The sequence below is a fragment of the Centroberyx affinis genome, unplaced genomic scaffold, assembly GCF_046629955.1.
Source record: "Centroberyx affinis isolate AG114_WGS23_722 - 3 ecotype Tasmania unplaced genomic scaffold, CSIRO-AGI_Caff_v1 ptg004823l_1, whole genome shotgun sequence".
NCBI classification, from domain to species: domain Eukaryota; kingdom Metazoa; phylum Chordata; class Actinopteri; order Beryciformes; family Berycidae; genus Centroberyx; species Centroberyx affinis.
In genome coordinates, this window is record NW_027282352.1 from 1 (window position 1) to 65,285 (window position 65,285).

The 65,285-nt window shown below is 45.9% G+C and overlaps 1 protein-coding gene across 1 annotated transcript; it reads left to right on the top strand.

The window, feature by feature from the left end:
- The first annotated feature begins 24,855 nt into the window (after positions 1-24,855).
- sox4a (SRY-box transcription factor 4a) lies at positions 24,856-28,517 on the top strand. Its single transcript, XM_071545255.1, has one exon. It carries the CDS (start codon positions 25,361-25,363, stop codon positions 26,486-26,488), a length of 1,128 nt encoding a protein of 375 aa, XP_071401356.1. The 5' UTR covers positions 24,856-25,360; the 3' UTR covers positions 26,489-28,517.
- The last annotated feature ends 36,768 nt before the right edge of the window (positions 28,518-65,285 follow it).

Sequence of the window (65,285 nt, forward strand, 5' to 3'; positions counted from 1 at the left end):
ACAGGTACCGCCTCAGATCTCTTTAAAGTGTAATCTGATGAACTGTGTTAGCCTGCTTTGCAGCGATAACAGCGGTGGGAAGTGTTCACTGCGAGGATAGAGGCTGCGGATCTCGCTCGAGCTCTGACTAAACACACACACACACACACACACAAGGCACACGAGAGGCCTTGCATATATCACTAATTAAGGAGTGATTAGCACTAATGGTACATATTGATTTTTGGAGGCTGACGTAATGGCAGAGGGTAATCTGGTTAGTATCATGGCGCTAAGGGAGAGGAGGCCTGTAAATTGAACTCCGCTGAACCTAAAGTGGTTAAAGGCGGCCCAGGTTGTTTGTTTGGCACGTCATGCTTCTATGGAACGCAAGCAGAAATCAATCTCCTTGGGAAAAAAAAAAAAAAAACCCAAAAAACAAAATATCTGCGGTGAACGTTTATGTTGGAAAACCTTCCTCTGTGTCCTGTAACGTCGGTTCTGTTTTTTTTTTTTTTTTCTGTTTTTCCACCGCGTGATCGGAAAGCGCATTAGCCCACAGACGGTCGAGTGAGCCGCGACCTTTCAGAACTCTCGGGTCAGAGGTCGGTCATAATCTGCCTATCACCATTCCTGTCATAACCCGCCTGACATTTCACTGGCTCTGACTCTCCAAATGTCAGCACCATAATCTGTACGGGGGGGGGGGGGGGGGGAGCGAGGGCCGCCGCTCTCTCTCGCCTCTCACGGATACATTTTCCTGTTTACTCTTGATCCCGCGTCTTTCTCCCCCCCCCGTTTCAACAGTCCGCCTCAGATTTTTGTTTTATAAACAAACTGCCTGTGTTTATGATATCAGATTTTCTGTCCGAAACGAAATTGAAACTGTCCGCCGGGATGGGGGGGGGGGGGGGGTTCGAGAGAGTTCGCTCCGCGGTTAAGTGGGCGACGACGGCCTCTGTTTGTTCCCGGAGATGGACGGGAGGTAAATGAGTATTGTTGCCGGTGTCCGCTTCTATTCTAAGCCGGCGGAGAGACGGAGGGAGAGCGCCCGGTGCCGGTGTCCCCCCTCGTTAATGGGGAAGCGGATTGCGAGAGAAAGGAGTAAAGGAGTGTCGAGCCTCATTTGTGCCTTGATTCCTCAATCTCTTTATTTATATTTCCTCCACATGCTCGCCACGGCCTGCGTGTGGAGGATAAGGTGTGTATGTGTATGTTTGCGTGTGTGTCTGTTTGATCCTTATGGATGCATTGCATACTGGTAATCGATAGCATATGTAGTATATGTAAGTATATAGCTGTAATAATGGTCAACCTACATTTGTACTCGGTAAGGGGAACTGATTGGGCAAGTTTGGAAGAGACGTTCAATGATAAAGGCAGAGGGTAAGTGACAAAATGCGGTTGCTTTGGACAAAAGCGTCTATTAATAACATAATGTGATGCAACATAATGGCAAGTAATTTGGGGAAGGGCTGTCATTGATGTTAATGTGCTTTTTTGACCTTTATTTCTGCCTTTTTGCTATTAAATTTACAGGTGTGCCACTTTACATTTAATTTTCCAATTCCACTTCTACTTTTAGAAAAGCATTCATTTCTGCTTTTCTCCCCTGAATCAACTCATCCTCACATAACAAGCTTCCGTTTGATACTGCTCTACATGAATTTAGGTCACACAGATCCATGCCAGCCCTTTAAAAGGTGGGTAAAATCTATTCCTGCAAAATAAAAAAAGATGAGTAAACCGAGTTTAGGGGGCTTTATCCTGCTCTACATCCCTGTTCCCATTCCTTTCATCAGTCAACCGACACCCACTTCTTGTCATGTACATGTCATGGCTGTTAGAGGGGAATTCTGACGTACCCGGATACCTGAAGCGACTGTAAGAAATGTCAGATCTCTTCCACCGCCGTGCATGTGTGTGATGGGACTTAGCCACGAGGCTTCAGCGTCAGCCCGTCTTCCAGGCCCAGGGCTAGTTATCATCTCGCTCTCTCCAGCAGAGGCCGTGGCATCTTGGCGAGCCGGCGCTAACGTATACGCCGACCTACAGCGCTGCTGCCATTTAGGCACGCTACGTATAGATGCCAAACACATCTACCCCCCCCCCCACACACACACACACACACACACACCCTTCACGACCGCCTCACTTTAGATTCCACCTCGCTTTTTTTCCACCGTATATGTTGAAGGTGTGGAGTGGGCGCTCAATCGTTGTGACATATATAGGTCCTATGTGTTTAATGGTGTGTGTATGTGCAAGAAATGGTATGGGAGGGGACAGGAGGAGGGGGGGGGGGGGTAAATGCGTTTGTGTCAATCACAGAGACACACTTAGATTACCATCACTTCCCCTCAATTACGCTTCATAAAAAGAGATGTGGAGAATGGGAAAAAGAAGAATGGGATAGGGAGAGAGAGAGAAAAAGAGAGAGAAAGAGAAGCGAAGGAAAGATCTCAATTATAAAAATGGAGCCCGGTCGCAAAGCTTCAAAGGAAAATCATATTTCACCCATTTCATTTTCAGATCGCTCAAGATTACTGTCACATATATATCATATGTGATTCCACAGCCGCTAATACTCTCTTAGTGTGTGTTTTCCACTGTGGAAACATAGATATCGGCCTGTGCGGCCTACATTTATTACTCTGATCCATAATGCGACATTATTGCATCATCTGTCCACCCAACATTTCTCAAACCCTAAGGCGCTCGTAACTGGAGTGACAGAAGGCAAGCGTGTGTGTGTGTGTGTGTGTGTGTGTCTGTGTGTGTGTAGGCCCTGCGCGTACGTGCTGCAAGCGTGGCACAGGTTGTGTTTGAATTGATGGCGAATTGTTGTGTTTTTGCATGTCCATATGTTTCAACCCGCAGCTACATCCACCATCTGTCCCAGTATGATGCTAATTTAGCTCTCCTGTCATAATTGACTGTCTCTGTATTCCCCGCTGTCGTGAATTGCCTGCAATTGTTTGCCGTGGCTCGCTGTAGCGGCGTTACACACTTGTTACCAGGCCGCTTCCCCGGCTCTCTCTAGAAGCAGTGCTGGTGGTTATCAGTTGGAGCCCGAGGGCGGAGTGTGTTGTGGAGGGAAGGTTTCAGCGGCTCCATGGCTTGGCTCATACATGGCCTGGGGAAGCGTGTCACGATATTCTCCCTATAATCACTCAAAAGCCTGTGTGTTTACCGACTGCTCGTATAGCGGGGGAGGGGGAGGAGACCTGTTAGTGGGAATAGTTTATGGAGGTCAAGAGGGTGAGGGGTGAGAAAGTGTGTGTGTGTTTGTGGAACTGGATGTTGATGTGCTATTTTTTTTTTTTTTTTTTTGATTGTGAGATGAGGTTATGACACACAAACACACACACACATACACGCACACAGGCCATCATTTGTTAATACTGTATGTACTCTATGCTCAAAATGTTGAAAGTCCCAGAAATGCCTGGCCCAAGCTTATAAACATGAAACATGGATGCATTAGCCTATCGTTGAAAGCCTTTTGATCACATTTGCATCAACACACATGCTCCACAAACAAATGTGTTCATATTAGGATTGGAGCGATGTATCGGCTTGCTGATATATCCCCTGATATAATGGGGGTTGCTATTTATTTTCAGAGAAAAGAATGGAGATCGCAGCTTCAGCCAACAGCTGGCTCTGGAGCCAATATTGTCTGCGGGTTCAAGTACCACAGGTATGTAAGAGACGAATTATATATTGGTTCAAAATCGCTGAACTTATTCTTTAAGGAGCTGCTAACCCACCTAAAAGAATTTCATTAGTATGGATTTCAGTGGAGAGTTTTAGTGTCCCATGATGGTCTAAATGCTGTTTCCACCCTGACAAGAATACAATTCCGGGGGGAAACATTGAATCCTTGTCATTTTTTAGGATTTAAATGGTCAAAATTGAAAGATAATGAATATTGACACAAAATATAGACGGCAGTTTAATCCAAAAATATCAATATTGTATCAGCCTTCCAAAACGGACGTAGGTCGAACCCTAGTTCATCTCTCTCTTGATGAGTGACATCCAGCACAGTAACATCACACATAAGCCAGCAGTACTATCACAGTTATACCTTCATGGTGTTTCTTACAGCAAGTGTCTTACACAACCATAAGCAGTTTGTGTCTCACCTGAGGGGGACAGTTATTGGCGCGACGCATCAAGAAGGGGGGCGATAATTAACGCCGCGCACCTTGTCGTTAGCGCGCTCCTCCCTTCCCCGGAGCGCCGCAAAGCTGTCATGCAGCTAAAGCCGCGTCTGAGGGGGTTTCTGCACGTGCACACATAACAGTATGTTTGATGATTGTGTTTGAAGGTAAAGACGGCGACGTTCCTACGGGGGGGATAGTCACCAGAGGGAGAGAGAGCGATTGAAAGAAAGAGAGACAGAGTGTGTGGCGCGGGTAGAAAGAGATGGGGAAAGAAAGGCAGACATTTGTAGGGAGCAGGAAGAAAGATAAAGACAGACGGAAGAGGGATGGGTGATTGAGACAAAAGCAGATGAGGAGAGAGCTAAGTGTGTCCTGTCTGATAAACAGGAACATGGCTCATCATTACAGGGAGCACCAGGGGAGCGCTGGAGCCCATCTGCCAGCTAATACATACTAATGCTCCCACTACACTGCAGCCACCATCAGCCGCAGGACACGGACCTGGACTCACCTAGTGAAACACTGGAGTGTGGTAATTCAACATTTCAAACAAAGACTAAATATGGTTGCAGTGTGAGTTACATCAACAAACATCTTGACATTGGGATGATGTTATGACGGCCTGCACCAATGTTGAAAACCTGTGTGAATATAGCGCCAAAATGAAAATTGAGTCCATAGCGCATAGTCTTTTTTTCAGGACATAAATATCTTTGTGATATCAGCTCAAAACAGTTTCCAAAGCTGTGTTAATATTCATTTTTTTTACCATGCATTGATGTAATGTGAACATTGTGTGCTTGTTTGGATTGATGTTAAACCTGCACATCATGTAAACCTAAGGGGTTGGACTTGGCCGCTTCCTATATATTGCTGGGGTGTGTGTGTGTGTGTGTGTGTGGTTTTTTTTTGGTACACTTTTTTTGGCACCCCGAATCACATCCTGGCTCCGTCGCAGTTGCCCTATTTCCTTCCTCCCTTTTCCTCATTAACACAAACACAAGTGTAAAGGATAGACCGTCACACAGTGTAGTTTTAGTGTCAGAATGATTTCAAACAGGTTTAAATCCCCGAGCGGTTTAGTTTGACACCCACTCAGCCGTGCTATTGCCTTTGATTGTGTGGTTTTTTTTTTTTACTTGCGTGTGTGTTCGCATGCTTGTGTGTGTGTGTGGGGGGGTGTCAGTGGTGTAAACAGTGAATGTCCCCGGTGTCTGGAGGTATTACACTGAAGGGCAGCCATGCATACAAGGCCTAGGAGGGCCTTTCTGAATCAGTGGACAGGACCGGAGCACGCCGGCGACCTTTTCAACACACATTAGAACGGGGTCACCTCACTGAGATACAGGTTCCTGGGCAAGCGAGATAGAGAGGGAGAAAGAGAGAGAGAGAGAGAGATTGGGGGTAGGGGTTGCATGTGAGTGCCCTCTTCACTATACCTTGTGAAAATGTGCCCTTTCATCACTGTATTCCCGTGTGCATCTGTCCACATGGATTTGTCCCCCCACCCCCTTACAGAGCATACATACTGTACATACTGTAGTCACGATATGTTATTAGTTAGATTAGCCCGATTTGTTCAGAAAGCCCTCCCCCCCGTTTGCAAAGTTACAGCGCGATCCATCCTATAGGAGGTAATCAGATTCAGGAATACTTTGGCGAGGAAAGCTCAACAATGTAGGAAACGCTGTCAAGACATTACATCATTGTGATTGCATGCAGAGTAGGTGACAACAGCATCGATCAGTGTAGTTGTTCAGTTGTCCATACTTGTCGTTTATGATATCAATCGGTGTATTCAATCGCAACGCAGGCCTACAATCCCTTATAGGCCTAAAAAACACGCATGGGTGAGCTTCTCTTACCTCAGCAACAATCAGTATGAAAACGTCTCCACATATCAAACCAGTGTCGGAGTTGTGGGTGTGTGTGTCTGTGTGTGTGTTTGAGTGTGTGTCTGTGTGTGTGTGCGCTTGAGTGTGTGTCTGTGTTTGAGTGTGTGTCTGTGTGTGTGTGTTTGAGTGTGTGTCTGTGTGTGTGCATGTGTGTCTCAGTGCATCAGACCGGTGAAGAGAAGAATAACCCAATTATAGAGACAGTCTGCCTCACAGACATACAGTATGTACACGGATAGAAAGAGAGGTGTGTGTGTGTGTGTGTGTGTGTGTGTGTGTGTGTTGGGGGGGGCGGTTCAGTGGCGGAGACAAACAAAGAGGAGCACAGAGAGGCAGAGAGTGATTTTTGATGAAAAGAGCCGAGAAAAAAAAGGGGGGAGAACAAGGGAGAAATCAGCAGAGCAAGAATGCAAAAATGCAGAATGAACACGGTGTGCGCTGAACAAAGGTGTGCTGGTAAAAAATGCAATTGGGCCTGAATATTTTTAATATGTGAGGAGAACTCAAATATTGAAATATCGGGATTTATTTAAATGAAGAATCCCGGGGGTGTTGGTGAATCGCGCACGCCTCGGTTCATGTACAAAGTACCTTTCCCTCTGCAGTTTTTTTGGGGGAGGAAAGGGAGGGGAATGTGGCCTGAACCTGACAATTTGGAGGATGCGGTTGCATAGCAACAGACAGCAGCCGAGTACCTAAAAAGCAAAAAAAAGCGAGGCTATTTGGCTTGTTAAATATTCTCAGCCTGCCAGGACAGCACTCAAAGCCAAATGCGTTTCCACAGAACCGGATTTAGAAATGCAGTTGAAAAAAAAAAAACACACACAAGGCAGAAGCTGCACACAAACCAACAGCTCATCTATATGTTTTGAAACTGCGACTTTATTGACATTATTATCTGTGGAATATTGAACATGGATATGAAAGCATCATTTATTTATACAAAAAAAAGCGATTGCATCTTTAGAATATGGCCAGCTTGCCTATGATATAATATGCAATATGACAAAAAGATGAGTTTGTCCGCATCAAATCACATATTTCATTGTCCACATAGAAGACGCGCATTACATTCACATATTATCTAATAAGACATACACAATGGGGAATTAGCATTTGAAATGCCATTTGTGTGTTTGTGAGCTTATAACATGAGCCTGGGATCAAAGTCGAGGCGTTTTGTCATAGCACAGATAAACACAAAGCAATTTCCCTTTGAATTTATTAACATTTCGGGAGTGAATCCTCGGCGTGCGCGCGCTCGTGAACGCACACACGTCTCGTGCACGCCCGTGTCCTGTAAGGTGGGAGATTTCAATAAAGCAATAAGCCCTGAAAAGTTGTTTTGTTGTGTGTGATGTCAGCGGCGTGTTGTGCTGTAGATTAAAATAGAAGACAAGAGGAGAATCCCCCCAAAGGAAACAAGATTCCCCTTTATTGAACATCTCCAGTACACAATGTCCATACATTACCTGCCATTGAATAATACATCAAAAAGACCCTATTTCTTTCTTTTTTTCTTAATCTAGTTTACGTTGGATCCATACCAGCCCCCCCCCTGCCCCCCCCACCCCCCCCTGAAAATCAAAGCCTCCTTCTTCCACCCGCTTTTGCCAACTTTGCAGACTCTCCGCTATCTCCAGCCGCGGTTATTAAGGTTTCTTTTGCACATGAATGGGACGCCGTTGCTCCGGGATATATTGTAAGTGACTGCCGTTGATCTCGCCACCAGTATTTCGCACAGAGCTGTGAATAATAGATAGGAAAGCTGACCAGAGATAATATGTCTCTCGTTGAGGACGTAGCTCCTAGCGCAAACAGCGTCTGAGAGAACGCTAACAAGAGGGGGGGTGGTGATTTTTTTTTTTCCTCTTTTCTTTTTTATTTTGTGCAAAGCCGCAGAATGTTCCTTTTTCTGTGGGCTCTCATGCATTTATTAATAACAGAGTTCCTTTCAAAACATCTCCTCTGGATAAGATGGATAACACATTCCTTTTATCATACTCTCTCTCTCTCGCACACACACACACACACGCGTATACACACGCTCGCATCCTACTGACAGTGATGAGCTGTGAAATCGGATGGGAGGGCTGGAGTGTGGTTTTGTAGCCTTTCAACACATAAATTTGGGTCACAGAATAGATTATCGCCCCACACATGTCACTCTGACACTGATAGATCCACGCGATCCCACCCCAGTCATAAATTACACATGCTCCACCAATTAATACGCTGTTTAAATTGGTAAATGATCATTCTGTAGACTGATACGTATACACACACAGCGGTCTATCTCCTCTTGCCGTATGAATATTCCAACATGCGCTAATGTATGTTTTCAGATCTTAAGGAATTATATGAATTTTCCTGTCTGACTCTGCGCTGATATAATCGTCTTGGCACTGACTGCGTATGAACCTTGGGAGGACGGCTTGTTTTCGTATACTTATAAATTCTCAGCTTGTGTCATATAGGAGGGATTGAAAGAGCACTGATATACCTTATGGAGCGCAGGGTCTGGATCTCAGAGGCCATATCAAAAGGATCCTATGGAGACATAAAGACAGGCGGCGCGGACGATCCGCCGAAGCACTCCACTGTGCAGGATTCACAGTGTTTGATGTCAATGACAGCTTTTAGGGATTTGGTGGAGACTCAAGCCTTCTCTTTCCCACTCACACCGCACAAAGATGTGACTTGATGTCTGTGTGTGTGTGTGTGTGTGTGTGTGTATGTGTGTGTGTGTGTGTGAAGGTGACAAAAGAAAGGGAGAACAAATTCAGCCACTCTTGAAGGCCGAAGGATAACAACCTTCTTTAATGGTGTAGAAAAACCAAGGCAACCCTAATGGAATGAAGAAGGATTTTAATGTGAATGAGTTTTTACAGGTTCTAATGCTTATGGGATTTTTTACTATTCTGAGATGTATGATATTGATTTACTGTGTGTGATTCTATATGTAGAGGGTTTAAAGCTTTATTGTTGACCCTTAGATGTTGACCTTTGATATGTGGCCTTTTTTTGTGATTGGTCCACTAAGGTGGCCATTTTGACTGAAGTGGCCGTTTTGGAAAGGTATTTAAAGGTGCTACGTGTCATTTTCAAATTGGTAGCCTCTTTCTCACATCAGTGGTATTTTGTGCTAGTTCTTCTCAAAATTAAAACCACTTTCTCATGAACCCCATTGGTTCCTATTACAGAGGATGTTGCTACTTCGCTGAAAGGTTTTCTGTTTTGCTTTACTTCAACAGTCAACATTTTGTGAAATGAGCACAAACTCTGAACCACAGATTACATGTTGTGGACACAAAGTATGTGAAGATTTTGTTCCTTCACCATGAAGTGGATTGTGTGACAATAGCACAAATTGGACACATTTTCACCTGTTTGTCACGTGAAAAGGTTAGCTAAATTAAATTTAGGCTGGTAAAACCTTTGGCTAAATTAGGAGATTAAATGCCTAGGTTAGGGTTAAGGTTAGGGCTAGGGTTAGGCAACTAAAACAGTTTGGTAAAGGTTAGGGTAAGGTTTTGGTCAAATAAATAAATGGTTAAATAAAAAAAACTTTGTCCGAAAAATGTGAGATGTGTGCGCCGATCAACCACCCCGACCATAACACCCTTACTTTCCACCACGCTACTTCGATGTCAGACCGCTACCTGCTTCCAGTCACAACTCCTTCATGTAATCCTTTCTTGGTGGGAAAACATATTTCTCTCACTTTTTTGTGCACCGACCACATTTTAAGACATTGTGCTCATTTCACAAAATTTTCGGGAGACCAGGTTCGAATTTTCCATCAACCTTTCACTCCCTTTCACCTCATCTGCCATTGCGAGAAGCTTTAGCTCCGTTTGCTCTGGAAGAACAGCGCCTTCTTCCTGTTTTGTGCCGTAAAGCGATCCAGCAGATTTTCCCTCCAAATCCGACCAGGTGGCTCACAATGTAAAACGCAGTGTAGAGGCCGGTAGAGGCTGCCAATCCACCCAGCGACGGTCTTGTTTGTTTATGGTAATTATACTAATGTCTCAAAATGAATATGGTAATGATTTATTGATGTTAAAATGCCACACATAGCACCTTTAATAGAGCCATTGTCTCTGCCATGTATCCTTGATGATGGCTTTTGTTTTTGTATCAATAAAGACGGCTTTGCAGAACATCCATCGGCATCCAAGAGCAGCTGAATTGGTTCTCCCTTTCTAGCTTCCTCTAGTTCAGTGATTGTCAACCTTTTTTATATCAAGGACCCCAAATGTAGTACTGTACATATTAAAGCCACGGACCCCCATTTGATGAGATTTTGTCTCTCTCACACAAAATCTGAGAATACTTTTTTGTCAGATATGATTTTGTCCAGATTTTCTTGACTATCTGTATTGTAGGTAGAGAGGTACCAGTAAAGCTACGATCAAAACAGTCATTCTCTAACTGTGTTAACTTCTTGTGAATGAAATAACGGTGAAGTGTAACAATTCATCAATTTGCTGGGGGACCCCCCTGGAACCCCCTCAAGGACCCCTGGTGGTCCCCGGACCCCACGTCGAGAACCACTGCTCTAGTTCATGCTTCTTGGTCTTAAGGCTCGGCGGCAGCTTTGTTTGTCTCATGCGAAGGTGACAGACAGGAGGTCCGCCCCTTCTCGCCCCCCCCCCCTGCAGATATCACCGTCCTCTCCGTTTTGGTGCACATCAAGGGGCTTAGCGGCTTAGCGCTCAGGTAAAACAAGCCACATCAATGGAGTCCTCTAAAAGACTCACCCGGTGTTCTGCATAAACCGCGGGCCGCCGAGCCCTTTGTGAGTTAAACACTTCAGCATCGGCGGATGGTGCTGGGGAATAGACTGGGGGCCTTTATAGACTCACCTTCCCCTCCCACGGAGCGGGGCGGACACGGAGGCGCGTTTTATTCCAGTTTTATTCTGGGGAGAAAAGACGGAGGAGAGGTGGGAGAGAGGGAGGAGAGAGAGAGGAGGGAAAGTGGAGATGACAACTGGCTTCCTCCCACTGGGCTCGGCTCCAGCTGGTGGGAGGAAGAAAGAGCGGGGAGGAAAAAAAAGTGAAGAAACAGTGGAGCTTGTTGTGGCCTATAGGGTTCACTTTGTGTGTTTGTTTGTTTGTTTGTTTGTTTGTGTCTTTATTTCTTTCTTTTCTTCCTCCCTCCCTCCCTCCCACCTTCCTTCCTTCCTTCCTTCCCTCCTTCCTTCCCTCTCTTTCCTCTCTTTCCATGCTTCCTTCTTCCCTTCCATTCTGTCCTTCCTCTGTCCCTCCTTCCTTCCTTATGTCTGTCTTCCCATCCTTCCTTCTTCCATTCCCTTCCTTCCTCCCTCCCTCCTTCTTTCCGTCTGTCTTTCCATCCTTCTTTCTTCCCGTCTTTCCTTCCTTCCTCACTCCCGTCCTTTTTTGATTTCCTTCCTACCTTCATGCTTTCTTCCTTACTTTCTTCTTTTTTCCTTCTTTCTTTCTTCCCACTCATCCTTCTTTCCTTCTCTCCCTCCTTCCATGCATCGTTCTTTCTTTCCTCCCTCACTCCCTTCATTCTTTCTTTCTGTCTTTCTTCCTCCCTCCTTTCTTTTTTCTTTCCTCCCTTCCCTCCCTCTTCTTCCCTTCCTTCATCTTTATTTCTTTCCTCCCCCCCCTCTTCCTGCCCGCCTTCCCCTTTCTTTCCTCCCCTCCTTCCCCTTTCTTCCTTCCTTCTCTCCTCCACTCTTTCTTGCTTGCTTGCTGTAAACAAGACTTTCTGATTTCATAATAAAGCTCAAAAAGCATCAACTGTGTTCGTTAGCGTTTAACCGCCGTGAACGCCATAACTGCAGATCCTGAAAAAGCCTTATCAGTGTTTTCCCCCTATTACTGCTGATATCAGCTGCACCCCCCCCCCCCCCCCTCCCCCACACACAAACACACACACACTGTTATCTCTGCTATCTGGTGTTTAGCCAACTCAGAGCTAATCCAGTGTGAACCCTCTCCCTGGCTTGTGCTCAGCAGTTTGCAAACAGACTCAAAGAACGCACACACACACACACACACACACACTCACACACACACACACAGAGCGAGTCAGGGAGTTTGGCCCTGGAGCAGGGAACATCACGCTCCAGTAATGTGATGCTGAGGCAACACTGTGGTACAGTAGTGTGGCGTTAACATAAATGTGCATCGCAGCGCGAGGAGGAGGGAACATGCGGCTATTTAGAGCCGTCTGCATGTGATAGCTGTCTGATTACCCATCAGCACCCTGTGCTCTGCACACATGACGGAGACGGCCTTACGACGGCCGCTAAAACATGGCCATTTAGTCTCACATGCAGTCTCACAAGTCAGTCTTATTTTTCTTAAAGCAAGGGGGGGGATTCCGGCAATGGGGTGAGATAAGTCCACTGCACTTCCAATGCAGTTTCTTGGTTTCAGGACATTTTTCTAGAAACAAGTGTTAGTATGAAACAAGGCAGAATAAGGCACATCAGTCCACAAGTGGTGCAGCTGCACCGGAAACTAATTAAATTCTCATTGGCAGAATTGTTGACTTGGCAGAATTGTTGACCGATATGTGACGAGAGGATTGGCACCAAAATCATCTGTGTGTCTGGTAGATAGATCTGTCTAATCCACATGCTGACCCTTAGCATACAGTGTGTTAAGTAGCCTAATCGTAGGCGACTAGCTTTATCCAAAGTATGAAGGTACAGCTTTTAATAATCCGAAGTTGGTATTGTTTTTTATTCTATGGCCTTTAGATTCATAACTTCAACAAACTAAATCTAAATCTTCATCATTAGAGAAGTCCATTACGAATCAACAGCACTGTTTACGAATCAACTTTGCTCTCTTCCTGTGTAAACAAAACAAGTTCTGCTCAGTGGCAGAGCCTGGCAGGTTTAGATGCATGTTAAAATGAACAAACCAGTTCTCATTTTCACACTTTTAGCATAATGCTAGTCGTGTACTATTACTTAACACACTGTATGCTAAAGCGTTAGCATGCACACCAGACAGATCTATCTACCACACACACAGAGATGATCTTGGTGCCAATCCTCATCACATACTGGGTATAAGGGCTAAAAAGTCAGTGTAGTTCTTTAAGATGGATTGTTTTTGCAGCAGAGCAGCACTTCTCAGACTTTATTATTTTCTTCCAACCCCCCCTTCTCTGTGGTCTCTCTCTCTCCTTCTCTTGTTTACTTATCTGTCTTTCTCTCTCTGTCTCTCTTTACATTGCAAAAAAACACCCGTCTTGCCAAGTAATTCAGTCTCATAATCAGTCTTATGAGTCAGTCTTATTTTTCTAAAAAACAAGTGAACAGTTCCACCGGTGGGGATGAGATCACTCCACTTGTTTCCAATGCAGTTTTACTTGTTTCAACAAACAAGCGTCAACATCTTGAGGAAAAAAAGTGAGAAGATTGAAGAAAATGACCCTTGATTTAAGAACATTCTCGAAAAACAACTTGATTTGCATTGGACACAAGAGAAATGATCATTATTTATCTTTATTTTTAATTAAATTACCCATAAATTACCCATGATGTGACTTTCACTTCTTCCACTTCCCCTGCTTTCTCTCTGCAGTCTCTCTCCCTCTTCTCCTCCACCTACTCTCTCTCTCTCTCTCTCCCTCTATCTCTCTATCTCTCTCGCTCTGCGGTCGTTTTCTCAGGAGACTTGGTTAGATAAGACCGCCTGGGCTATAAAAGCAATGGGGAGCCTGGGGAGAAGATAGAGGCTGACATGCAGAAACATTCAGCAAGTGTGAAGTGTGAAGGCAAGAACCAGAATGTGCCGTTCTGAAGCGGTGAACACACACACACACACACACGCACGCACACACACACACGCTGTACGTGGATGACAGACCCACACAAGCCATTTCCTTTCTTTCTATCTCCTCGTCTGATCCTTCTTCTCCCTGTCTCCTCCTCCTCCTCCTCTCTTCCTGGAAGTTTCTATTTGTGGTGTCCCCCGAGGCCTCGGCATCAGTATGCTGTTATTGTCCAGTCAGACTGTGCTAACTTGAGCTGGTTGGCTTCTCATTCAAACACACACACACACACTTAAGCACACACACACATATATAAAGCGCATACATCGCCCATCAGAAGACTGTTTATTCCACCTGTTCTCTCTCCCTGCGACAACAGACGTGCTATTACTGTACATACAGCTCCACACCGTTGACTCAGTGTTGCGTAACAAACAGATATATACTCATCTGCTATTGCTTTCAGTTATAACGGGTATTATCTCATATCAGCATCTCACATTTAGTGCAGCAGCAGTCCAATTAATGAGCTAAACCCTCCTCCCTCCCCTCTGGACATTAGAGAAAGGGCTTTCTAAAAACGAAAGCGCAAGAAATATCTGTGTTAGCAAGTCATTTAGTCTCATATTCACTCCTCACGCCCCCTGGATAGACACATAGGTTACTATGCAGACTAACAGACAGTGTTTTTCAACCTACTCTTGGCCTGTGACTCAGGACTTGGGAGATCTTTCAGTTCATCAAGACAAAACCTGCAGCAGTGTCTGGTAAGTGGATTGAGGTTATTTGTTGGGATTTTGTCAGTAACACTAGTGCTACACTGCAAAAAAAAGGTCCATCAAAACAAGTCATTTAGTTTCATATTCAGTCTTAAAGTTGTATTTTTCTTAATGCAAGTGAATAATTCTGCCAACGTTGGTGAGATAATTCCACTTGTTTCCAATGTCGTGTCTCCTGGATCAGGGTTTTTTTCTTGAAACAAGGCAGAATAGATAGATCACTCCTCTAGCACTGAATAGATAGATCACTCCTCTAGCACTGAGCAATGAGTATTCAAGCAAATTCTTGAAACAAGTTGGTTGGCAAGGGAAACAAGTGAAATGATGTCACCGCATTGGCAGGTGATTTTTTTTTGCTTGTTAAAAAAAAAAAGACATTTTCATCAACATAAGACTAAAAGACAGTGTGTCCAAACCCTTAACAATGAGCCATCAACACCTCCTCTCTAAAGGTGTAACATTACAAGGCAGGTTCATACAGTACATGTGACACTGGCTTGGACTTACACACACACACACACACACACACACAGGAGAGGAGATGAGCCCAAAGGAGTCAACGGCAAGCTGCCACTCTTCCAGGTTCCTGCAGTCAGGCAGCAGCGCCGCTCCGCCGCTGGCTCAAGATGTGACCAACGCTCAGACGCTAATCAATGCAATACTCCCTAGGCATTGCCAGGGAATGACCCGTGTATGTGGCGGTGTGACACACACACACACACACACACACACACCTACTCAGACAGCCGACCGATTACGCATCATAACACAGCTGATTTGCCCCCTGGGTTGACACTCGCTGTCCAGTCCAATCATAATATCCTCCCCAGCCGGGCCCAGTGGTGTGTGTCTGTCTGCGCCCGAGTGTTTACATGTTCAGGGTTCATCTATGGTATTGCTGTTATTCCCGCAACGCTTTCAGCAACGCAATTTGTCACTGCGCATAAAGTGCTAAGCAAATACAAAAAAAAGCTGAAGGCGACAGTATGGGAGAAAAAGTGTGTCAGAGATTTTTGACCGGGGAGCGAGACATTTCTTTCTGAGAAAGAGGTCGCACTGGGCAATACTTGGAAAAAAAACTCTGGAAGGGCTTTGACTGAGCATTCTTGGCCTTAAATGTGTAGATGCTTACAAATAGCGCTTCGCCCGGAGCTATATGGGCGGTTCTGATGATATACCATGGCTCACGACCCAAATGGAGCCTCCGCAAACAGCCTCGAGTTTCCCCGACGAACACTTCTCCAATCCCCCCTGAACACAAGCCGGCCCCATCCTAACAGATTCCTTATGACCTCCGGAGCACAGAAACACAAAACGGCTCCCTCAGTCGCACACACACAAAAAAAGTGCTTGTTCGCCTGTAAACTCCCCATTAAAAAGATCTGTGGGCCAAACCACACTTCTCTGCTGCTGTCAGATGGCTGTTGTTTGCAGTGGCAGAGGCACAGCGTGAAGGGGTCTGGGGGTTTAAGGCAGCTACTAGTTTGGATGTCATACGAGAAGGACATTAAGACAAAGGCTGCGGGAAAACGAGCGAGCTTCAAAGCCGACGCGTAAACACACCCTGTAGTTATGATAAAATTGTGCGATTTACTGTAGGGGAACCGTGCATGCAGGCATGGATGTATGTACAGATGTAAGATATACGCCAGATGGAAACACATAGACACACACACACACTTTGTAACTCCGCTCTGAGCTATTTTGGGAGATGGGGAAGAAAATGGTCTGACTTGGCAAGTGTACATATGTGCAGCAGTGTAAGCAGCGGGTCCCAGTACATATGGGGAAGTATAGGGTCTGGCACATGTTTGGTGTGGTGACCCACTTTCCCCGCATCTGGACCTGATAAGTTCTCTCTCTCCAGCAATACCGAGAAAGAGATCTAGACAGCAACATCTCTATCTGTCTCTATCTGGACCGACTTTGAAACTTGGCTACAGCGGTCTAGAGTATCATCCATAATCAGCCAGCAGGGAATGAAGCCATGCGAAATGAAGAACACACTCCTCACTCCCCCTGGGTAGAAACATAGGTTACTATGCAGACTAACAGACAGTGTTTTTCAACCCGATCTTGGCCTCTGACTTAGATGGATGGTTCAGGTTTCAGAAGTCTACCTGATATAGAATGAAGTGGGAGATCTTTGAGTTCACCAAGAGAGAGCTTGCAGCTGTGTTTGGGAATTGAGTGGATTGAGGTTGTTTGTTGGGATTTTGTCCGTAACACTAGTGCTACACTGCAAAAAGTGCATCAAAACAAGTCATTTAGTTTCATATTCAGTCTTAAAATCTTATTTTTCTTAAAGCAAATGAAGAATTCTACCAACAAGGTGAGGTAATTCCACTTGTTTCCAGTGCAGTTTTACTTGTTTCGAGAACTTTCTTGAAGTGAAAAGTCTCACTCCACTATCAAGGGAATGACAGTTGATTCAAGAAAAAAACTTGAAACAAGTTGATTTGCATTGGAAGCATTGATATGATCGCATCCCACTAGCAAATCTTTTCACTTGTTTTAAGAAAAACAAAGATTTTAAGACCCCATACTAGATAAAATAACTTTTCATTTGGACATTTTTGCAGTGTAGGTCAAACATTTCTGCGAAAAATCCAACTTTAGCCTTTCTATATGACTAACCGGTGAAACACGAAACTGTGCAGAAGGTGCAGAAAGGGATTTTTTTTTTTTTCACAGAAATTCATTGATCTGCCCAATCTTCGCGAACCGATCCTCCTAACGCGTCAGCAGCCGTAACACGGAGGTCAGACGAACCGAGCGGAGTCACAGCTCACTGCGGATCACGCTATAGGCTTTAGGAAAAAATAAACCACCAGCGTCTTCAATTTCAAATCTCATCCGTGAGCCGCTGACCTCGCCGGCTCACACACCGACCCGGCGGGTTTTTACCTTCTCGTACTTCTCGCCTTTTTTTTTGTTTGTTTGGTTTTTTTTAAACTCCCCGAGGCCTATGGGTGTTCACCCCGGGATAAAGACGTCGTTAGTGTGACGGAGGTGTGTTGCTGTAGAGACTGACTCGGACTGCCGGGCGGGGTCCCGAGGGAGCCGCGCTAACGCCGGGGCTGATCTATCTGCTGCTCTATTGGTATCGATCCCTGTTTAGTGTCTGCACTGGGCACCGGGGACTAATGATCGCACACAGGCAGGCGGACACACAAACGGGAATAGACAGACTCAGCCTATATAGCGTGGAAGGAGATGCATGCCGAACACACACACACACACATATCCGCACCTGTCTGAACAGTGCACACACACACACACACACACCGTTCCAAAACCTCCTCCTCTCCCCATATCGCTGCCGCACTGCAGATAGTCTCCGCACAGAGAAACACACACACTCGCTCGCTCGCGTTTAAGCTCGAGTCGAGCCGGTGTAGCCACAACAACCGAGAGAGGAGATGCCAACCCGTCTACCCCCCCTCCTCCTCCCCTCCCTTCCTCCTCCTCCTCCGCCTCCGCCCCCGCCTCCGCCTCTGCTTCTCTCTCTCTCTCTCTCTCTCTCTCTCTCTCTCTGCAGCCGAAAGCCAGAGCAGACAGATAAGCAGACAGCCAGAGACGGACTAATCCTCCCACAGTGTGAGAGACGCTCGGGTGGCATGATGAAAATCAAGCTGAATTGAGGGAGGGAGAGAGAGGGAGAGAGAGAGGGAGAGAGAGAGGGAGAGAGAGAGGGGGGGAGGGAAGGGGAGGGGGGGGGGATTGGGGAGAGACGGGGAGGGACAAGAGGCAAAGGGGAAAAGTGAGGAGAGGATAAGGATTAGCAGAACGATGAAAAAAAAAAAGAGGCAGTTTTAAAGTGTTATTAGTGTGTGCGGGCTGAAAGGAGGGCTGAGAGTTAGTTAGGAATTGGCTGCGGCGATTCTATTTTGTAGTCTGTTGATTCCTCCTCTCCTCCTCTCCTCCGCCTCTCCACCTCTCCGCCTCCCTCTCTAGCGTTCGCCGCTATTCCGCCACCGCCGTCTTGCACTTTTTTTTTTTCGATAAACGTCGCTATTTCGCCTCTCTCGCCGTTTTTGCCCGCTTGCCAGTCTCTCAATCACCCCCACCCCTCCCTCCCTCCCTCTCCATCCTCTCTCTCTCTCTTTCCTTCTCTCCCTCCCCCCACTCATCCCTCTCTCTCTCTCTCTCTCTCTCTCTCTCTGTCTCTCTGTCTCTCTCTCCCAGTCTGACTGAGGCTGATGTAGGTCAGTACGTCTGGAGCCTGTCTGGAGAGCTCGCGGAGCCCGGTAGCGGTCCTCATCGACCCCCCCCCCCCCCCCGCAGTGAGGACACTGTCCCCCGGGCTACGTGAGGACAGAACCGGCCCGTACCCCGGAACCCGGACCCCGGAACCCGGACCCCGGACCCCGGACCCTGACCTGACCTGACCTCAGCGGACGCCTGCACACAGAGAGACGGGACGGGACGGGGGATGGATGGCGGATACGGCTGCCATCGAATGCTTAGATGTTGTGCGTGTGTGTGTGTGTGTGTACGTGAGAGTGTATATATGAAGGCGGAGAGAGAGAGAGAGAGAGAGACACCGAGAGAGACGGAGAGAACGGCAAAAGCGAAAAGGTAAAAGCGCTCCGGAGTTCGATCGGGGAGAGACGAAAGGGTTTTTCGAGGATACATTTTCATGCGTCGCGGCCGCCAGTCTGCACATCTCCCCCCCACCCCCCACCACTACCCCCCACCCCCCCACTCTATACTCCTGCCTCTGACTGCTGCCTCTCTCTCTCTCTCTCTCTCTCTCTCTCTGACTGTCTTAACTTCTCCAACGTTGCTTTCCAGACTCTCCGATCGGTTCTTCCCACGTCGGCAGCCATCGAGGATCCTGCAAAAAAAAACAAAAAAAAAAACATAGCGGCGACACAGCAGCAGCAGCAGCAGCAGCAGCACCGAACTCCAAACTCCACTTCTGTCTCTTCTCTCTCTCTCTCTCTCTTCCCCCCCCCCGAATCTTTGTTCTTTTTCCCCCCCCCCAGCTTTCCTTTCTGCGCAGTATATCCATTTCCTGCGGCCGGTTTCGGCTCCTATACGTTTCCAAAAAATATCCGTACGGAATCCCGGGAAAAAAAAAGCGAGAGTCGTCCTCTTCGGGGGGGGAAAATGCCACGTTATCGGTGAAAAAAAAAAAACGTCCGTCCATCCCCCCCCCTTCGCCCCTCTTCTGCCGCCGGACGACCTTTCGGCGAGGTATATACGACGACTTTTTGCGAACGGCGCCCGCTTGACGACTTCTCCGTCTCCCGGTTCTCTCTCTCTCTCTCTCTCTGCTCTCTGCTCTCCTTTCCTTCCCTTTACCCCCCTCCTCTCGCCTCTGCTCTCGTTCTCCGCTCCTTCCCACTCCTCTGGCTTTTAGACAATGCCCCCAAAAAAAGCCGATCGTCGTATCAGAGTGTCTGAGTGTAGTAGAGTGCAGCTCTGAGTGTGTCTGACTCTGTGTGTGTGTTTGTGCACAAGTGTGTGTGTGTGTGTGTGTGTGTGCGCGTGCGAGAGAGAGAGAGAGTGTGTGTGTAAGTGTGTGTCTGCGCTCTCGATTTGACTCCGCAGTGCGTCTGGGTCCTGCAGCGGTACACTGGTACTCGGCTTGCTCTGTCTCGCCGTGAGTGTGCATTTCTGTCTTGTTTGTGCATTTGTGTGTGTGTGTGTGTGTGTGTGTGTGCATGTGTGTGTGTGTGTGTGTGTGTGTTCCTGTGAGTTCGCCTGCATTGCCGTGACACAGCAATCATCTGACCTGCCTCGTCACCGCATCCGAGAGCGAGGGATGTCGGGAGTTCCCGGGGCGTGGCGTCGCCTTTGGCCACGCCTTCTCTCTCTCTCTCTCTCTCTCTCTCTCTCTCTCTCTCTCTCTCTCCCTCCACCTCCACCGGCGTCGTCTGGATTACAGCGCCGGCGGAGGGGAAAGCGAGCAAGCGAGGAAGGAGGGGGTCGCCCGATTGCTCCATCACTCTCTCTCTCTCTCCCTCTCTCCCGCTCTCTCTCTCTCTCTCTCTGATTTTATTTGTGCCGTCTCCTCTCCTCTCCCGCTTTGCATAGTCGTACTTTCTTCCATCTCTGCTCGGCTCGCACTGTCGAGGATGCTGTCTCGTTTCCATTCGTGCGCCCACCTGACACTCGCTCGCCCTTCCTCTCCACTACTTTTTCCGTTTCTCTGTTGCGCTGTTGCTCTCTCTCTGTTGTAAAACGTGAGGAAGGACGGATGGGAGAAAGGGAGGAAGAAGGGAAAAGGGGAAGGAAGGAGTAGTTAATCTCAACTTTTTCTGTCTCTGTGTCTCCAAATATAGGCTTGATTGTAAAAGGGAAGGAAGGATGGAAGGGAGGGAGGGAGGGAGGAAGGAAGGAAGGAAGGACATGACTAGTGATAGTCAATATACCTGTATATACAGTATGTAATTGAAAATGTTAGCAATGAAATGAATTAAGGAAGGAAGAAAAGATGTAAGGGGGGTAGGATGGAAGAAAGGAAGGGAGGGAGGGAAAGGGAATAGTTATTCACAATAACTTTTTCTGTCTGTCTCTCCAAATATAGTCTTGACTGGAAGGAACGAATGAACATACAAAGGAAGGAAGGATGGATGGAGGGAAGGGAGGAAGGAAGGAAGGGAAAGAGAGTAGTTATTCAAATAACTTTTCTGTCTCTGTTTCTTCAAATATAGCCTCGATCGTAAAAGGTATGGAAGAAATGGAGGGAACGAATGAACAAACGACGAAAGGAAATAAGGAAGGAGGGAAGGAAGGCAGGGAGGGAGGGAAATAGTTATTTTCAATAACTTTTTCCGCCTCTTGGACTAGTTATTCTCCACTCCAGTTATTCGCCACTTAAAAATAATTGAGTATGTTAGTGTTGTTGTGTAACTGTTGTAAAGGACTGACAGCAGTAGGTGGGTGAGATGGTGAGACGGCCACCTGCACTGTCTACCACATGCACACCAAACAGAGACAACATACTGCCTGTGGATGAGTCAGAGAGAGAGGAGGGGGGGGGGGGGGAGAGAGAGAGAGAGAGAGGGAGAGACAGAGAGAGAGGGAGGGAGAGAGTATGCAAATCAGTGCTTAGTCTTCAGTTTTTCTGTTTGACTGCAGGGTGGAGGGGACTTCCCACTGGTTTAAAACTTTCAATCCCTGGAAAAACTCCAATTCAGTTAGGGCTGGACACACACACACTCACACACACACACACACACGCACACACACACACACAAAGGCCTCATTGTGTTTGACCCCGGATGACGAGCAGGCAGGTCAAAGCGGCGCGTCATTCCTAGGCAGTTGAAAAAGGCAAGTACATGGTAATGAGTAACTCCATTTGACTGCATGCGGAGACACACACACTTACACACACACACACACACACACACACACACTCTTCAAGAAAGCAAGCTCCCTGCGTCTCACATTTCTGTTTCATGGCTTTCTGCTGTTGGTTTCTGATTTTCACCCCTTGCTTTAAAACACAGTGTGACGACTGTGAACTGTGTTCCCTTCTGGTTTATTACAGCCTCGGTTGTAAACCCACAATAAACCAAACCCACTGTGAAGAGGCAGACTCACACACACACACAGACTCTGTCAGCTCATATAGGCTCCAATGGGATTAGACTGATAGATCGGGCCAATACTGATCATTTATTAAAAATCAGATATCGGCCAGTTTGTGTCGTCCATCTCTGATATGATGGAGGTTCCTCCCCGACTGCAGCTAGCGAGGATGATTTTATTATTATTTTTACTTCTGATTTTTATTTCCAGTGTGGTGTAGGAGGATTTTACTCCACAGCTTCAGGGGGTTTCAGTTTATAAAACCTGCAATGAAACCTGCCTCACCCGGCCTCAAGGGGCTGCTCGCCCATCTAGAAGAATTTCAGTGGAGAGTTTTAGTGTCCCATGATGGTCTAAATGCTGTTTCAGAGGCTTTTTCCACCCTGACAAGAATACAATTCCGGGGGAAACACTGACTATTAGTACAAAACATCAGCAGCTTCAACCCAAAAGTATCAGCGTCTGCCTTTAAAAGCCCATATCGGTTTATAGTTTCTACTACACAGCACACACACACACACACACGGAGACTTTTGCGAAGTTGCTGCAAGAGCCCCAGTCTCCCACAGCACTCTCTCATAATGACAGCATCCCTTTAGGCGTCAACAGAGCCGAGACGGAGCGCTGGGTGTATTTGGGGGTAAACACATGGCTCCGGCAGCTCTGAAGATGACAGAGCGGATAGGGGGCCCGGCAGAGAGAGGCTCCGGCATCCCGGGCCCTTGCCGGAGCCGCGCATCTGCCACCGAACACAGAGTGGAAAGCTACCTGACAGCTGCTTCTCACACATCAGATAAGATTACAGGTATACGCGTCACACCTGTTTAAACAAACCTTTGTGCGCGCCGCTGTGTGTGTGTGTGTGTGTGTGTGTGAGTGTTTTAAGCCCATGAGAGAGAGAGAAAAAGATAGAGAGAGAGAGAGATAGAGAGAGAGAGATAGAAAACAGTGGGGTAATCGTAACGGCAGGTGCATGCTTGTAATTGGGGCAGCTCGAGATATAGACTGATAAAAGAAGGCTCATGATTATTTATGTGTTTGATTTATGGGAGCACATAAGGGGGGGTGGGGGGGGGATAGGGGTTGAGCTGTGAAATTTTAAACACCTTTCAACTTAATGTTAGCGGGCGCAGGATGTAAAGGGTGACTTTTCCCCACCTTTTTATTTGTGGAATAGTTTTTACCCATCTTTTTTTTTTTTTTATAAATCTTGACCTAAATTAAGAGTATGTCATAATAAAAGGCGTCAAACATGTATGTTACAGTACATGAATATCTTAGATCTATTCTCTAAAAAAAGCAGAAATGTATGACTTTTTGTTATGTGATTTTTTTTTTTTTCTTTTGCTGGTTTCTTTCCTTATGACCATGACCGACCGAAGCTCGGTTTACCCACCTTTTTATTTACCACTACATCACTGAGCGGGCCTATTTGAATTACACACAGAGAGTGTTCAAGAGTGTGTTATGAGGGTGTGAAAAACAGTTATGCTGTCGTCTGCCGAGAGCCCTCAATACCAGCCGATGACATCACCGGCATGATTTAATGACTGTAGCCCAACTGATTAGGACAGAGATAAATCTGCTGTACATGGTAACACACACACACACACACACACACACACACACACACACACACAATGTAAACCTCATCAGCTCCCTTTGGCTCTAGTCTGACATCTAGCGACACTGCCGGTAATGTGATCATACATGACACAGGCATGTTAACATAATGGGGCTGTGGGCTGTGCAGCAGGAGGAACCTGTGCATTACAGAGCGTGCAATTACATCTGGGGGTGGGAGACTGTAGCCTTGGCCGTGAGTGTAACTTTCTTTTTTACTCGCACAGAGGCTGGTGTGACCCTGATACATAACTGTCCTCTCTCATGAGAGCCATAATTATTGGTTTCAAGGTTGCTGCTTTTATGGTTTACCATCATTGCAGTGATGCAGAGGGTAAATAAATGAGTAGGTAGACTGTCACCTTCCAGCGGTGAGCATCAGAGGCCAAACAGCCACCCATACACACAAAAATGAGTTATGTTTTCAGAAAAAATATATATCCACATTCATTTATGCGTTTTCCCCCTCTTAAAACACCCTATCTTCATCTAACTTCCATCACTGTGATATGACTTACTGTGCTATATAATATGAATTTATGCTGTAATCAGTTATTTCAGTCCTAAAAAGGTGTGAACTAAAAATAGGTGGATAATTGGGTTTAGGTGGCTTTACCCTCCACTACATCCCTGCTTATACTGCAATCTATTGAACAAAACATGTTGTGTTTTCTCAGCATTTCCTCGTCCCCTTATTACACATCATCTAAATTTAGTCAATATTCATCCACATGGAACTAATGCAGTTCTAAGTATATCCTTGCAGGTTCCCCTTGCAGCGGGGGAAAGGACACCATGTTCCTTTAAAAACACACACAGACGCACACATACACACATACACATACACACACACACCAAGTTTGCCTTTCTTCCAGTGGAGTCTGACAGGAATGAGGTCAGACACACCGATCCTCATTGCACATTATTATTATTATTACCCGTTTTTTTTATTCAGCCAATGGGCGGCCGGGGGGCGTGGTTTGTCTGAAAAATCAGGATGGAGACAGCCGCTGATTGGCGCGTATATCTCGCGATGAGGGTATAAAACGGCGAGGTTCTCGTTGTTGTGTTTACAGTAACGTTACAGAGCGCTCAGGAAACAGGGAGACTATGAGACAGCGCAGCCGCTCCATTCAGCCACATGGTTCTCCAACCGCACAGACAAGCTGCGCTGCAGACAGCCAGGTTCACATAAGAGACTCACACTGCTGCTGTCCACAGCGACGCGTTTTCAGCCTTGCCGGGCGAGTTTTCAGCCGCACGGGCAGTTGAAAGTTGCTGTAAACTATAGGGTCGGGATTTGATCTTGTTTCCGTGCGTCTGTTTTTCTTAAGAGACACTGGAAACGCACTGGAAAAGTTGAGCGGCCAGGCGTCTCCAAAACGGACCGAACTGAAAAGAGACAGAAGAGACTTGGAGGAACTTTTTTTTCAAACCTGTATCCATCAGTGATCTGCCTCCTCAGAACGCGTCTGACATTAAAACAAACTGAGGAATTAATCGTTTTTGTGATAGCACGCAGAACTTTGTCAAAAATCACAGCGCTGTCGAAGAGAGGCAGAGTATTTCCAGACAGCTGAGGCACTCGGAGGAAAGGATGGTGCAGCACATGAGCCACACGGAGAGCGCCCACGCTCTTTCCCCCGGCGGGGACTCCACGGACTCGGGAGAGATGGACTTGGAGATGGACGCGTCTCCGACCCCCGAGTCCCCTTCCTCCGGGGAACGGAGCGACGTGGCGTGGTGCAAAACTCCGACGGGGCACATCAAGAGACCCATGAACGCGTTCATGGTCTGGTCTCAGATCGAGAGGAGGAAGATCATGGAGCAGTCTCCGGACATGCACAACGCCGAGATCTCCAAGCGGCTGGGGAAGCGCTGGAAGCTGCTGAAAGACACGGACAAGATCCCGTTCATCCGCGAGGCGGAGCGGCTCAGACTCAAACACATGGCCGACTACCCAGACTACAAGTACCGTCCCAGAAAGAAGGCCAAGTCGGTAAGCGGAGCGAGCAAGCAGGCGGAGCGCGGGGAGAAGAGCGGGGAGCGCAGCGCCAAGCCCGGCGTTAAAAGAAGCCCCGGGTCGAAGGGGGTGAGCAGGACGCACAAACAGGGTGGCATCAAGACGAGCGCACCGGTGCAGGACTATGCGTCTCCCGGTGACCACCACGCGCTCTTCAAATCCAGGTCAGTGTCTGGGGCCAGGCAGATACCGGAGAAGCGCACCGGAGAGGCGAGGCGCGGCCACATGTTCGGCGGGGCAGGCAGCCTGGAGAGCGGACCTCCCTCCGTGGGAGTACCGGCCAGTCCCACCCTCAGCAGCTCGGCGGAGTCCAGCGACCCGCTCAGCCTGTACGAGGAGCAGAGCCCGGCGGCCAGCGAGTCGTCACCGGCGGGCCACACCGCGCGGCTCCGGTACGCCCGCGCGTCCTCTCCGACGCCGTCAGCCTCTCACTCTTCCTCCTCCGTGTCATCCTCATCATCAGACGAAGAGTTCGAAGACGAGCGACTCGAGCTGAACCCGAGCCCCGGGTTTGAGAGCATGTCCCTGGGCGGCATGGGCTTCTCCGACGCGGAGCTGGACCGGGACTTGGACTGGAGCTTCGGGGAGTGCGGGGCGGGATCTCACTTCGATTTCCCCGACTACTGCACCCCGGAGGTCAGCGAGATGATCTCAGGAGACTGGCTGGAGTCCACCATCTCCAACCTGGTGTTCACCTACTGAAGGAAGCGCGGCGTCCCCCCCCACGTTTAGAACAGTGTAAACCCCCCCGACAGGCAAGTGCGTGCGTCCAGACCAGAATATTTCCGCCATTCTTTCACTAAATAAGGGAGAGTGAGACCAGGAAAGAAACGGTGGCCTGTGTGCGCGTTGAAGCCCGGGTACGCGCAAGTTACCGCTCACAGACTTGGACTGCGCTCGGTGCGTTTGCCGGGAGCGCGCGCAGACGGGGGAAATGCTTAGTTTGCATTTGGACACAGAGGAGGAGTGAATGTAAGCAGAGAGCAGTGAAACACACGGACTTCAACTGAAATATTCAATCCGATCCGCTGTGGATGAGGACTGAGACTGAACATTGAATATTTATGTTACTTTGGGTAGGCAAAAGGGACACTTATTGGAGAGCTCGTCATGTTGGGTTACCTTTTGTTTATGATATAGCCAATTCACATTGACCATCAAGTTGATATTCAGGTGTATTTTTTGTTTCTCCAAACTCGAGATAATTTCAATATCAACACGCATGCCCTCCCGCATAAGGAGGTTTTTGTTGTTGTTGTTATATGCGTAAAGTGTTCATTGCTGCGTAATTACGCAATGTGTGTGACCATAGGACACAATTCACTATCACCAGCTTCTCTTTCAACGGCAGGACTTTCAGAAAAAAAAAAAAAAAAAGACTGACTCAAAACTTCAGAAAAACCCTTTCTGAACCTTTTTAAACACTCAGTGCACAATTCAGGACCAATGCTCCCCAACGCGCATCCTTTCTGCCTAGTGCTTCAACTTTGTAGTTCCTCTGTGTCAGATGACGTTTTTTTTATATTGATGTATTTATACCGGCCAAACTTTTTTATACTTAGAAGTATTGTTCTCGTACAGGTCTCGTTTGTGTGTGTGTGCACATACACCTGTCTGTATCCAGCGCGGAAGGGCTAGAAGTGTATCTTATTTAAAATGTCGACTTCTCTCACTTTTAAGGAGATTTGAGTGTGTCATGATTTTCTACTTGTATTTTTGTACAAAATCTATAGAAGGGGGTTTTTCCGGCGAGTGGGTAGCCTACAACATTGTTGTTTGGGTCTACATTGGTGTTTAGAACTGCAGAGGGGGGTTTGTTTGGCACAATCTGACCTCACACAGTGTTTACAGTATTTACCCACATGCTTCTTAATGGCACAGTGACTCCAGTTTCACCAGCCAAGTAAACAAAGCGCCACTGAGGCTCCCCAGTCTGAGTGGTGACTGTGTTGCTCCAGTACACATAGACCTAAAGTATATGAGTGAAAGATCCCAGAGAGTCACTGTTTGGATAGAGCTAATACCTCTGTGTGCTTTTTATCAAGATAAGTTTTATTTGAACCACTGGATGGAATTTCACACTCATTCCACTTTGCCTAGACTTGGAGGGAGGGAGATGTATGAAGTGCTTCATCTGTTATTGCGCAAATTGCATCAAAAAATAGTATTTAACCTTTCTGTACCTGTTGGCTAAGTATAGCAGGCTAATTGTTTTCCTATATTATGGCATGGCAAATAGCATTTGTATTTCAGATTCAGGTATATGTAGCTATAGCTGTTGTGTTTAAGATTTTTAAAAGAATAATAACATGAAGATATTTATGTATACTGACTGTACTATAAGCAAAGATTGTGTGTTTTATGTATGATTATGATCAACGACAGGCACTAGGGCGGCCATCTTTGGACATCCTTATGTTGAAGATGATTGTGGTCCAGGAGTTTCTTTCTTTTTTTTTTTTTTTTAAATCTTCAGACATCTTTTCTATTGTCTCTTTCTTTTTTTCATTTGTGCAATATGCTGTGTATGATCATGTTTTGTCCAATCATGCCAATATCATTTGATGTTTAGAACTCAAAACCAGCCAATGTTTGGGTCAATCACTGCCTCTCAGACCTCTGTACAGATTGTTGTTTTTTTTTTATTTTTATTTTTTTTTTTGTTGTTTTTTCTTCCAAGAAGGAAATAAAATCAGCTGGAACTGAAAAGTATCAAGTGTCTCTGCCTGTGCTTTTGATCACCTGCACCCCTATAAATCAGAATCATCAGCTTGCAGCTTCATGCAGCACAATATAAAGAGATAACTGGAGCAGTCAGACGTATTGAGGCCCCTTTTGAAAGGTGAAAAGCACACTCCACAAAAGGTGGGTCTTCATTATCACATTCCACGGCTGAACCTCTTACAAAGATCCAATCTGATGGTGGATGTTTGCACTCTGTGTGTGTGTGTGTGTGTGTGTGTGTTTGCTGTAGGTAAGTGTGCAGCTGCAGACTGTGAATCAATAGCCCGCCAGTGAATCAATAGGAGTGGTCTCTCTCCCTCTCCCTCTCCCTCTCTCTTTCTGATTCTACACGTGGAGAAAACGTGGCTGCCATGGAAACACTGTATCCAAGAGAGAGGCTGCAATCCACTGGGGAGTCGCGTGCCGCTGTGTGTGTGTGTGTGTGTGTTGAGGGATAAGGGACACAGACTGATCCATCGAAGGGGGCGGGGGTGTCAGACATTTCTGCAAGGCATGACTGGAATAAAGGAGGAGGAGGAGGCGGCGGCTGGAGTAGGTACTGTGTGTGTGTGTGTGTGTGTGTGTGTGTGTGTGTGTGTGTGTGTCTGTGTGTGGGTGTGTGTGCCCAAAAGGGAGGGTGAGTGGTTAGGGGGGGTGTTTGTCTGTCCTGGTGGATCGTGCAGGAGACTGCTCCCAAATCCAATTAATTCCTTCTGGATGCATTCATTTGTCTAGTACATCTGATGAGAAAGAGAGAGAGTGAGAGAGAGAAAGAGAGAGAGAGAGAGACCCCTGAGGTACAGTATTTAGTGTGTATCAATTTACGCCCTATTCCACAAGAGACACTGGTAATTATTTCCATCTCTCTCTGTCAGGAGAGCAAGGCCGTCTCCAGCTTTAGTTTGACATCTCTGGGTGGGTAATGAGAAAGATAAGGCATGGTCATTACACACACCGTCCCAAAGAGGAGACACTGGCCCAGATGTCTGCAATAGCCTGGAGATCACACAGGGAAAGATACTGTGGTGAGAGAGAGTGTGTGTGTGTGTGTGTGTGAGAGAGAGAGAGAGAGAGAGGGGTGTGTCCCCGTTTAAGACCCACTGAAAGTCCAATCATCCCCCAGTCTGATGGGTATGAGGAGATACAATGAAAGAGAGATGTGAAGTCCCTCCCTATCACACACACACACACACACACACACACACACACACACACACACACTGACACAGAGACACACACACACACACAAGCATGAGTGTAAATAGATGCATTCATGTGCGTTTAAGAGGGCAAGCTGTGCACTTGACCTTCATGGCTGATCTCAATAGTTAATTGGTGTCCTGTGTTAACCTGGATGCATTTAACAAAGAAGTCCAGGTCAGGGTCTAACTACAGTATGGTCTGTACTGTATAAACACTACATGTTATAGAAATGTGTTGCACTCCACTGTAGCAAGTACTGAACTACAGATCTTTGGTTTTCTGACTGTTCATGAGATGCATACTGGAAGAATAATTAGCTGCATTTAACTATTTACTATTAGGAAATACCATTATAAGCTTTGATATTTGATAACAAATGAATTGATTTTTACAAAACAAAAAGTACTAATCTGATTGGATTTTTCTCTTTCAAAGGCTAAAGAAAAGTCTGCATCATATTCCTATCAATAATATTCTTATGGACCTATAGTCTCCTATCAATAATATTCCTATACTATTCTTATAGACAGTGTGTGTATGTGGTTCTCAATAGTGAGTTAATAGTAACTTTATGGTACTTTATGACATTTTAACTCCTATGGTATCCCTATAATATTCCAGTCATATGCCTATAGAGTCTTATAGTGTGTCTGTGGTATTCAGTAGTGAGTTTATACTGACTTTATGTTATTTTTTATTCTCCTATGGTATTACAAGACGATTCTGTGGTATAATGACCAAAAGTAGCATGGTATTTTAAAGTTTTGCTATGATATTTGTATAGTATCCTGCCATTTATTATAGGAAATTCTTTTCGTTCTTTTACATAAGAGTTTTATGGATTTCCACACTGTGACAGGAGAATGATTGAAGTACAGGTGGATTATAGACTATATGGATCACAAATAGACAACTATAATCCCCCGTAGGAATATCATGGGAATATTATAGTGATACAATAGGAGATGAAAATGCCATAATGTACGATGAGGTCACTATAAACTCACTATTGAGTAAAGCTGACACACTATAAGTCCCTATGGGAATATTATAGGAATATTATAGTGATACCATGGGAGATTAAAACTATTAAGTATGATAAAGTCACTATAAACTCACTATCGAGCAACACACAGACACTATAAGCTCCTATAGGAATATTATAGGAAACATCACGGTGATTTTTTCGCAGGCTGCCGGTGAAGTTGAAGGCGGGACACAAAGTCATAAGGCATGAACAGACAAAGAAAATATCCAAACACCGCTGTAATGGCATGCAACCCAACTTTGTTTCATTGATTTCCGTCAGTGCGCTCCTGTCGTCTCTGCAGCCTCTAATAACAAGGTGCGAATAAAACACGAAGACAGCTGAATAACATTTTATCCGATGGAGGAGCGGAGATCACAAAGTTGGACTGGAGAGAGAAAAAAACTTTTTATCCCGAGTCATGTGTCAGCGTTATGAGTTGGAGACAAAGGAGAGAGACTTGAACCCGGGCTGTTCAGGCGAAATGTTCGGGAAAGTGGAATCAGCTAGACTTGGAAACCAGCAGGAATCTGACAGGTAGGCTATAGCCTCCTCTCTGCTATTAATAACTTGGTTTGATTTATTTTATAAAGCAATATGTTCTTCAATTTCTCGCCTCATCACAGTGCCATCAAAGTACTTGTCTTTACCGGGACGGCTACATCATGTTAAAAATAAGATTGTTTTTGGCTTCAAAGTTAGTAAAGACACATTTTCTCACAAAGGAATGATTACAATGCATTTATTCATATATAAAAAGTCGTCCAGTGGTAGTTTGTGGGACTTTATACACATCCGTGGATGTCTTATAGCTACTGATGCTACAGATTATGAAGGCAACTTCTTCCAGGCTTGCTTCAGCAACCGTGTTATTCATACGATTGCAAATGCAAATTAATTTTATGTAAATTCTTGTCGCTATTAAGTGAGGTTTGGAGTGCTCGCTGACTGCCCCGTTTCAGCACAGCGAGGGCTGGACAGCGGTACCCTGGAATTGTGTGTGTGTGTGTGTGTGTGTGTGTGTGTGTGTGTGTGTGTGTGTGTGTTTCTTTTGGGACATTACCAAGAGGACATGTTTGGGGTTCCAGACCACCTAGAGCCACAAAAGCCACAAAAACCTCACAAATAGACACATTTATCATTTTACTGGGAATTTGCACTCATACAAATTTGCACACCGCCTCAGTTTTACATACAGTACATACATTGTTGTACATGGTGCAGTGAGTACTATGTGTTTGCCTGAAGGGGTGGACACTTGGCTGGGCAGATGCACAAAGTACAGTACAGGGTCAAATGGTGATCGATGGTGGTGCAGAGGGGGGAGGAGGAGCCCGTAGAACATGTTTGCCCCGGGGCCTTGAGCAGGATACACAGGACAGCGCCCCCATTGAACCTCCATCAACAGATAAGCCTCGGACTGCCATGAATTCACGATTCATAACGTGAAAACAGGGCTATACGTTACAGCTGTAAACTTTTTACAGTGCTTCTTCAATGCAAAAATCACTCATTGTAGCCCGTAAACACATCATCACATGTCATATCATAGCAGTAATATCTGTCAATAACAGACCTAGGTAAAATAAATCCTAGTGTTTACTCTGCTTGGAGCACCAGCTGGGTGGGGATTTACTGCGTCAGGGTAATGCAGATCAGAATCTGAATCACTGTGTTTGCCAAGTCCAATAAATGTACAGGAGTTTGCCTTGGTGACATGGGTGCAGTTACAACTAAAGTCATAACATGAGTATATAGAGGCACATGTGGAGCAGGGACAGCTGGGCTTCACATTCAGTGCAAGTGGACAGTGTAAGACACACAACAGACAGTAAACACATCATATCTATATACATTTAAATTCAGCCGCATATGTGTTCAGACAACATGGCACACGGTGTGGTGGCAGCTGTAGAGAGGGATGGTTACTGCTGAGCAGTGCATTGAAACAGTGAACCTTGACTGAGGAATACTGAGTAGTAGCAGGACTAGTAGTATATGCTTGTAAAGCAAGAAATAAATGACAATGACTTGTTCAGACATTCTGAGTAGTGTAGATAGCTGTGTAAAGCTGTGTTCACACTGCAGCTGAAAGTGTCCCAGTTCTGATTCTTCCCTTACATATGACACAGGTCTGATGTTTTCTAATCAGTGTGAACCGCAAAAAGCTGCATGGAGTCACACTTGTTCAATTCCGGTCTGGACCACATGGATGTACGGTACAAAATCAGATCCTGAGGCATGCGACCTACATGTGACTTGTATTTGAATGCTCAAATCGGAATTTGTCAGTGTTTCCATGACAGTAAGTGCATTACAACATTCACCTGAGACAACTGTCATAATAACATCAGATATGAACATTGATCCAAAAGCATCAGACATGAGCAGCAAGTCAGGATTGAGCATGAAGGCCTGCGGTAAGAATGTAGCCTACTACTATAAGATTGTAGACTGGATTGGAGAGTGGAGACTGAGTTGGTTGGAGGCCTGGGAGGCAGTTCTTGGGAGGAGGCTGTTGAGTTGGTGGTTTTGGTCTCACTGGACCGGTGCTATCTCCCAGAGGAAAGCTTTTATGAAACAGGTGGGTAGGATGGTTTGTGGTAATCCGTCTTGCCCTTTTCTTCACCCTGGCATTGTGCTGCTGACATTGGAGCTTGAAGAAAGCAGAGCATGGTGGAGGATATTAAGATGCCTTTCGATTATCGAACCTAAGAGCCGGTTGAAACACTGAGCGACCTCAGTTCCTCGGGAAGAACGTCCTTTGTTAGGCCTTCTTAATTAAGTACGAGATGTAATCATCCTGTTTGAGGATGTTGATGACTGGATGACTCAGCTCAGTTCACTGAGTTCATCTGCAGAGGATGATGAGCAAGCCGGTTTCTTAACTCCATCCTCCACATTCCCCACAGTTTTGAGTGTTCAGTCATTCTCTTTCACGTACAAGGACCCATAATGCTTTACTTGAAGTGCGATGTTAAATATCATGTAATTAACTGTACAGTCCCGTAAAGTATTCAACCCCCTACAGTTTTTACATATTGGGTGTTTTGTATGATGTTCTGATTGTGCTTATAATGCCCTTATGATGCCTTATAATACCTCAGGAGCACCACTTGAAGTAAAGTGTTACCTACGGACAAATTGCTGTTAAGCGTTTGTGTCAACCACAAACTTACACTGCCTGACAGGTACATTGCAGGCGGAACAGTCTGGTGTTTCGGGACTTAGAGGAGGGGAAATAGCAAACACCTCTGTCAGGAAGCATCCTGTCCGCTCAGAGGGGAGAGGGGATGACGCTCAGCCGGAGCGGACCGGTGTCAGGTACTGTGAGTTGTGAATCAGAGAGAACGATTCCAAAAATGGCTTTCCTGTGATTGAGTCAGCTTTCTGGCTCACTCACTACACTATTGATTTGCTCGGTGGCCAATCCCTCCAATCTCTCCTATCTGGCACCTAAGAGGGTTAAACAAAACCAGTACAAGTATTTACAAATGCTATTTGAGCCAGGTCTGATCAATAATGTAGGTGTCAATCATGCATTGTTAATCTGAATGACAGCCCAAGATGGTTCCTTGGTATAGACACTATTGCACTCTTGTTAGGGGGAGGATTGACCTGTACTTTTCTGTTCGGTTAAGAATTTACTGTTGTTTTCCTGTGATGCTACGCATAATAATTAACTCACTAATTCCTCATCCAGGGATGGAACAGAAGAATTCTGGACACCAGCCCAGCATTTGACTACTGTTTCCCTATGACCTTGTAAATTCAACTGCAGGCTAGTGAGGACAATTTTTTTTTTTACAAGTCCTGACTGAAAAATAGCACCGTAGCGTGGGCCAGTGGGTTGGTAAAGTTTCCGTCCTCACCGTGTGTTCAGAGCCTCTCTCAGGGCCAGGGGTGAAAAGCTGTAAAAGGGCACTTTTGCAAAAATGTTTGCAAGGGTCAGGGAGCACGGAGATATATATATATATTTTTTTACACTGTCTCTAAATTCTGATCTGCGGTGACTTTAGAGAGGAAGAGGCTGTTCTGATTTTCTACCACGGCCTTAATAGCAGTTTAAAGTTCAAATCTGGGCTTTGAAAGCTCATACACAAATGAGGCCCCTGCAGCTATGGCCATGCTTTTGAACACTGAAATGAGTCCAGTCAACAGGCAAGAAAATAATACGACTCATTACGGTGACTCACTGGCTGCGCAGCTATTATGTTTTTATTTCCTTATTATTTTATTATTCTAAAGAGGCAAATTAAGGGCATCCTCATGTGTCCCGCAATGACCTCAGTACTTGGACTCCACAAACAGCATTAGCTATACTGTCATGATGCAACTGATGTTGAGAAAAAAAAACAGAAAGCCATCCTTAAGTGTGTCCAAGACAGTTAAAATTAAGAAATACCCTTCTGATTGATCCTGGCTTTCACTTAACTATGTAAAACCCTTTATAATATTTCAGCGTTTCTTTGCAGTAGCCAGCAATTCATCTGAAATGTAGCCATGGTTTGTCAAATCAATTTTAAATGAACGCATGTGTTTAGGACTGGCAAGCACATTAGCAGTTGTTCAGAGGAGAGAGAAATTACATTATCATCATTCCATTTCCTCATTCGTCGTGCCCATGCCCGTCACCAGCAGTTAGGTGCAGAGTAATGCTTTCTAATTGACGTGCGCTTCTTCTTCTTCTTCTTCTTCTTCTTCCGCTGCCAATTTCAGACTGGTGGTAAACTGACGGTTCGCTCAGTCGACCCTCTGTGGAGGACTGCAGAGGAACGTGAGTCATTTTCACCATTCTCACCACTTTTGGCCCGTCCTCGCTCCTCCTGAGGCGGAAGAATCGAATCTGTTGTTGGTTTAAACAAAGCATTCAAATGGGAGTGAGAGAGCTGTAGGGGCGCTCTTTTGTGGGCCCATATGTATGCTTTTTGTGTGTGTGTGTGTGTGTGTGTGTGTGTGTGTGTGTGTGTGTGTTGGAGTGTGTGCGCGAACATGTGTGTGCCTCGCTACACGTCTGGGGAAGCTGCGAGATATGTTGTTGTGACATGCCTTGTCTTCCGTTCTGTAGAAAAACAAAGACAGTCGCTGCTGGATCCAGACAGCATAACTAATTAGTCACGAACACACATGCAGCCGCACAAACACACACACACACACACACACACACACACACACACACACACACAGCATGCATACATGCGGGAGCCAGCGAGTAGGATATGATGTCACCTCCATAACCATAATTACCCGTCATAAATCATGTGGTGTGACACCCTGTCACAGAGTGAATGGGTGTCCTCTGTGCCAGCCAGGGATGGCTGCACTTTACTGCTGGGTGCCAGTGTGCCACCGCACTTCGCCTGCACCAAGGACTCGCTGCGACTCAAGTGTGTGTTTTGACACTCACTTTTCTTCTCCCATCAGAGCCTCCTGAACGATACAAAGTGTTCTTTTATGGTTCCTTCGCTATCGTTTAGCGACAGTCGCCGCGCGTCTGACAATGCGGCGTCGTGTGTGGGTTCTTCTTCTGTGGTGGTTGTATGTCTCTGCGTGTATTGTACAGTGTGGGGTAGGGTTCGACCGATGTGGGTTTTTGAAGGCCGATACCGATGTCAATATTTTTGGATCAATATATTTAAATTTGACCATTTTCATACCAAAAATTCCCCAGTTTGCCCAGAATTTTATTCTGGGCAGACTGGAAAGCCTCTAAAACAGCATTTAGATCATGGGACTCTAATAATAATAATGATACATTTTCATGCATACTTGCATGCGGAATCCAATAAAATATGTAATCTGCATCATATCCAATCATATCCATCATATCGGAGGTGGACGACATGACTGGCTGTTATATGTTTTTTAATAAAAGGCCAATATTTCTCTCAATATATCAGCAAACCGATATATCAATCTCCCTCTAGTATGTGGCCACAGTATGTGTGTATTTGTCCTTTGCGCCTATGTAGCAAAGTGTCCTTGCTTTACGGAACAACAACACAGGGAGTTTTCATTCCCTGTGGATAGGCACACACGTGCCACACACACACACACATACGCACACGCACACATGCAAGCAAAATTGCTGACAGTGCTGAATAGAGCAGCTTCCCTGTCACTAAAGCCCTTGAAGTGTGGAAGCAGCCCCAGCAGTCCTCACGCTGTTTAACTCAAACCCACACCTCCACTCCTCCTCCTCCTCCCCATCCTCCTCCTCCTCCTCCGTTCCCCTGTCTACCTACCACCAACTCCCTTTTTTGTTCTCACACTAATTCAATGCATTTCCTTGATTGGTGTGACTTCTCACCAGAAACAATATTGCCAAAGCTGTACACAAAATGCAAATTGTCAAAAAAAAAAAAAAAAAAAAAAGGAAACGGATTACACATTCAAAGCACATTGAGATGATAAATGACTCTCTACCTCCCACACCCATGGAGAATGTCTGCCCCCCCCCTCCCCTCCTCCAACCCCCCACACGCCCCCCCCCCCACCAGCTCGTCTCTATCTCTGTCTGTCTGCCTCCACCCCTCTCCTAACGTATAGACTCATGCATGTCCTTTCTCTCTGGAACGCGCTCCGACGCTCGCACACGCCGCAGCCTCACACGGCTGATCAAATGCACCCACAGCTTCGCCGAGCTATATCCGTCCGCTCCTCGCAGTGCTATCGCTTGTGTAATCTTTCCTTATATAAGTGGACTGGAGGCAGGCGGGGTCATTACATCCGATACAGTGCACTCGCAGGAGAAGCTCTGAGGTTTTGTTTGTGTGTCCCGGCTCGTCTAGACGGTTATCAAGGTTGAACATCGGCAAACTTATGAGACTTGACAGCGAGGCTCTTTGGAGCGTCGCATTTTTTTTTTTTTTTTTTAGAAAATAGTTTGGAGGAAAGAGGGGGGATTCATGTTGAGTAGGAGCAGTGATGTAGTGGATGAATAAAAAGGTCGCCTACAGACAGGGATCAGCATGACGCATACGACTGCCAATATGAACAAATCTGGAAAGCATCTACATGTGATGTGGCTGAGAAACTGTAGGATTTTCATGAAGTCCTTGTTGAACTTCCATGTCTCAAATAGAGCTACCAGACACCGGGTGTTTAGAACAGCAAATGTAAAAGCTTTCATGAACTGGACATAGGTTGCATCATCATTATGTTGTATGAATTTACAGTAGAAGATAGCAAAATGGACATTTATTGACATGAAAATATCATAAATTATTCCTTTAAGCTGTAGTCCTGAGCTATTATTGGTGATTTGATTTGATTTTTCAGTGTTTTATCTTCATTTGCCAAGACGCTCATAACTGGCAAGCATGTAACTAGCACTAAGCTAGCTTTCACTTGCATCAGAAAAGCATGAAGTTATGCTTCAAGAGATTCTCAGATTGATCCAGATGCCTTTTTTTGTAAGACTGGACAAATTAACAACAACAGATGCTGCTTCCAACTAACTTAATGCCCCCTCTCCACAAGACTTGGGAACTCTCCACAAGACTTGGGAACCTGAATCCCTCGATCAAATCAGAAGTAACAAGCCTGGGTGTTATCTTAGATTCTGATCTAAGTTTTAGTTCCCATATAAACAAGGTGATCAGAACAGCATTCTTTCATCTTAGAAATATTGCCAAGGTGCGGCCCTTCCTAACCCAGAAAGATGCTGAAAAGCTAACTCACACATTTGTTACAAGTAGACTGGACTACTGCAACGCCCTTTTTACTGGCCTCCCTAAAAAGCCTATTGAGAGGCTTCAGCTTATCCAAAACTCTGCAGCTAGACTTTTAACAAAAACAAGAAAGCGAGAGCATATCACTCCGGTTTTAGCTACATTGCACTGGCTCCCAGTGTCCTTTAGAATTGATTTTAAAGTTCTTTCACTTGTATACAAAGCTTTTAATGGCTTAGGACCAGCCTACATTACAGAATCCCTGCTGCTCAGGTCTTCTACTGCTGGTTTGTTAGAAGTACAAAACCCCACTCAAAAGAAGATTGGGGATGCAGCCTTTTTTAACTCTGCTCCTAAACTGTGGAACACCCTGCCAAAGAATATTAGAGAGGCGGGCTCTGTAAGCATTTTCAAACGACTGCTAAAAACTTATCTTTTCAGCTTAGCGTTTAAATAGCCTTCATTTTAACTGTTTCTGTTCTGGATCCCAACAGAGCTGACACGCGCAAGTACAAATTTTCATTGGTCTTGTCCGGATAATGCTTACTTGCACGAGTGAACACTATATGTGGGGGGGACAGAGCTTTACCCTGTATGATTCTCATCCATCTGTGGATGGTGAGGTTTTTGAACAAGAGGAGAATCTATGATCCTTGTCTGCCTTGGGCAGTGAGATCTGACATAAATATCAGATCAAGAGTAGAATCAGGAAGGACAGGGGAAAAGAAAATTAAAGAAAAACATATGGGTTCACTCACAATGTGCATCTAAAAGTGGGAGTATTTGTTGTGTTCTTTTATCTTTCTATTTTACTTGATTTGATTATTTTAATGCAATGCATTTTGCTTGTTCTTTTATATGAATTTTATCTTTTTATCTGTCTTTTATCTGCCTTTTATTGATGTAAAGCACTTTTAGCTGCATGTTGTGTATGAAAGGTGCTATACAAATAAAGGTTATTATTATTATTATTATTATTATTATCCCTTAAAAGACCCTATCCTCATGTTATTACATCTTTACCCTCCGCTACATCCCTGGGTAGTAGAGGTAGGAAAAGCAAGAGTGGAGAGAAGAAGGGAGGAGGGAAGAAAAGCAGAGAGAGGAGGAGATGAGGAAATGAAAAGAGGAGGAGAGAGGAGACAAGCGTCCTAGTGAGAGATATGCTTCTATACGTATGGTGGAGGGATATATTTTCCAGATGGAAGGATCTATAAGTGTACACAGACCCAGAGCGAGGGATAGGGCAGAAAACCATGTAAGTAGAGTGAGAGAGAGAGAGAGAGGGAGAGGGAGAGAGAGGTGCAAACGAGCGCAGAGCACATCTGTAAAAGCCATTCCTCTATAAGGTATGGAGAGGAAGAAGGGAATAAAGATAAATGTCCTGTGACATTCTGAAAGTGTGCCAAACCAGGGTGTGTTTAAACTGATCCATATGGAGAGAGAGAGAGAGAGAGAGAGAGAGAGAGGGAGAGAGAGAATCCATCATCTCTATATGGTTTGAAATATGACAGTAGAGTATTAACTGTTGTGTGCTGGTTTTTGAAAAATTATGTTCTGCTCACTGCTTTGGCAGTATTGTTTCTGATAAAAAAAAAGCAATGCCAATAAAGTAACTGAATAAATCAATGAAAGACAAAGAGAGATTTAGAGAGAGTTAGGGAGGAAGAGCGTTAAAGAAAAGGAGGAAACAACACCAACTTCCCCGTGTTACTTCTCCCTTTCTGTTGCAGCCTGTGTCAGTTAACTTCCCTTAGACTATGATACCACTATGTTCACTGCACCCAGAAAAAAAGGAGAGTTCTTCAAGAGTTCTTTGCTGTAAAACAAAACATAATTAAAGAAATGGTAAATCAGAATAATCAACTCAGTGTGGTACTCAAAAAAGTTAAAAAAGTTATATTAATGTTGCTGATTTGGATCAATCTCATGTGTTCCTGAAGGGTTCTTTACAGCACCATAAAGGTTCTACAGAGAACCATTTGAGTATGTTTCAATATAGAATAAACCTCTTTCCTTAAGGGTTCTTTATAGCACCAAAAAGCCTCAACCTAGAACCATTTGAGCATGGTTCCATATAGAACAAACCACTTTTCTAAAGCATTCACAACACCAAAAAGTTCATATGTAGAACAGAAAAGGTTCTTTATAGCACCAAAAAGGGTTTCTGCTATGGTACAAGCCTGAAGAACCATTTTCATTAAGAGTGCACATACTGCAGGTTTTTCAATATACCAGCAGGGACATGTGATACATGTGCTGTTCCCCCTGCCATTAGGTACTGTACTGCTCTGGGCCATAGATCACACATGTAGCGGCCATGTTTGACCCCAGATTCTCCAGTTTCCATCGCTCTTAATCCCATGGGCTGAATTTACAGCGGTTCCCCTCGCCCTCCCCCCCTATACTCACCACCACCACTTTACTTAACCACCGGTTTTTACAGTTCTTTTTCATCTTAAGTTTTGATGAATCACATTAGAGATTTCTGCTGTATTGGTATAACGGTTTCAGCTTTTCTTGGTAATGAAATGTGAAGTGGGCGGACTCGGGCTTCGCCATGCGTGTGTGAGAGTTAATGTAAACCAGCTATAGCATAGAGGGGAAATGTGATTTTTGGCAGGCTAAGATGTGGCTTGCACAGGCTCTCTTTTTTTCTCTCTCTCTCTCTCTCTCTCTTCTCACACACTAGCGTTAGACCGATAGGGGATTTTGAAGGCCGATACTGCAAATATTACTGTGTGTAACATTTGTAGATATTCAGCGTCTTTAAATGTGTCCATTTCCTTGTCAAAAAATCAAAAAAATGACAAAAGATTCAGGGTATCCTTCATAATTTTCAGCCTTATCTGGGTAAAAACAGCATTCAGACTACCATAGGACACTAACACTCACTAAAAATCTTTTAGGGCAGGTTTCATTGCAGGTTTTACAGACTGACATCCTTGAGGCTATTGAATTAAATCCTCCCACATCACACTGGAATGACTTCTCTGGTCAGCCGTCTATTATAATAAGAATTAAAACCTATTCACCAGCTGTGGTCAAGGAGGAAACTTTATCATATCAAAGGTAGACGATACTGACTGACTGACTGACTGCCGTTTAGTGGCCTACTTGGAGGTCTCGGATGTCGGATTTTCCCACCAGTACATGAACGCAGCATTGTAGTTATGCCTAAAAAACAAAAATCGTTTAATTGCAGAAATCCCAGATCCAGATCACCACCAAAATCGAATCAGCTGATCCTAGGGCCAAATCCTGAGATATCTTGCTAACAAAAATAACATAATATACAATAAAAGGCTAATATCAACATCAGCAAACCAACATATCGGTCCAACTCTATACTGAACCGCGGTGGTCTTTGACAGATGCACAAACCGTTAGCTGCACTCTCTCTTATACACACATTCCTGTGCCAATTAGTTGATTTATAATCAGCTGAAGTGGTCAAACAGCATTGAAGTACATATGCTCGTACGTGCAGAATGAAGGGGTTTCTCTTCCTCTTCCCTCCCTCGCTCTCTCCATCTCTTTCTCCCTCTCTCTGAAGTTAAGTTAGCTGCTTCACTTTGAGTCCGAACATACTTTTCAGTGTTTGGTCTTTCATTCAGGAGGAGGAACTGCGTGTGCTGGAGAGGAATAAAGGCTTCGTCTGGTGTTTTCACAGATCTGCTTTCACCCAGATGAAACTCCCCCCCCCCCCCCCCCCCACTGCATGCAGGCCGATCCAGTCTAATCCACAGGTGGAGACCACCCTCACTGGAGGCACACACACAGACACAGACACACACACACTCACATGCATAGAAGCACACGCACATGCATAGACAATTGCACACATGAACACATACACACACAGGTGCACATCCACGCTCATACACATACACACATGCATAAACACACACACACACACACAGAAGCACATGTACACATATACACACACAAATTGAGACACACACACATACATGCTTAGGCACACATACACACACACACACACTGGGGTGAAAGGATTCCTTGTTCCTTTATCACACTGAGGCCTCCCTGGATTGAGATGACATGGCAGTTTGCTAATGTCATAGAGGTTTTCTTCTCCCATTACACACACACACACACACACACACAGTCCTGAATGCCAGCAGCTGGCCCACCAGGAAGACCACACACACATACATGCACACACTGAGTCACAATTAAGACACAAGGCTACTGATCCCTGTGACACACACACACAGACACACACACACACACACACACACACACACACACACAGTGGTGCCATATGGGAAGCAGCGTCGGTGGCTGTGTGTGGGATCAATGGGAACACTGGTGGGGACTGCAGGAAGCACTGGAGACACGCCATTAACCTTGAGAGAGAGACATGGAGAGAGAGACACAGAGAAAGAGAGAGAGAGAGAGAGAGAGAGAGAGACAGACAGAGAGAGAGTGAGAGAGAGCAATTTTCTGGCTCGCTCCACCTATACAGACAGCGTTCTGAAATTTCCCCCGGCTTTTCTCAGCGCAGCGGAGGGAAAGTTTGTCACACAATCTCTCTGATACATTTCTCATGGTTTTTTATCTCCCTCTTCTTCTGTTTCATGCTGCAAGGCCTCCTTCACACAGTGTGCAGTAATAACTGGGTCATTTCCACTGTGGGAAAAAAGAAAAGAGCCCCTGCACAACCCATCCATTTTCCCTCCTCCTGTATTTGTTCCTGTCCTCCGTCGCTCCCACTGTCTGCTTCCTCTCTCCCTCCTTTTTTTGGGATCCTGGGGAAAGTCCCGGTCCGCTCGCTCTCTCTCTCTCTCGCTCTCTCTCTCTCTCTCTCTCTCTCTCTCTAACTCTCTCTCCTTGCATTCCTCTACTGAGTGGAAGGCTAGGGCCCCCTCACACTGCAGGAATGCTGGTGTGTGTGTCTTTGCGTGTGTGTGTGTGTGTGTGTGTGTGTGTGTGTGTGTGTGTGTGTGTGTGTACGTGAGTGAGTGAGTGTGAGAGAATGTGTGTCCATTTCTAATTGCACTCTTAGCGTTAAAAGTGGTCCGCTAGAGCAGTGTCACTAAATATAACAATAGACAGTAAAAGGCAGGAAGCTGCAAATACGTTGGGGTTTTACAGTGTGTGTGTGTGTGTGTGTGTGTGTGTGTGTGTGTGTGTGCGTGTGCGCGCTTGCGATTGCTTCTCCAGCTGCAATCCCCTTACAGACCCAGTGTAATCAGTACACTTCAGCTGCACATTTCTCCCACTCAGTGGACTAAAGCCATTTTGCATAGCCTCTCTCTCTCCTTACTGATGTCTCCGTTACAGTTAGACTGATACATAGGGCAGATACTGGCTGACATGATAGATACGATGCTATATTTATCGTGACATTTGATGGAATTCCACATTGGCAAGTACACGAAAATGTATGATAATTATTATTTGTATTATTATTATTATTAGTAGTAGCAGTAATAGTAGTAGTAGTAGCGGTAGTAGTAGTAGTAGTAGTAGTAGCAGTACTAGTAATAGCAGTAGTAGTAGTAGTCGTAGTGGTAGTCATAGCAGTAATAGTAGTAGTAGTAGGAGCAGTAGTAGTAGCAGCAGTCACAGTAGTAGTAATCATCGTAGTAGTAGTAGAGGTAGTCATAGCAGTAATAGTAGTAGTAGTAGTAGTAGTGGTAGTCATAGCAGTAGTGGTAGTCATAGCAGTAATAGTAGTAGTAGTAGTAGTAGTAGTAGTAGTGGTAGAGGTAGTCATAGCAGTAGTGGTAGTCATAGCAGTAATAGTAGTAGTAGCAGTAGTAGCAGTCACAGTAGTAGTAATCACAGTAGTAGTAGTAGTAGCAGCAGTAATTTTAGTAGTACACCCTGCGTTTCAATTACAGTTGAGTCCCTTATATGCTGTTTCAGAGGCTTCTCCACGATGCCAAGTATACAATTCTTGGGTAAAAACCAAATCTTTATAATATTTTGTAAAAAGAATATCAGCAGCTATTGACAGCTTCAATCCAAAAATATCACCTTAGCAGCCTTCAAAACCCCACATCGGTCGAAACCTGCTCTCAATCCATCACTCATTCCAGGTCAAGGGTCCAGACTAGCCCCGAGTTCCTGTTTGGACACCAGCACCACAGCAGGCCGATTAACTGCAGCTTTTTATTTTTTTGTGTTTCTCATTACAGGGTGAGACGGCAGCGCCCGAGAGATTCCCCCCATTTCTCCTACTTTGCTCACTTCTGCTTATGCTTCAGTGATTGATATTAAATCTGTTCTGTTTGATCAATAATTAAAGGTGCAGTGCCTAGTGTTCCCAGACTAGACTGAGCATTATGAATTATAGATTGTTATTCCTGCTGGTCTGATCAAAGAATAACAACAACAGCCCTTCGCCGGGTTGGAGCGCTACCAATACCGATGCTCTCCGCTGACTGGATAACGCAGGATTATTATTTCATCTTTCTAATGCTGATCCTCGGTCAGGTTTTTTTTTTTTTTGGTTGCTCGGTATAGCGGTCCAGGTTTTTTGGGTGGGAAGAGAGGGAGATCTGAGAGGGAGAGAGAGAGAGGGAGAGATGAGTTGAAACGAAGGTCTTCGGCCAGATGGATTCGAACCCCGCGATGCTAATGCCAACGTTGGCCACCATATTATTCAAAAGACAAGCTTGTTTTAATTACACTTCACCACAACAAATTGCGTATTGTCACGCTAGAATGAAGTACTTCTGTACACTGTCGGTGATCAAAGTCAACACACACACACGCTCGCACACTCCTATGCACACAAATGCACACTCACACGTGTTCTTTTCCCTTTTTTTTTCATCTCTTTGAACGCACCCCTGACGGTGCCTCCCGTATTCATACCAGCTATTGTCAAGATTGCCCGGAGACATTGGCTTAGGGTTTTGCATATCATAAGTGTTGAAATGAAAGTTTGGGTTGGTGTTCTCGCTCCCGGCTGTGTGTGTTAAAGCGAGCTTGTTTTATCTTTGTGACGTCATTTCCCCCCGTAGCTAGGGAACGCGACCACATATATAAAAAAAAAAACCTGCAAGTAAGCAGAAAGGGAAAAACAGGCCGTGCCAGCCTCCGAGTGACGCCATTGTGTGACACTTGAGTAGTAGTGTGTGTGTGTGTGTGTGTGTGTGTGTGCGTGTGCGTGTGTGTAAAGCATTGTGTGGCCAGACAGAGGCAGTCAAAACAGGAAAAACCCACCAACCAGCTGCCCTTGTCTGTCACCTCAGTCACCTCTGGCAGACGGTGAGTGCGTGTGTGTGTGTGTGTGTGTGTGCGTAGGTGCATGTGTGTGTGTGTCCCATTAACACCTGACAGTCTCTGTCTTGTCCAGTCAGTAATAGAGTGGTTGAGCAGTGCGTTAGCTGCCTGTAGAGAGAGGAACATTGTGTTGGAGACAATAATAGAGCGTTACAGTGTGGGAAACAGGACTCTCTTGTCTGGGCCTATTCATTCCTACAGGAAATAGAGAAATATACAGAGATATTCACACACTGTAACACACACATCCACGCACACACACATTTCCTTTGTTCACACACTGTGACGGACACAAGTTTATTTAATAATGGACATGCCGAGTGACGCAATGTAGCACTACCTAATAAGGCTAATTTAATAAGTTAATTTTGAATTTGGGTCTTGTGTATTTATATCTACACTCAGGCTTTCAGCAGAAATGTTGGCATAATTTCATTTTCACATGGCGGCCATCCAGATCTGATGCTTTGTTTTCAACTATTGCCAAAACCTCCATACCACCTCGCTCCTTTTCTATATATTTTTTTTTTCTTCGTATTTTTATCTCCATCTTTCATTCTCTCTGCTCTCTTTTAATAACGCAAGCTGCCACACTCTTTCTAATTCTAACGTTCACTCTCTCTTTCCTCAGTTACACACACACACACACCCACGCACACACACTCACACACACACACATACACACACACACACAGACCCATGCTGAGCCTAGGCCGTGGTAATTAGATACAGTCTGTCTAACTGTCAGACATCAACTGGTACCAGACACCAGACTCCCAACCCCATTGGCTAATCCTCCAGACGCCGCTGCGCATTCTGATTGGCTGCCGCCCCCCCTCCGCTGCTCTGACTCTGACCCAGTAAACTCGCGTATGAACCAAATCCCCGCATTTCCATTGGCTGTCTCCGAGACACATGACTGGTGCTCACCGGCGCTCTCCCGCTCCCCTTCTCCCAGAGGAGGATACAGTTATCCTCCTTACTGAGAAAAACAACACCATTCATCACCTCCTTCTCTCTCTCTGTCTCTCCCTATCTCTCTCTCTTTCTCTCTCTCTCTCGGTTGAGGCTGTTATGCTGCGTTGTTATGTTTCTGCCTTTGTCCCTCTGAAGGTTTTGAAACCACTCCAAGTCCTCCGGATGCCCCGGTCGGACTGAATTACCTCCTCCCAGACTATTGAACAGCGTTGCTTCTATCACTTCTAGGCCGGGACAGACTAATACCTGTGGATCCGATTTATCCAGATGTATTCCCTAATATATTATCATTTTTTGGGCTGGGAACACTTATTATTCCTGCTTCCATTTCCTCCCCCAGCGGACTCTCACACCCCCGTCACCCGGGTCAGCAGGATAGGCCTGGTTCATGGATCCATAAATATTTATCCAGCACACTCATGCGGCTCTCATTGCTCAGCACCGGAGTGATGGAGCGCGGGGTCAGTTTGACACAACAGGTTTATGTTGTCATATCCTGTCGCTGGTAGCGGACAAACACTGCCGCTGCTCCCCGAGGCTTTACGCAACCAGGAAGGATATATGATTTTTTTTTTTTTTTTTTTTTTAAACCCCGACCCTCATTTCCCACTGCTGTTTCTCATTGTGCTCTGCCACATAAACCTATAGTAGCTTAAATGGGGGATGGAAGCAGGCTAAAGGTTAGAAAAGCTGGGTTGTGAACCTTAAGTCGCTGGTTTGAATCCCCAAAGCAGCTGGAAAGTGCACAACAGTGGAGTCTGGACATGTCTGGACAAGTCTGGACATGTCTGAACACGTCTTAAAAAGTGTAACAGTACATGGATATTACCGTCCGGCTTCAGTCCTGCCACACACACCGATGCTAATTCACACTGTGATGTATGAGGGGGGCGATCGAGTTCAAGTCACCCTCATATCCCCGACAACGATCAGAGGAAATTTGATCGGCGAGTCCCATTAACGCGTACAAAGCGCCGAGCGTCACGCTACGCGGAGCTTCTGCGCAGGAGATCACAGACAGAAAAGCCATTCAGCATTCTGTATCGTCGCGTTCCCATGTTTGATCAGGCTTTATGTTTGTTCATATGAAGTGTCATTGTATACGGGTCTATGTACACACACTCAATTATCTCCCCTCGATAGGTCCCGCGGCTAGCGCTGTAGAGCCAACAGACTAGTGGTGTGTGTAATCCAGAGTGCCTGGGCATTGAGGCTGATCAGTCAGGCTTGTGCACACATTCGCTGGCACGGTAAATGCTTCGATGATTTTTTTTTTTTTTTTTAAACATTTGTATAACCGAGGGAAAGTTGGGCATGCATGTTATTTTTCCAGCAACGCCCTGTTTCACACTCGCACAGTTACACACATTCACACCCGGCAGCTTCCCGGTGCATTTGCATTCTGGCCAGTGCTGGACTGAGCAGCTGCCCCGGTGTCGTTGGGGGGGGGGGGGGGGCGGTGAAGTGCCTTGCTCATGGACACATTGGCAAGTGTTTGTTGAGGGAATGGGACAGCGTTCCCCACTTCCCTTCCCGCCAAGGTTTTCCCAGATGGTCTGGAATTTGAACCAACGGCCTTCGAATCACGAGATCCACTCTCTCTAAGCAGCTGCCGCCACTAGAATGGGGAATGGTGTAAATGGTTGAAGTTGGTTGAAGGGGAAATATACACCAATGCAAGAATTCATATCTTCAGTGTTGGGTGAAAACCTTGTAGGCCCTGGTATCTCCAAAATGTCAACTTTTCAGGAACTGAGAAAAACAGAGAAAAACAACAGGTTTTGAAAGGGTTTCATAAGGTCAAAGCTTTTATGAATTTCTCAAACCACAGAACGTCTGTGCAATCCTTCAATTGATATTAAAATATGAAAAATCACCAAATTGGGACTGCTATGAGTTATATGTTGTACCTATGGCCGAGGACAGATCGGCAAGTATTTCTAAACATGAGCATGTACATGTACAGCCTAGAGTGACTCCACTGACAATGACAGTGACCCCAACTTCATGCTTTCAACTTTCACATCCAAAAAAAGCCTCATCAGCAACAAATATGTCACCTTGCTTTGACCTGTAATTGTATCGCAGTGGTGTGGTGCGTCATACCCCACAAGTTTGGTCAAAATCAGATCAGCGGTGTCTAAGATATCAGGTGTGACAGATGAACGAATGAACAAATAAACAGACAAAAACACAAACAAATGGATCGACACCGATCCATATTCCCCCCTTCCCCCCCATACAATTTCATTGTCTGGGACAAAAATTTGCCTTTTTTATCATGAGAAGATCATTCTGGGTACTTCTCCAACTGATTCTCTATCAGCCTTGTCGTTGGTGTAACATTACAGAGCAGGGAGAGGGGCAAACTCTCGTCTGTCATTTCCATCTATGGGAGGCGCTGAGGAAAGTTCACTGCCACGCCCTGACGTGTCCCAGGCTAACGGAAGATATTTCAAAGTTAGAATTCAGTGGTGATCCGCCTTGATCCTGGACCAAGAACACAGTCAAAGGACAGACAGTGGATTGACAGGGGATTCACAAGTTCTTTATTGTTCAGAGGTTAGTCAGTGAGGAAGTAGTGTTTATGATTGTTGATGGTTCACGAGGTCATGGACAATGTTGAGTCATCTTGGCTCTCAGACAAGGAAGAGGCAGACGCAGTCAGACAGTTGGTTAACCATTTATTATCATAAAACAGACGCTCTTGATTATGTTGTTATGTATGTGTTATGACTTTTCCACTCCATTAAAAACAGCAGAGTTACTCTCCAACTTCTCATGCATCTCACATCAACCTCTCTACTCACTCACTTGCTCTACAAAATTAAAAAAATCCCTTTATCTCTTTCCCTTGCTCTTATTCTATTTCTTTTCCTATCATTTTATTATTACATGATCATTCTCTGGCACTGAGGCCCTGACCTTTGCACCCCTGCGTTTCGGTTCCTTGTCATTTCTGGCGATACAGGAAGCTTATTCTGCTGTTGCGCTCATTGTAAGTCGCTCTGGATAAGCGCATGAGCTAAACACCTAAAACGTACAGTAAATGTAAATGAACGAATGAAAAATAGAAAATCCCTGAATGCATTCCATTGGTCTGATCCGCAGCATAAGCGCTTTTGAGATACTTTTCGTTAAAAGCTGAGGCACACATCCGCAGCTCCTGACCGACACCTTGGGGTTAATCTCAAAAAGAGGCGGTTTAGACTTACACACACACACTCAGAGAGAGAGAGGGAGAATGAGTTTAGTGCAGATTAGCCTATTAGAGATTAGCATCAGCAGTATTCTGAAGCTGACTCAGGACTTTTTTTCCAGACTGAAGAAGAAAACACACTAATCTTTGCCTGGACACCTACAATATGTCTGTCAGTTGAGGATTTACACCTACAGGGCCGTCTGGGCAGGGTTATACAGTATGTTGTGCATGGGGAGGAGTGTGTGTGCGTCGGTCAGTTTGTGGTTTGACTGCCAGCATCTTGCTGGAAGCATGACCGCTCTATTACCAGCAACTGGGCTGATGATTAAGTGACACATGTGCTCATTAAGTTCCTTCTATTGTCCATCCAGTAAAGTGGACCACAGCTACATAGCAGAAAGGCATGCAGAGTGGGGGCATTTATTGAATGAGCATGATTAAGCATATGTGTGTGAGTGTGTGGGTCTCCCCTCTTCTTTCCTCTCCTTATATCTTGTCAACTCCTCTCCTTTCCTCTCCTCTCCTCTCCTCCCCTCCCCTCCCCACCCCTCTAGCCATACCTTCCTATAATAGCCCATGGAGGCATGCCTGAGTCCCTGCCACCCTCATTAACCTTATCATTAAGCTGACCCCCAGCTGGACCGCATTGCCCTCGCACCGCTGTGTAGCTGTGAGGAGATGTGTCAATACATACACACTCAGCCATTAAGCTGGAAAAGAGAGAGAGGGAGGGAGGGAGGCAGAGCCGGTGGATGCGCGGCGAATTTATATAACGGCGACGGTGGAGAGAGAGAGAGAGAGAGAGAGGGAGGCAGAGAAATGAATGATACATTCAGGTTGATCTGAACTTTCCATGTACTCCATTCCTTTTGATGAGCTCTGAGTGTGTGTATCATGAAAGCCCGCGGTGATTAGCCCGCCTATGTCTATGCGATATGAATAAGACCCCAGGGGAGCAAAGATGTCTAGACTTATTCAGGGAGGAAGGCTTATTATCTGCTGTACGGCAACTACGAGAGAGGCTCACATTCACTTGGCAGTGCGACGGCGGCGGCATTACGCAACAATCGCATAGCGGGAGTCAAATCACAATCAAGCAATCAGACTAAGAGAGAGAGAGAGAGAGAGGGAGACAGAAGATGAGAGATTATGTTTCTTCCTCCAGATCGTAGCTATACTGTAAGGTGAAAACCTTGCAACTTCAATCCTGGAGATTTTCATATTTTAAAGGAGCGGTGTGTGGCATTTGAGCGTCAATAAATCATTACCACATTAATTTTGAGACATTAGTGTAATTACTGTAAGCAAAGGAAACTGTTGCAGAGAAGATTGGCAGCCTCTGCCGGGCTGCATTTTACATTGTGTGGTTGAATTTCATGGGGAATCTGCTGGATTGCTTTACAGCACAAAGGGAGATGGAAGGAAGAGGGCGCTGTTCTTCCAGCACTATTGGAGCTATGGAAAGGCCGATGAATTTTTTTTTAAGACTTACAACATGTTTATCCTCTTCAGTAAAGTGAAAGAGGAAAGATAGTCTTTTTTCAACAGGCGGCACCGAGGTTTATGGGAAATGTGGTCTTATTTTGAGAAATACTAGCGCTAACAATACCACTGGTATGACATAGAGGATACCAATTGTCTCGCCCATACGCCCATGGTCTGATTTGTTTATGGTAATTCCACCAAAGCACTATTATGAATTTGACAAAGACATATTGATGTTTAAAAATGACATGTGCAGCATCTTTAACTTTAAAAACCCATTTAAATAAACTAAAAAATGCATGGTTGTCTGACTGGAGACACAAGCTTTTCACACAGCAGTGATGATACGTATGTTAGATAACAACATGACACCTCTGCTACTACATTATCTGGGATTCATTAGAGCTGTGGTGGGAATAAGCGGCTGTGGCTACGCATAGACGGAAATGCGTTGTGTTTTTCTTCTTATTTGCAGCGAGCGGCTATTTAAAGAAGTGTTGCTTTCATGGTAACTGTGGCCGTGGGGATCTCACTGTGCTTCACACATTGTCATGGTGATGAAGGGGGTGACTGAATCACACCAATCCCTCGTCTCCAACAAGGTGAGAAAACCTGCTGTCACTGAGCTAAAACGCTCAATGAGCATGTACCAAATAATTCTCTGGATCTCTCCACTGGATTTCTCAATGACCGCTGTCCTCCCTGCTCCTCTTCTCTTACTCTCCTCTCCTTTCCTTCCCTCTCCTTTCCTTTCCTTTCTTTTCCTCTCCTCTCCCCTGTCCTTACTTTACCTTTCCTCTCATTTCATCTCCTTTCCTTTCCCTTCCTTTCCTCTCCTAACCCCATCTCTCCTTTCCTTGACTCTTCTTTTCACATCTCTCCTCTTAACTCCTTTCCCTCTTCTCTCCTCAAAATTCATCCTATCTCCTTTCCCTTCCTCTTCTCTCCTCTCCTAACTCCTTCCCTCCTTCCTTTCTATTCTTCACCACTCGTTTCCTTTCTTTTCCTTTCCCTCTCCTTTCCTTCCTCCTCGTCTCCTCTCCTGCCCTCTCCTCAGCCCAGGAAGATCTTTTGACTCGGGTCTCGATGATTGAACGCAGCTGAGAGGGACAAACAGCGGTGTAACATGTATGTAATTGGAACATGTAAATGAATCCATAATGTATTCAGATTGGCTCTTTGTCTTCATGCTATGAGCTCCTATAGGTGATTCTTGCCCGGGGCATAACAATCATTCAACATGTTAATGGGTCGCACACTGAGCTCGTTAGCTATGCACAGCCCTCATTAACATACAAATTCAATTAACTCTCACTCTCAAAAAAAAAAAAAATGAAAAATTGAAAAAAAGAAAACAAATCTTTTGTGTGATGTCTGCTCTTCTTCTCACATTTTATCTTCATCTAAGTCACAGTGAGTGGAGGAGAATGCCAATGTTGAGGTGACTTTCTCTGCTTTTGGCTTGTTGATGAATGCTTTATGATCTTCTGCAAGGTGATGCGGTTCAGTACACAAGCAGACATCCTTGCGCGGGGAGACTGTGAACTTTTTTGTCCTCACGGGTTTTGAAAGGAGACTGTCTGCCTATTTGTCTTTAGCCATTAGCTGTCTGGTGGCTGGGTGGCAGCTGTAATGCAGGGATATTTGGCAGTACGGGTTTTTAACTATGGCAGAATTAAATAGTCTTCCCTATGTGTTGATTGAAAGCCAATTTTCAAAGTGGTGTGTAGCCAGAATGTTCAGTAGTTGCGGCCTAGCAGGCAGACCCTTCATCTTCCATCATGTATTCTATGGGCATTGCTCTTATCAAGGGAATTGGTAATTAGTGGCATGCATTGTGTCAGAGGACAGAGCACTGAATACCAATGACATTAAAGGGCTGATGAGATAAGAGGTGTGTGTGTGCGTGTTTCTACTCATATGTGTGTTTGTGATGTGTGTGTGTGTGTGTTTGTCCTCGCTCCCGCACTTGCATTCATGCTCTAGGGACAATAGTTATGTGCCTTGGTCATGGCATTGCATGAGTTCAATTTACATGTTTGCATATTTGACAATTAACCAAATTGATTTCCTGTGTGTGTTGAGTGGAGGGAGAGGATGTCTGTTTTCCCAGGGATTTTCAATGCACGTCCGTCCCCATATCAAACAGGGGTCCAATAATGGCAGCGTCTCATTTGCATACCATTAATTAGACATTCATATTAAATGGCTAATTAGCATATATAGCGTTCTGTGTTTTGTCAGGGTGAAAGCTATAGCAGCAATAACTTTTCCTTTCATATCACTTGTTTTTTGCTATCTATGCAAATGTGAGTAGTTTGTGATGGTTTTAATCAGTGAGTGTTTGAGTGTGTGTGTGTGTGTGTGTGTGTGTGTGTGTGTGTTTGAGTGTGCGTGTGAGTGTTTGTTGGTGTGTTTGTGGGTGAAAGAGAGAGAGATGTTCGACGCACCTTTTACAGCAGAGGCTGAGAAACACAATAGTTACGAGAGTCAGTGGAAAAAAAAAACTGTGTCTGCAGGCACCGGGGCGAGCGAGAGACAGAAAGAAAGAGAGAGAAAGAAAAGAGAGAGAGAGAGAGAGAGAGAGAGAGAGAAACACACTAATGATTATGTGTTTTTTTTTCCGCCGCAGAAAGAAAGAGAGACTAATGATGCTATTTTTTGTTTGTGGTTGACATTTTCTTTGAAGACTGATAATGAAGCTCCATGGAGAGGTGCAACCGCAGCCAAACTTATTCAAACACTTCTCCTATTACTAGAACTATTATTACTGTCACCCAGGAATGTAGTGGAGGGTAAACCCACCTGAACCCACTTTACCCACTTTTTTTGGGGGGGGGGGATAGTTTCCCCAAGGCCTAAACTCATAGTACACAGTATCAATTTCTCATTTATATGAAGAGAGGGTCTTTTGAGGTGAAAACAAGCATAAATGACTCCTTCTCTGAATGCGTTATTGATTTTTCTTGATATCGGTGGTTGTTTGCCGTAGGATTTTTATTTACCGCTACATCACTGCTATTACCCATGCAGCCAGCAAGTTCTACTGCGAGGGGAAAGAGCAGCAGAGAGGAGAAAGGAATAGAGTTGGGGGGGGAGAAAGAAAAAGGGAAGTATAAATAAAGACAGACAGAGAAAAAGAGGTGGGAGGGATGGGAACGGAAAGAAGGATGAGGTAAGCCCTGTGGGAGAGGCACGAGTGGACTCGCTAAACCCCACCAACCTCCTCCTCCTCCTCCTCCTCTTCCTCCCTTCTTCCCTCCGTCACCCCTCTGTCGACAGCGCGACGACAAGAGGGGAAACGCATGTGCAGAAGAGGAGTGACATCAGCAAAGGGGGTCAAAAGTTAAAGAGCGTTGTTTTTTTTTTGTTTTTTTGTTTTTTTTTGCAGAGAGGGTCGAGAGTCGATGCCTGTGCAATTTATTGGAGGTGAAGACCGGAGAGGCGGAGTCGCTCTGCATCGTGTGCGTTGACCTGTGCGTGTGTGGGTCACCCGTGGGTGTCCTCAGGGGGGTGAGGCCATTTCAGATGAACTTTACCCCCCCCCCGCCCCTCCCCCCTCCTTTGCTTCAAACCTATAGATCCAGCGTCCCGTGGCGTGTGTGTTATTGTCGGGATGGAGTCGGCCCGTCTGTAAACTGTGTCTGACCCCGTGTATCTGCGGGGTTCTCCCCACGCAAAGTCAAGACACGTGCACGCACACACACACACACACACACACACACACACACACACACACACATAAGAATGCTTTCTCAGTGGGGTACACACACGGAGTAGTGAAAGGCCTCTTTGAATGGAGGGAGAGCTTCCCATCATCCCGTGTGAGCAGGATGTGACGTGTGAGAGAGAGAGAGAGAGAGCGATAGCGAGTCACACTAGCCTCTGATTCACAGGACAACCGGTGATAATAATCCATGAACCCACTGTGCAGAAACTATCTTTTTTTTTTTTCTCTCTACAAGCAAGAAAATGACGATCCATGTGGATTCCAGAGCTGCGATGAGCCTCAGCATCAAAAACCGCAAATTAAAAAAACATAGGACAACATGTAGGATTTGACGGTTTTCCTTTTAATATTTCATGTTTGGAATGTGTAGAATGATGTTAATGCGCTGAGGATAACATATCTAATAGTTGCGCTGTTTTGGCTTGGCCTAATCACTGTGTTTGTTAATGGTCTCCTTAGAGGAAGGCACGTTTCCCTCCCGCTCCCTAATGTAATAAAAGGCTTTTAGCAGCTCCTTCAAATGCATCAGGACTGTGCTTTTCCCTATTTCCTTTGTATCCCATTAATTTCCATATTTAATTAGTTTGGCTCATTAAACGCCATGCACACAGGAATGTATGCAGAAATAATTGCATGCAGTGTTATAGACACAAATTATCCATAATGTTCTTGTGTGAGTTGTGACAGTACATGTAGGCCTTGTTGATTAGTCCACTCTAATAGACATGGCACTTGATTTGTTTGTCAGTGTGTGTGCATGTGTGTATGTGTGTCTATGTTTTTGTCCTCAAGTGTGTGTGCGTGTGTGTGCGTGTGTGTGTGTGCATGTATATGTGCCTGTGTGCCAATCTAGCCGTCAACTCTAAACCATGTTAAAGAGTGAAATTACCCATCAGCTCTAGTAAAGGCATGGCTGACAACCTGTAATCGTGATCATGAGAAAAAAACAAATCATCTTCACATGTGGACACACACACACACATACACACATACACACACTCTCCTGTCAGTACAGCCCCCAGCGAGGAGTAAAGATATAGGAGGACTAGGGACAATGGAAAATATAAATGTGTTTTCTTCTCCTTTCCTTTCCTTTCGTTTCCTTTCCTCTCTGTTTTCATCTTCTCCTTTTCTTCGTCTATGTTCTCCTCTCTTTCATTCAACTCACTTGTTTTTTGACATGAGCAGAGCTAACACTTCCTCCTAATTGTGGAGGGCGAACATCACGCGAGAGAGCCGCCTCTGCCTTAATTGTCCCCCCTGTTGAATCCTTACCACTCTCCACGCCGCAATCTCCTTTTTCTGTAACGGTAAATTAGCGCGGGGATCCTTCCCAGACACTCCATCTCCCACTCAGATATATGTTTACCGCCTTGATATCAAATGTTCTATATCGAAAAGAACCATAGGCGAGTTTTAATCACGCGCCATGGCGAGACGCGCATGAATAACTCTGACATTTACAATTAGCTGTTGTCAGCAGTCAAAGGCAGTCGCGCAATTTACTGGGTACACATTACTGTCGTAAATGGAAGTGACAACAATTTGATATGTTGTTTGAAAGTGGCGTGATAGCGAATTGTATTTGACCCCGCTTAAGTGGGCCCTCACTCGATAGTCGAAAACCCTTTATTCAAAAGAGATAATTGGTTTTGTAAAATGTTGTTCGCGCCCGGGCTCGGAACGTCGCGGTGAAAGAAAGTAAGCGGGCCGCTGATTAACCTTGTCATAGTTGTTGACATTTCACGACCGCGCTCCTCTCTCCGCTCCCAACGGCTGAATTCGAGCCGCACGATCCGTTTTTTTCCTTACAGCCCGAGAATAACTGTTAAATTAGTGGGGTTTTTTTTAAATCATCAGCCTTTGCCTTGACAGATGCATTCATACTGGTGCCGCCGCTACTCCTTCAACCATTAAGCCTTTAGGCCAGAAACCATCTCTGGACCTTGCCTTAAGACAGTGCTCCTTTATGACTCAGGAGGTTGAGTGAGAGGGGGCTGGTGTTTGGGATTAGGTGGGGGGGGGGGGGGGGGGTGATGGTGGTAGGTCTCTCTGGTCTCTTTGGTCTCCTCGCTGTGGTTTCTCAACAGTTGGCTGGCAGACAAGTGCATTGTGCTCGAGTCGAGTCTGATGTGGCGCTGCGGTGGTGAGTAAGCAGACATATGATGGAGCGGGCGGGAACGCGCGTGTGTCTGTGTGTGTGTGTGTGGTATCCAGAGCTCTGCCTGACACATGGCCATAAGGAACCTGGGAGGGAGTTTGGAACGTACATTAGATTACGCAGCGTTTTACAGGACAAACTTTTCCCCTGTGTAATTAGAGGGCAAGCTTCGGGTTCTGTCAGTTACATAACCTATAAAGACTTCCTGGTCTCTTTAACCTGAGCTACATGCAGCACAGTCCTAGCTGGTTGCAGTTATGAAGTGCTATCTTCAATTTGGGTACATTCTACACAGATTTGAGTCCAATATAGGGATGTAGTGAAAGGTAAACTCACCTAAACTTACCTTTTTATCTGCAGAATGATGCATACTACCAGGCTGACATAAATCTGACTTCATGGTATTTATCATAGTAAGTGGCAAGTTATATAAGGATATATGGGTCTTTTAAGGGTAAAATCAAGCATAAATGCATCCTTTTTTGACAATATCATAGATTTTTTGTTGATATTGGTGATTGTTTGGCTTCTGATGATCACCGACTGGAGGCCACAGTTCTCCCACCTGTTTATTTTACTCAGTCAGATATCATTTCTGCCGTTTGCTTTAACCTACTTGGATCCCCAGATGGGATGTGTCACTCTAAATCTCTCTTTAATCATCTTCTCGCTATTTGAGGTGTTGTGCTGTGTCACCACCCCCCACCCACCTGGCACACCCAGGAGGTTAAAACAAATGATAAGCGTTATTTAATCATACTGCTGGACCCAGATCTGCTCAGTCACACCGCTTTGAAGTTTGCTTTCATTTAGGAAACACGGCTGAGTGGGTTCAGGCTGTGTGTCAATGAGGTGGGCCTGAATTCATCATCAGCTCATAATGACGCCAGCACCACCGCTGTTATCGCAAGCTCTGCTCCGTGGGTGGTTTTCCTCTGTGTGTGTGTGTGTGTGTGTGTGTGTGTGTGTGTGTGTGTGTGTGTGTGTGTGTGTAAAGAAGTGGGATTCAATGGTGCTACCGCCCTTGATCCCTCTCGCTCTCTTGTTTCTCTCTCTCTCTCTCTCTTTTCTTTCTCTCTTCCCCCGCTTCTCCCCGTCTCAAGGTTTGGAACTCCCACAGAACTCCCAAGCAGCTCAGATTCAGAGGAAGTCCTTCCTGGGATTAACACACACACACACACACACACACACACACACAGGCACAAACTTCCTCGTCTGATTTATCCCCCCCTCTTTCATTCGTCCTCCCACAGACATCCTGTCTGTCTCCTGCAGCTCCTCTGCTCCCTCAGATGAACATAAGCTAGGGAAGCATGGAGTAAACAAGCCCTTCTATTACAGCAGTGCAGCTTCTGAGGGTGAGGAGGCACGGAGACAGAAACGACTCCGCCAATCGACTCGTATTCCTGTCTCTCCGACTCACGTTTTTTTTTTTTTATCTTTCTGTCACCTCGTGTTTCTCCCCACACACACACGGCCTGTTTTTTACGCCGCTGACCGAATTCGGCGACAATCAAGTCCCGACCGGGATCTGGGGCCTCGCCAATCGCATTACTGCTCGCCATTTTCGAGTAGAAATGAGAGAAACCTTGTTGATTTTTTTTTTTTTTTTCCCGTAATCAGTTTCCATTATCTCTCTCCGCGGCAGCAGGCATCAGCTCTCCATCCTGCCTCCTCATCCGTAGAGCGCTCTATCCAATCCATTTTACCCATCTGCCAATCTCCATCAGTTGGATCATGGTCTGTCCCCTCTTCCCTCTCTCCTCCGTCTTCCTTCACTCTATCCGTGGCTAATCCATTACATCTTCTAATGACTGTTGTTTCGCTCGGTAAAGAGATGTGCGTGGTGGATTGGCATTTCTGAAGCCTTATGTGTGTGTGTGTGTGTGTGTGTGTGTGTGGTGTGAGTATCTATAACCTTCCCACCTTCTCTGTGAGTCTGTTCCCCTCATACTGTGGGTTCTGCAAACCTTCACAAAGAAAGGACAAAGCCATAAGAAAACAGTAGATATTGAATATCAATAAGAGGAGATGGCGAAAGGAAGGGGTTTACTTTACTTTCTGATCTCTGTAGGTCAATTTTTCATTCTTATTTCTCCTCATGTTTGTAGCGGAGACTCATTATCTTGTCTTTTGTCTTCCTGTTCAACTTGTTTTCAAAGATGATCAAGTTCTAAAATATTCATTTCCTTTTTTTCTTTCTGTCTGAAAGCAGAATATGATAAGATTTCACCTCGTGCGACCGCTTTGGCACCTTCCCATATTATCTCCTAATGCCTAAATACCGTTCCAATTTTATTTTCACCTCATGTTGGAACTCCAGGTCCTTGTCATAACAAATCATTTAGTCTCCAGAATGTATTTAAAGGCTAAATCTGAAGTGATAGATGAGAGCAAGTCATGTGAAATATCAGTTGGTTTTATGTCACGTTCTCTTACCTCTGAACAAAAAGTAGTGATCTAATCTAGTTGTACCGTTGTTATGTACTGTTGAGTAATATGTGCTTTTCCAGTGGGTGAAGATTCCTCCAGACATCTGTTAAACCGAGCTGTTGGTTTGTGGATGATGCGTTTAGTCATATTACACCTTCCAACAGAGAGAGAGTGACTGTGTTTATCAGATGCGCAGCAGAGGTTGAGCTTGTTACACAACTGAAAGGAAACTCTCATCATCAAGTCGTCTCTCGCCGTACGCAACTTTATTACACTCCCTGCCGCTGACATTTACAGTGCAGTCACACGAAGCTATTTTTGAATTGCGGGTATTGTTGAAGGTTTTCACGAGAACAGACAGAAGGTACGGCTTTCATCCCCCCCCCCCCGCCTCACCTCACCTCACACACACACACACACACACCGCTCGGATACAATCAGAAAATAAAAAAAACATCTCTTCATCTAACAGTTATGGCGCCCTTGAAACCGTGAAAGGCCATTCGGAGACAAATTAGCAGTTGTAGTCGCTCCGTCGGAACCCCCCCCCCGCCGTGCCAGTCGGCTCCCGCTCCCCCCCCCCTCTGATTTAAGATCATGAGCCTTCAGTGTTCAGCCACATAACGCGTGACAACTCTCTCCATTCGCGTGCTTTATGGAATCATCACTGTCGCCGCCCAGCAAATGAGCGCGGCAATATTTAGGACAAATGCCTGCCGCCGAATGGGCCCCCCCTGCGAAACAATGCTCCTGAATATTTCATCGCGCTGGAAAAAAGCCACATTAAAAAGCCAAGAGGCGGGGAGGGCGAGGGGTGGGGGGGGTGGGGGCATCCATTTGCCAAAGCCGCGTGGGTGTCGCCGCGCTACTGTACCTCGCAGGGAGGCAACCGGGATTAGCAAAAAACGCGTTGACGCGGCTGATGGGTTTGTTTGTGTTGCGGGGGGGGGGGGGGGGCAGGTTTCCTCGGCGGAGCGAGGAACCGGCTGCCAGAGAGAGAGAGAGAGAGAGGCTGCGGAGCTGGCTGAGGCCTCCGCCGACACCGACTGGCTTTTCTGCACAGAGTCTGTGGAGGGAGAGATAAGCACTGGCAGTTACACACACACACACACACACTCTGTTGACTGATGACGTCATGGGGGAGAAGGGGGGGAGATTTTGTGTGTGTGTGATGTTTTTTTGCTTCATCTATTTTTAAGAGCCAGAGGGCATTCGGGTGAGGTTCCAACATGGATCTGGGGGGGGGGGGGGGGGGGGCAAAAGTTCAGAGGAAGACTGATAGAGAGAGAGGGAGAGAGAGAGGGAGAGAGAGAGGGAGCGGCAGCCAATGTGGATGAAAGCGGAGGGAAGGGGGGATGAAAGATACGAGGGTCCACCTCAAGCTCGGCCCGCCACCTCAGATGCGGCTGCATCGCGTTTAGTTATTTTCCATAAACTCCCATCGCATTTTCATAGGCTCCGCTCGCAGAAAACAGATATTTATTATTAATCTCCCCCCCTCCCTCCCTCCAGGGTCGACTCGCCCCTCAGAGCCTCTCTCTCCGCGACCCTCCCCATCGCCTCGGAGGGCCCGGGCCCCGGCCTCTCTCTCCCCCTTGCGCGCGCGGGCTCCAGGTAAATGGCCTGTGAAATGACTGGGCTTTTGTTGGTCGCGAGGCTCGCCGGAGGCCCGGGCAGGCTTATTTATGGAGCTACTGCGGTCTCTCTCCCCTGGCCTCGGCACCTATAAATACACGGGGGAAGGTTAGCCTGCTTAAACAAACAATGATGCGAGCCCGGGCCCCCGTCTGAAATAGAATATGCAATTCTGCAGCTCGGCCCGCTATAAAAAGAGCCGGAGTCTATCTTTAGGTCGGGAGGGGAGTCAGATTTAGCTGCTGCGGCGTGAACGCTGGTGCGGATCTAACGGCGGCTTCGCGACATAATGACACAGTATTAGAGTTCAGGCTTTATTGACCCGAACTATACTTGGTGTCCGACCTCGGCGTTTCAGTGTAAAATGTTTACAGTGGGGTTTTAAAGCAACAAAAGTGACGCAATGCAGTCACATCCCTCTCTTATTTTCGAAGTCTTCTTGAAAACGAATCAGGTGCCGCTGCTCAATGTGCCTTTTCATTTGGATGATTTATATGGTGATTTATTATTTTATTTTAAATCTCCCACAAGCTTCCAGGGCCCAAAACACATAACAGTCAGGCTGGAGTTGGACGGGACTAAGTGTTTGTGAAATAGGTGTTGGCAGGCGGATTCCATATGTTAAAGCTGGACGGCCTTCGGCGCATATATATACGGCGCGGTGGTGGATCTGCATAATGGATATACAAGGGGCTCTTGTTAGTCGTCTGGGTTCTTACCTCGGCGGGGCTGAGCGCGCCGAGCAGACAGGGCTGGAGAGGAGCCCAGCCCTGGAGATGGCAAACGTGGTCAAACTGATAAAACTGTCATTACCGTGTTGGAGGCAGCTGGCGAGGTGCTAGGGCGAGAGAGAGAATAAGAGAAAAAGAGAGGGGGAGAGAGAGAGAGAGAGAGAGAGCACATCCTGTCAGAGAGGCTGCTGGCATGTAGAGTTCTGGGTGAGACTGATATATCAAGCCGATATTCGTCCACCTCTGATATGATGGAGGTTCCTCTCTGACCCCCAGCTAATGAATTTAATTTTACTGTTATTTTTATATCAGATAGTTGACCAGAGATCATTCCAGTGTGATGTGGATGGAGGATTTTACTCGAAAATCTGTAAAACCTGCAGTGAAACCTGCCTCTCCCGGCCTTAAGGAGCTGCTAAAGAATTTCATTAGCTTTCAACGGGGAGTTTTAGTGTCCCGTGATGGTCTGGATGCTGTTTCAGAGGCTTTTCCCACTCAAATTGTACAGAAGAAACACTGAAAATACAGAATCCTTATCATTTTTTTATCAGTATCGGCCCTTCCCGAACCCACATAGGTCGGACCGCATGCGGAGTTAGCGCCTGTAAAATCATCCGTGCAGCCTCTCTGCCGTGCTGAGAGAGGAAAAGAGGAGGGGAGGAACGGAGGGAGGGAGGGAGGAGGGACTGGAAGGTGTTATATTGCAGCGTGGTGCCAGGGGAGCTGTGAGGCTTGGCAAAGAGGTGCGTGTTCACATCCCCAGTTTCCCTACTGCTGGAGAAAAGGGAGAGAGGGAGGGAGGGTGAGATGAATGGAAAGACAGTGGGCGGGAGGAGGCAGCGGAGGCGATCTCTCTCTCTCTCTCTCTCTCTCTCTCTCTCTCTCTCTCTATCTGTCACTCGTTAATCAAACGCTAAACGCGCGTCCTGGTCGGAAGAAGAGTCCCCGGCACCGTGAGGATCATCTTCGTCGTCATCGCTGAAATGACAGCCGCTCCAGATACTCGTCATCCCCGGGTGTGAATCAGCCGCCCGGATCTGTGCTGCTGGGGTGTGTACACACTGGGGCTGACCAGGTGTGGCTGGGACGTCCCATTGGCTGACGTGTTGATCACGCTAGCGCTAGAGACGCCTGTAAAGATACAAACTGACAAGCACACACACACACACACAAATACACACTCGCACGCACACTCATATTCATCCTTAAAACTGTATTTGTGCCAGCGGGGGTGAGATAATTCCACTTGTTTCCAGTGCAGTTCCAGTAGTTTCGGGAAGCTAGAAACAAGAATCGAGCGTTAAAATCGGGAAACAAGGCAGAAAAGAAAGAAAATGACATTTGACCGCGGAGAATTCTGGAAATGAGTTGTTTTGCGCCGAAAAACAAACTGTAACTACGTCATCTTACTGGCAGAACTTTCCCATGTTGCAAGTAAAAAGTAAGATTATAAAACTCAATCAGGGGAATGGGACTAGATTAAATGATTTGCTAACTTAAGATGGATGTTTTTTGCGCTGCATGCGCATACACAAGCATATACTGTACACTGACACACACACGCGCACACATACACACAAGCAAAAGCTCAAAGTAAATCCAACACTCAGAGGCTCCCATTACTGCAGAGTGGAGTCAGCTGAGGTCATTAGGATGATTTTATGAATACAAACTATTCCAGATCAAGTATTCATGGCCAGAGGCTGCGGCTGCACTGATCAGTCCAGGATCTCTTTGTTGGGACGTTTAATTAGTCCCCCACCTACTGTGTATACCTCATACTGCTTTTTAAACACAAAAGAAATAAAAGGCATTGATCCGTGCAATCAATAGAACGCCGCCCCCAGGGGGTCTCACTATTTGTACATTCATGAACGTTTGAGCATCGCTGTAATGTGTTGTTCTTTCTTGAACGAGCCCTCTGCACCCCCCCACCCCCCCCGCCGCGTGTTTTTGCGGGAAGAGGGGTAGAGGGTGAGGGACGGGGGGTGAGGGGTGAGTTTAGGTGAGGCGAGGGGGGGGGGGGGGGGGAACACGGGGGTGATGAAACCGGAGTGAAAGCGAAGGAAAGGTGCTCGCGCGAGTAAGGGGGGGCTGGCGCTCTGCGGATTGGGACCGCCGCTGATGTAAAGTGTGATCTGTCTGTCACTTTGACTCGCTGTCAACAGTCTTTGCCCCTGTTAGAGGCCTCGCCAGCTGCTGGGACCTGGCCCCCGTAAGTGTTCAAGTGAGAACTGGCATCGTCGAGGCCACGTTGGTCCCCCGTCCAGAGGTTGGCTCCTGGCCTACTAACCGTTCAGGGTTTCGTCTCTGACAGTCAAACCAAAGCGCTGGAAAACCTCGCGACTGTGTGTGCAGATTCCATTTTTCTTTTTTTGTGTCCATTGCTCTTTGCTGCCCAGCCACCCTCGCGCACATGAAAGGAAGTTGTCCAATATAAATGCTAATTCAGTCAGAGTAAGGGTAACCATAGGTTCGACGATGTAGATTAACATACAGCTGGTTTTGATAATGCACTCTTTGATAGAGAAGATATGGATTGTCTTGTTTTGATTGGAAAATATCACAAACAACAGGACAGTCACTGCTCCACACTCCTTCAGACAAATGTTCTCCTGGCTGTCTGATGCTAATCCCGCTCTGGCGTCCCGGTCTTTCCTAATGATGATGTTTTATAATTAGTTAGCGACAACTGTGCGAAGTCCCCCCCCCCGCCCCCTGTTTTGGCAACTGTTCCCTTTGGCAAAGCGCGCTAGGTTTAGAAAGTGATCGTTTTTTTTGGGCCAAATCAACATTTAGGATAGACTATCCCAGATGGGATGTTGCAGATGGTCGCGTGATCTGGCCTCTATTGGGACAGTTTCAGGCTTACACCCACAGTGTACAATATTCATTTGTGAATAATACAACACCTCCCAGGCAAGTTGTGTTCATTTTGTCCCGGGAACTATGTCAGTATGATGTGGTTCTGTGTTTTCTGTTGTTTTTAATCTTAGCTGCGACCAAATTTTCCCCCCGGTGGAACAATAAAGATAATGTGAATCTGAATTTTTTGTATAAATTACTTTAACGTCACGACGATTAAGCAGAAACATTTTCTTTTACATGTCTTATTCACCTATGAGCCAAAATGCTCACATTCAGATACACTTCATCAGCTGAGCTTCTCTGCACCACCCCTATGCAACAAACTCCTTGCACCCACCCACACACACACACACACACACACGCACAGACAAAATCATTCATATCCGTTC

What these genes read in the sequence shown, in the direction of transcription:
- sox4a (XM_071545255.1), top strand. Translation starts at nt 25,361, where the DNA reads ATGGTGCAGCACATGAGCCACACGGAGAGCGCCCACGCTCTTTCCCCC.